This window comes from Electrona antarctica, assembly GCF_951216825.1.
Source record: "Electrona antarctica genome assembly, chromosome: 3".
In the NCBI taxonomy this organism is placed as follows: Eukaryota; Metazoa; Chordata; class Actinopteri; order Myctophiformes; family Myctophidae; genus Electrona; species Electrona antarctica.
The window spans coordinates 18054730-18115677 of NC_136808.1; the positions used below are offsets into that span (position 1 = coordinate 18054730).

General features: G+C 41.8%; 2 protein-coding genes across 2 annotated transcripts; one reads left to right on the forward strand and one right to left on the reverse strand.

The window, feature by feature from the left end:
- Positions 1-5958: 5958 nt before the first annotated feature.
- On the forward strand, positions 5959-12005 carry ric3a (RIC3 acetylcholine receptor chaperone a; the record flags this gene model as incomplete). The annotated part of the gene is made up of 7 exons (XM_079496227.1): positions 5959-6076; positions 7400-7614; positions 8784-8868; positions 9749-9833; positions 10785-10942; positions 11110-11303; positions 11346-12005. 7 exons carry the CDS (start codon positions 5959-5961, stop codon positions 12003-12005), a joined length of 1515 nt encoding a protein of 504 aa, XP_079352353.1.
- Positions 12006-17275: 5270 nt separating this feature from the next.
- On the reverse strand, positions 17276-56761 carry tub (TUB bipartite transcription factor; the record flags this gene model as incomplete). The annotated part of the gene is made up of 12 exons (XM_079496173.1): positions 17276-17409; positions 17863-18034; positions 18373-18471; positions 18625-18739; positions 23941-24053; positions 26769-26960; positions 30312-30433; positions 31625-31783; positions 37660-37797; positions 42688-42850; positions 49729-49780; positions 56724-56761. The coding sequence occupies 12 exons, from the start codon at positions 56759-56761 to the stop codon at positions 17276-17278; spliced, it is 1497 nt and encodes a 498-aa protein (XP_079352299.1).
- Between the last annotated feature and the right edge of the window lie 4187 nt (positions 56762-60948).

Below are 60948 nucleotides of genomic sequence, written 5' to 3' on the forward strand. Positions count from 1 at the left end.
ACAACCTGTGGGTCCTGCAAAATCCTGCACCGCCCGCAATAAACCAAATATAGCACATCTGAAGCATGTGTGGCCATGCTTTACTTTAGATAACACATTAATCTTATGGGTAAATGCAGAGGAGAGCATCATTTTGAATAGTTGTTCCCGGTAGGTATGTGCATAATGCATCTACTTAATCACCTACTGTCAAGTAGTTAAGTCAGCCGAGCCCACTGTGTCGCTGTCCATGGTGCTGTAGTGGCCATATCTCCTTTCTCTCTCTCCCTCTGCCTCTCTCTAATTCAGTGTTGTTGGGTGCCAATGGAAATATCACAGGATTATGTGGGACTAGACGGTAATATTATGATATTACATCCATTAAATATTTCCACAAAATGTTTGATACTTTTTAAAATACTTTGAATAAAAGGAATGTGACGAAAACTAAATAATCCCCGTGAGTTCAATACTTCATGGGATGTCGATAGAGAAGTAATTTTTGCTGCTACTCCTTTAAGCAATATAGTTGAAAATGATTGGTTTTTGTTGTGTCGATTCTCAATCTCAAACCCTTTGTCCTCAAATACCTGACCATGGTACTACTCGCCCAGCAGACACTCATTTATGCTCCACCACACACAGAGTATAGCGACACCGTCATGCGGTGAAGTATGAGGCTCCCTCGGGAGCGCCTCACCACCAGCCTACACACCATTGAAATAAACAAAACCAGTATTCCACAAAGCAACATGTTTGGGTATCTGTTGGTATTTGATTACATGCAACCGACAATTTCCTGTGCAGTCTCAATATTTGTAAACAAATAATTGGTCTATAGGCCTCAGACATATTTGTGCAGGCCTAGATTGTCCACCACTTTGTGCTTCTGCTACAACCCCTACAGATTGTATCCAAAAAGCTAACTTAAATCAATACACATGATCCAATTAGTCATGTGATCAAGATGTATTACTCAGATTGTTCATAATTCCATTCCAATCTATTATTACAATTGAGAAATTAACAAGTTGTGAGCGCACACTTAGTGTGCAGTTCAGTTGGGCAAGTCATAGACCGTTACGCATGCGGAAGCGCCACCTACGGCTGTGCTCCGTGGTCGCGATACGTCACCGACCCTACCCCTCCGTTTCAAGCCAGCTCTGTGGTTTCCCTTTCCGTGATGCGATGACCCGATTACAATCACAGCGGGGCTTTCCGAGTCTTCCGACAACCGTAAAACAATATACTCAGACAGCGGACACACAACATTCACGGAACAACAACAACAAAACCTGCCCAGCACGGAAAAAACACTGGCATCGGACACACAATATTCACTGAGAAGCAACACAGAACAACAACAACACAACCTGACCAGCACGGAAAACACACGGTCAGTGGGAAAAGATAAATCGCTGTCTGCCTTCGCTCAAATGTACGCTGTGTGTGTGTGTGTGTGTGTGTGTGTGTGTGTGTGTGTGTGTGTGTGTGTGTGTGTGTGTGTGTGTGTGTGTGTGTGTGTCTCACTCAGATCGCACTGCGACACACACGTGTGGTGTTAGCCGCGAGACCCGCCACAGGTGAGCCGAGCTAGTTGCTTATATCTGCCTTCCCAATTGTGTGGGCCCTGTAGGAAGCCAGGCCTGGCGCGGTCATGCACTCCGAGGAGCACACTTTAGTTGAAACTGAGTTGACTTCCAGACCAGGAGTATTACAATTTGACATTTTGAAAGCCATGGGATTTTTTTGTACATTTTTTTTTTTAATAAAACGTGATCAGTCAGAAAGTCATCTTAACCCTGTATCCACAGTACACTTAGAAAAGTTACTTGAACTTATTGAACCTTTGAGCCATTCTTCAAAACTTTTTGCAGGCAAATTCATAGGAAATAGCAATAGTATTATCAAGTATAATATACTTGAGAGCATCCAAACAGAATCTTATCACATCTTTGACCTGAAATAGTGTCAGTGTGTGCTGTTTTTGATACTTTAAAAGGGACTGTGTTCTCATTGTCACATTCAGCTCAATCCTCCCCTCAATCACATGACCCTCCTCCATTAACCTCTCACCTGCTGCTGTCTGATGCTGGCCAGCTATTTCTTTCTCCTTTCCTTCACCTCCAGACGCTTCCTTCCGCCACTTCTGAACTGGAGCCTTTCTACTTTGAATCAAAGAAAATGTAATAAAGAAAAATCTGAACTTACATAAATATGGTGGTGTGTGATATTGAGTGGAATAAATAACAAAGTGCATCACCACTGTCCAGTGTTGTGTATGTATTTAACATATTATGTTAAATATGCACGTAATTATACCTGCAACATTAGTTTCACAATTCATAAAACATGTTTTCCTGGGAAAAGGTTTATAAGTTACCAGCACTGAGGGAAAACACTTGCGTTGTAAAATAAATATTTCGCTCCTTGTGATTCACCTGTTGACCTTCAGCTTCTTTGCTAAAGACTGCTGTGTCGATGCCCCTGTACTTTCTCGTCTTTGCACTTCGCTTTTATGATGGTACAGAAATCCTGAAAAAAAAAGAAAAAGAAAAAAAAGAATTGGGAACTCTAAGTAGAACTTTCCTCTGGTCCTAATGTGAGCCAACTTCCCAATGGGGCGAGTATTCACCCACAGGCAAACAATAAACAAACAGAAATGTATACATATTATAATTTCCAACAGTTAAGCATAGTATACCATGTTATTATTGAGTGAAATTTAGGTGACAAAATACATGTATATGTCAGCTGTCTGGAAGAAACCACCTAACTGCAAAAGGTTAATGTTTCAGGAAATGAAAAAACATCCAGCTTAAGTGGAGTTAGGAGGGTTTTGTCGAAGCGCTTTTTAATACTTTTCATTGGTTCAATATTTTTTTCAACCCACACAGAGGTAAAGGGTGTTCAATAGCACAGATTTATAAAATAAATCAGAAACCTCAAAAATGGAATGCGGTGGTTTCACCCGGACAGCAATAAAAAACTTGAATAAATGGGTGGAGAAACATAACAAATGGCAGACCAAGGCGCAGTTGGAGGAAACACATCGACTCACTGGCCTTGGAACGTCTCGGGATCCCCCAGGAGGAACTTAAGTCACTAATGTTGCTAGTCTGGAGAGGGAAGTCTGGAACACTCTGGTGGAGCTGTTGCCCCCGCGACCCGACTACGGATAAGCGGTTGAAGATGGATGGATGGATGGATCGTACTCTGTGGCATGTATGAATATTCTGGCGATGCCCAGTTTTGGATCAAGATACTGTAGCAAGAGAAAAATGTCTAAAGCTGAATAATGTCTAAAGCTCAATACCTAAAATCTTGGCCACTCGCTCACTCACAATAAGGCCTTTCTCGGCCCCACCCTTATCCCATTGTTATAATGCGTTTAGTTTCCAAGATGGCCGCAGCACCAGGAGGGGGTGGGGCGGAGGTGAGTGGGGTCGACATATGCCCTTACTTGGCTGCATTCACAAATTCAAGACACCTGTCTTGCGTTTGTCTTGTGTCTGTGTTTAATGGCCGCTCCAATGAAAGCCCATATGGTTTGATCAAACATTTTGTTTGATGGGGGGAGGGGGAGCAGTACACATCCATCAAAGCTGTGTTCAGACACAAGTCAGGTGTCAGACACAAGGCAAGTGTCTTGAATGCAGCCCAGTAAGGGCATATGTCGATCCTGCCCGCTCACCTCCGCCCCACCCTTAGAGTATATATGAATAGAGACGGCACCCGAGTTCTCCTCCCATCCACTTGCATTGAGTTGCTCAAAAGCGCATGAGGCGATTTCACTCCTCCTTCCGGGTAGGAACAGAGTGCATTCTTGGATGGATTGGACCCAAACACATGAACGCGCTGCTGTTGACTATCATTGCACGCATTCACGTGCGTTCACGTATGAAACAGCGTTCACGTGTCTTGAACGTGCGCAATGATAGTTAACGGACCAGCGCGTTCATGTGTTTGGGTCCAAACTGCAATACCAAATTCGGCCACTATGTCCATTTCGCCTCAGAGTTTCCTCCGGGTGCCGTCTCTATTAATATATACTCTAAGGCCCCACCCCCTCCTGGTGCTGCGGCCATCTTGGAAACTAAACACAATATAAACAATGGGAGAAGGGTGGGGCCGAGAAAGGCCCCACCCTTATTGTTCACTCCAGCTTGGCCGTGTTACGGTGAAATTGGTGACCTGCTGAAATATGTGACAATTGTGTAGAGAAGACATCACATGTCAGTGTCTGAACATAAATCATTACGGTTTGTTTATCAGCAGAGTTCAACCTAGTGGTATTTAGTCCACGTATTTAAAGACCTGAATGTAAGTTATGTGAAGTTCACAAGATGGTCACATATTTCGGCAGGTCACCAATTTCACCATAACACTATCATGCTAGAGTGAACGAGTGTGAGTGAGTGGCCGAGATTTGGGGTATTGGAATTTGGCTTATGTGACTTGTGACTATGGAAGAGGGTGCTGTTGGGCTTCTGTAGTAGCCTGGCTAATAAGCCAGACTAATATCACACAACACTGTCGCGGTATATCAGTCTGGGCTGGCTCCACTTGGATTTCATTTCCCGGGGAACATTTTCTCTTTGACGCAATTGGTCAGAGCTACTGTCAGTCAAAGGTCTCAAGCATTGAACGTCACTGTACCAAAGCCCGCCTATATTGCATACCGTGTCCCGATTGGTCCGACCTGTTCTCTGCTGTAGGAAAGAGGCGTGCTACTGAGCCTCGCCAGACCGTAATCCGCTGGTAGGCAACTTTTTTTTGCCAACGGCTGATTCGGTCTGGTTTATTAACCAGGCTACTTCTGTAGTCCCTTGTTTGTGCCGAATCTGGGTAGGGTTGCCATTAAGGAAGTATTTAGACAGTATTTAATTAGACAGTATTTAGACGGGGGTATCTTGGTGGTGTATCGAATCTTGTGGACCAGAGTCACCAGACCCATTGCAAGATGCTGTACTCCAGAGCTATTCAACTGGCGGCGCCCCCTATAGTGGCCCTTGGAAGAATTTTCAAAAAGAAAAAAAAACAACCCTTTTTTTTAAGAGAGAAAGTTACAGGTATGATGTGTGCGATATATAAAGTGCTAGATTATCATAATTACAGTAATCCTAAATTATATTCTCATATTCAAGGTCTTTTCGAGAGAAATTAGACAGACTCCTGCAGAGAGAGAGTGTGTGTGTGTGTGTGTGTGTGTGTGTGTGTGTGTGTGTGTGTGTGTGTGTGTTTGTTTAATGCTACCTATACCACCGCCTACCACTGACTACAGTGAGTCAGTGAGACGAAGTCCATTTCCCCCACAAATGTGCTCTTATTTCCACACTTTCAGATAAACCTGGTCGCAAAATAAAGTAGAAATAGTCACTCAGTTTATATAGTTGTACTCACCGTTTGGATGATTGATATCTGTAGCCTGTAGGCCTTTCCTAGGTGGAAAGCCTGCATGGTGACGCGAGGTTAGGCCTTTCCTGGTGTTTTAGCTGTAATTATATTGCCCAATAAGGACAGCAAACTTGTTTAAATAGTATTAGTATTTTGTTAAATTGTGTTTGGGTAAATTGTGTTTGGGACTGGGGAGCCACATCCTGAGTTCCTGACTATTTGAGTAAAGGAGCGGTGCTGCGCATGCGCTGCGTCCCGATCACACAAGTCCAGTTGGTTCAAATACAATTTACATGTGCATTTCACCTCAATGTAAAATTGTAAATCATTCAACACATGAACCTGCGGCGAGTCGGCGACTTTGTCAGATGGTATTCCATGTTTCTACCCGAGTCTACAGTGCCATCTTCTGGCCACAGACGTGAAACACCAGAGGGGAATCAGCCAGGGATAAACGGTCCACTTCTCGGCTTAGCGTCACCAGGAGACAGGTCAGATCTTCGGATGGATGCTGGCAGAACAGTCTATAGGAAATAAATACGTGTTTTGCAGTTTTTTTCTTTTTGTCTCTTTTAAGACAAAATGTCTTTGACAACTTGCCAGAAGGTTACTCTGATATCATGCTCCGTTCTCTGTGTTTCTCTGTTCCTTCCTAAAATGCTTTTATCCAGAGGGAAAAAGGATATGGGGAAACCCGAGGGTAAGGCGGATTAACAGATCATCATCCGTCAGTCATCACCATCCTCCATCTCTGACGTTGTTTTTATTGTCACTGCTGCTGCATCCTACTGTATCAAAGTATATGTAGGCCTATAATATATAGCGGCTATCATATTGTATTCTTTGATACAGTAGTAGCAGCAGCAGGTGTGTGTGTGTGTGTGTGTGTGTGTGTGTGTGTGTGTGTGTGTAACAATAATGTTAAAGCATGATATGGTCATTTAGAGTCAATGTAGTAAAAGTAAAAGCATAATGTATAGCCTGTGGAGTAGCCTACATTTCTTCAAGGTAGGCTACTATTGGTTTTGTTTTGCCTGAAAGACAGTAGTAACTTTCCCCGTGTTTATATAACAACAAAATAATAAATGTATAAAAATAGCCTTACAGCAGTCATCAGCCACTGGAGTAGTGTGGTTGTGTTTACCTGCAGAAACACATCAGTGGTGGTGGAAGAAGTAGGCCTACTCAAATGTTTTACTTAAGTAAAAGTATCAATACTGCAATATAGAAATACTCCGTTAAAGTCAGAATTCAAAATGTACTAGAGTAAAAGTATTGGCATCAAAATGTATTTAAAGTAGCAAAAGTAAAAGTACTCATTGTGCAGAATGAAGTTTTAAAATGTCTACAAATAATTTGAAAATATAGCAGTGCGACGCATTGTGAGCTTGTAGATAGGCTATTTTCAAATGGCCGCAATGTATATAGCGCTGAAGTGGTTAATGTATGTTTTGTAATAATAATCATAATCTACAAACTAACTAACTAACTAACTAACTAAAGTCTTAAAACATAAATAAAGTGTAGTAAAAGTACTGGAAATTGGAAATACTCAAGTAAAGTACAAATAACTCAAAACTGTACTTAAGTACAGTACATAAATAAATGTACCACTGCACATTGCCCCTCTCGCTGTATTTTGTTGTTTTCAACGCTTGTTTTGATTGGCCAAAAAACATCCTGTCTACCAAAACACTGAAAACACCTAAATACAATGGTGTTTCTTCAGGTAAACACCACATCACTCCAGTGGCTGATAAACTGCATGTACAGAGGGAAATGATTGGTGTAGAATACCGTATATAATTATATAGTTGTTCAGAGCCTCTGCCTGACGACGAAAACGCCTAATATCTCCCCCATGCAAGGGAGAATTCCCGTTTAGGCTACTGGTTAAGTTGGCTTTCTAAAAAAATGTTATTCATCATATGACAAAGTATAGGCTACAGTTTAAAAAAACTATATCTTCAACTTCAGCACTACGCAGCCATCACCGTTCATCTCTCTCCTCTTGTCTTCATAGTTGGGCCAGGGTTCTATCCCCCTATGATGCACCGTCTGTCAATGCCCGGGGACCAGGAGCGCTGGGGGGACCAGGACCTGTCTCACACCTGGGCACATACTGTTGAGGCCATAACCAAGATCAAAGGCCAGGGGAGAACCAACAGCCTGATCGGTCAAGTCATCCCTATATATGGCTTTGGAATCCTTCTTTATATCGTATACATCATCTATAAGGCAAGTACCGATGGTCAGGCAAGCATAGAGGTCTATGAAAGAGAATATGGACGCTATATGAAACCTAATTCATACCTTCTTGCACAAATGGATGTCATTTTCAGCTTGTGACACAGCCACACAAACTGAAATTTGCCCGAAGAAGTGACCCAGATTTAGTTAAGAAGTTTTAACTTACATGCCCTTTACTCAACCCAGCAAAAAGCTCAACATATCCTTACAACAAATTTTGTGACAATAAATGGACTGCAACAAGGACTTCCCAAGATTACAATATTATATTTTATTGGAACATCAAGGAATCAATCCAAGTTGCTTGCGGATAAGGGAGTAGTACAGGATGGTAGAATGTGCGTGCGCACGCACGCACGCACGCACGCACACACGCACACACACACACACACACACACACACACACACACACACACACACACACACACACACACACACACACACACACACACACACACACACACACACACACACACACACACACACACACTCTCTATTAAAAGAGTTGCTACAAAATACCAATGGTTTGGTGGGGACAAACCTATTCAATTGTATGTAGAAGGGCAACTAAACATGTACCTTCACCTTTAAACTAAAATATACACATACCAGGGCATTGCAGAGAGCAGGCATTACAACCTGCCACACCAGAGACCATAAAAGAGGGGAAGACTCCATGTGGCTTTTATAGTGAACCAAACAATTTGGAAACTAGGAAGTGGGAGGTGCTATGGTCTGTCTACTATCTACTCTAAAGGTAGACACCTCCTCTGGCTCTGGGGCATGTGTATTATATGGCGGCTGCCATTTTTGTTTCCAATGTGGTGGAGGCACAGCCACTGCCACTCAAAGTGACTACTGGCCAATCACAGCGTGTCTTTTCCAAGACTTGTCAGAATCTAGGGTGACCGTACACGGCGTACAGTCTTTCATAAAATACCTTGTCTACCTCCACAGTAACACAGGAGGGACAATTCCTTACTGGCTATACATGTAAAGGAAGTGTAAAGGAAGGATGGAAATAGTATGGTCTGATTATAGAAATGCAAACACCACCGCCCACATTCATGTTTAAAGCAATTTCAGGATGCTATAGTAGTGGTATCTTCTTAGTACTACTGCTAATGGTTGAATCATAATGGTTTCTTTCTTCACAGCTGACATGTAAAGGAAATACTTCAAAATCACAATACCACTATACAACACTACCACTCCCATATGAGAATGTGGGGAGTAAGACCAGTAAGTATGTTTGATAATCAAATGTGCCTTTTTAACATACTGGTATGTAGCCTTTTGTTTTACATCATGTAATGGCAATTGAAATAACTTAGACATTACATGAGAATAGGTGACAGTTTCCAAATGGAGGAAACCCAATTTGGGCAATTTAACAGATCAACACGTAATGTTTCTGCAAAAGACAGAAATAAAATCTCTTCAGCATTTTTTCAAAAGGGAACTCCTGCCAAATCCGACCTGGATCTCATTGTCTCGGCATGGTGGAGATTAGACAATGGTGGAGGAATGGTGGAGTGTATGTTCTACACGTCCGTCCGTCCGTCCGTCCGTCCGTCCGTCCGTCCGTCCGTGTGTGTGTGTGTGTGTGTGCGTGGGTGCGAACCTCTGCCCCAAACCTTTCACATGGGCCTGTTATAGCACCACCAGGAGGCAGATTTTTAGCAAAACACATTTTTGGACAGTACACCTACAGATTTTGTCCAAACAAGGGTTGTAATGTTTCAAAGATATGAAGACAAGTAATCATGTTGAACACTGAGGGCTGTTCCACAATATTTGACCTATTTGCATCATAATAATTGTAATGCTTTTTAAGCAGTTTGTGGAATCCATTCAGTACCTTATAATGACTCCAAATACAGTAACCAGTGTCGGACAATGTAGACCTTATTTTGTATGTCAATGCTTTTGCATTGTTGCTGTATTGAAATGTAGAACATAGAAATACCGTAAGTAAAAATATGAATGAAATAGCAGATCTACAAGCTCATAACGTGTCGAGGTGCAACACATTGTGAGCTTGTACTGTAGATGTGCTATTTACACTATATTTTAAATAGAATGAACCACTAACTTTGTGATTTCTTGTTGAATCTCTCAGCTGAATATGAACTGGCCAGGCTTCAGCAGAAGCGTCTGAAGCCAGAGAGCATGATGGACAGGATCAAGGGCCGCGGTTCTAGCAGGTACTGCTCATGTTTCCTTCTTTCAGCTACAGTATGAGCTTGTATATCTGCTATTTTTTTTAATAGCCAAAGTATAAAATTTGGTTAAAGTGGTTGAAATGATTGTGACACTGTTTTACATACTTTTGCTGGGGACCCCTGAAAACCCCTGCAACCCCCCCTCTCTAGGGGCCCATAGAGACTGCCCCCCAGCTAGCCTCGGTACCCACTAGGCTTTTATTTTCGTTCACATCCAGAGCCCCCAGCAGAGAAGAATATGATGAATTACAGATTATCACAGAATTAATATGGGTAAGCTTGGCATGAAAATTAAAAATCGTGCAAAACACACATGCTCAAGTGAATCTTCGTTGTGAATCCCACTAATTTGGTCAGTTCCTTATTCTTTTGATGTGATGACCATTCTATACGCTGGACGGTGGTCCGCAGGTCAGAGAATTGGATGATTCATATGACAAATCAAAATTCATGTTCTCTGCAACTATAGTCTTAAGGCACCATAACATGGGCTATACACTGTAGGCCCCTACAGTAATGTTCCATGTAGGTTTGTTTTGAACCACCTTTCCCTCGTTAGTCAATATTTGAGAAAGAAATGATGGTCACCACTTCAAAGAGCATAACTATATTGGAGAGGAATTGGTTTCTAGTGTGTATTCATATTGAAATAGGTACATTCAGGATGTGTGATGTACTTTTCAATAGAATTAACTCTACTCATACTTAATAGTAATAATTAAGTCAAGCAAGAGTACAGTACTTCTACTTGAGTAGGATATTATAGTACTATTTCCATCCCAGCAGAAGTGAATGTAATCATTAGTGAACTCTAACAGTGATGTGTCTGTCGTGCTTCATTAGTGAACTCTAACAGTGATGTGTCTGTCGTGCTTCTTGAGTCGTAGTGCTTGACTCATCCTTGACTGTTCCCATATCTTTGGTGCTTTCCAGCGGCAAAGGGAAGAAGAGTAAAAAGGGACAATCAAAGAAGGAGGATAAACTACTCAAGCAGCTCAGACATATCACCCATTTCATGCAAGAAGGCCGCATGGAGGGAGCCTCCCCGGAGATGGAGGCTGAAGAGGTGCCTTATGCACAGGATTGGGATGGTAAGCCAATATCAGTACTGGCACCCAACATGACCAATACGTGATGACTCTCAGAGCTTCTTTAGGGTCTCTTATCGACATTTGAGTTTCAAGCCACGCCCAGTAGCTCTAATAACATTTAATTATGGTAAAATTGTTATAAATTCTGTCAATGTGTGTCCATCCAGGCTACCCTGAGGAGACCTACCCTGTTTATGAGGAACCCTACGAAAGTCGTGGTTACAGCGACGTTGTAGTCTTGGCGGTGCCGATCTCGCGGCTGGATACTGCTGAGGCCTTGGCAGAGATGATGGAGCAAGAAGAGGAGGAGGACGCGGAGCGCAAATTGGAAGTAGTACAAGAAGAAGATGAAGAAGGAGGAGAAGGACAAGAAGGAGAAAGAGAAGAAGAGGAGAGAGAAGAAATGGAAGAAGAAAAAGAGGAGGAAGAAGAGGAAGAAGAAGAAGAAGAAGAAGAAGAGGAGGAGGAGGAGGAGGAGGAGGAGCTGGAGGAAGATGAAGATCAGTTGGAGGAAGAGAAGAGGCTGCTGCTGTCTAGTCCTTGTCCAGCCAGACATGCTACAGACAGGCGTGAAGAGAGGCTGGGTTTGGATGTGAGCAAAGAGCTGCAGAGAGAGTGTCACAATTTGGGGAAGAAACAGATCAGCTTCAGTGAACACAAAGATGTGTTCCACTACCCCAAAGAGGATGCATATGAGGAAGACAAGGAGGAGGAGGAGGAGGAGGAGGTAGAGGAGGAGGAGGAGGAGGTAGAGGAGGAGGAGGAGGAGGAAGAGGAGGAGGAGGAAGAGGAGGTAGAGGAGGAAGAGGGTAATCAGATGATGGTTGATGTGGATCGAGAGGAGGGGGTTGATGAAGAGGATCCAGTGACGGAGGCAGAGAGCTTGACTTTCGATTGGGACACCGGTTTCAACCCAGAAGCTGAAGCGGAGGAAAGTAGCGAGGAGTATTTGGTAGTGTCACTGCCGGTGGAAGGTGACAGCGCTGCCCTTTCAGACCCCACTAAAGAGCCAGGGAGGAGTGGGCTGAGGATGCGTAATAGGAGAGACATAAGAGACTCCTGAGGTCATGACACTGACTAACCTAATTACAGTCCCCATGTGTCCCCTCCTATATCACTGTATATCATCTGTACAATATGGTAAAAACTGTTGAGGAGTTATGTACAGTATTTCTATTTTTAAGCGCTATCTTTGTATAATGTAGATCCTTTTGCACTTTTCACATAATAAAGACCTGATAACTATTTTCATTCTTTTTGGCATCCTGTTCTAAGTACTTTGTTACAGTACTTAAGTAGTGTTTGAGAGGATTTATACTTTATCTGAGTTTATACAGTACAATACCTGAAAGAATGTTACTGGCACCAATTATCCAGTCTCTATATGCCTTTATTTCAAAAGGTTCAAATCACAGTGAAAGCTTGCTGAGATTTGTATTTATTTATTTACTTTTGATACTTGAACTTTTACTTTTGACACTCTATATATTTTTACACCAGATACTTTTGATAAGCAAGTAGTAAAAGTACATCTACGGTCCGTGAGCTATTATAAGACTGGTTTTCTTGGGTGACTTTACCGGAGTCACTTTAAACTAAGTAAGATATCCTTCCTCAAGTACGGCATTCAATTAGCCTACTTTAAACATCACTATCCTGTTAAGCATGCTGTTCTATCAATGGCAAATCTATAATAAATATAATATTTGGATCACAGACATTTAATGGGTTGTTCGTTTATTTAGTATAGTCAGTGGCACAAGGTATATACTATACTGTACTGTATCAGCTATTTATTTTAAACCTCACAAAAAAGTTGTTCTACTCACTGGCCCTCTCACCCTCATTTAAAGCAGTGAGATCCTTTTAGCTGGAGCCAAATTGGTTGTGAATTTAATTCTACAGTACATTTACATTAATTTAATATTCTACATGAATCATGGTGTCTTTTTGTCTTTTTTTGTCTTTTTTTTTGCCTGATGAAGATCAGCATGGTTGAAATGTTGAAATAAAATTGTTTGGGAGCTATAACTCATTGTGCAGATAGGCTATTTTACACCACACTTTGAGTTCTGGTTTACAGGTACAAGATGTGAATGAATCTCCTCATCGTACAGCTTAAGTTAAGTTGCATGGGCTACAAAATAAAGCCATCAGCGATATGTTTGTTTAATGATAGATGAAGACAAAAGTATGGAAGCCCAATTCCATACCATTAGTTTTTATCCCATGACATACTTTGTCAGACATACAGTATACGAATACCAGTATACTGTTTCTGAAATGTCAGGCTACCACAGAGGGGCGCTGTTGTCCTTTGTTCGAGTGACTAATCAATGTGAAGAATACTAACTTTTCTATCTATGATTATAATACAACTTAACGTATACAGCGAATCAATAAAACAGAATGCTCATGAGTTGTATCACCAGAATTTTACTTTTTTTGCAATAGATTTTGAATATGAATATAGAATATGTCATAACATAGGTTCAGAGTTAATGGATACATTTATATTGTGATATTTTCTTTAAATGAAAGTGAGGCTTTGTTGGACTCACTTAAATGATTTAATCACTGTGTGTAAACAAACACTACATATTGTACACATTTTACATTACAATGAAAGCACTATAAACACATATGAAATGAAGGGACCTCCTGCTCCCAGACACGTGTATGAAAAGAGCAGTCTTTCTCTGTAACAGGTGAACTTGCTTGGAAATTTAAAATAGTTAGAAGACAATTAAGTACAAGAATAGCACATTTGATTAAAGAATTCTTCATTACCAACAATAACAATATCAGAGATTGTTCTTTGCTCTTTGCCTTCGTTAACAAATTCTTAACAATTAATAATCATCAAATACAAAATAGTATCATAGAGAAAGGAGTTGCCCCATAAGAAGCAAGTAAGAAGAGAAAAAATATTTTGAGTAAAAATATGAGCAGCAATAAACCTACACCACATTGTACAGAAACCTGCTGCTGGTATTATGAATGTACTCCAGATCAGTGAAGTATGAAGACAGTTATGGATGGAATAAGTAGTTAGTATAATAGAGTGAAATGGAGGATTATAATCAGATTTGTTCAACTCGATTCTTCTGACTTGAATGCTGTCAAAGTTGGGCAATTCAGAGAATGTGGGTGAACCTTTAAAAGGAGTAGTTCACCCCCAAAAGGACCCTTTCTTTCTTTCTTTCTTTCTTTAAGGGACCAAGAAGTCACGAAGTGACTTTGGTCACTTATTGTTTTTGTGTTTTGTTTTCTTCTTCTTCTCCTTCCGCCAAAAATAGTAGTTCTGGCTGAACCGGGCAAACGGTGACTATGCGAAGCCCATGACCATTGGCCAAAGGGTGGCGCTATAGCACTAAATTGAATATGCAAACTTTGAACGTGCATATCTCATGAACCGTTTGACCATTGGCAATGACACTTTGATACACATATGTGTCTCCTCATGCCGAACAACTTTCGTGTTCTGACTTTTGACCTCTGACCTTTAGATCACCCGCCATTTTGAATTATATGAAAAATGTATCTCCTCCCAGGATCTTTGATCAAAATGCACGAAAACTTCTACACGTGAACTTTGGACCTATACGGACAAAAAAACTTAGTAAATCTTTTAGTGAAAAAATTAAGTTTTTATTAGCCAATGAAAATTGCTGTTTTGTGAAAATTCTTCTTTTGTCCCTAATACATACATGCAGCGTCACATGCTTTTGCAACTGTACAGTATGGTAGAGGTATGGCCAAATAGCACTGAAAGCAGTCTTACTCCAATAGGTCAAAGGGGGGCGCTATGGCAATTTTTTGAAAATGAAACCTTTGAACAGGCATAACTCATGCCTCGTTTGTCCAAAAGTCATGGCACTTGTTTCCACTTCCGCCCTCAGATTTTCTGCCACTTTGAGCAGTTTAAAAAAACGCTTATACCTGATTTTCTGCCTGGTTTTTTGAGCAATTTGCATGAAATGTTCATTGTCTCTGTGTAGCTCAGTCAGTAGAGCTCTTGCCTTCAGACCACAAGGGTGTGTGTTCAAATCCGGGTACTGACAACTCAGCTCGTCAGTCTTATTTGTGCATATTGTTCTTTTTGCGTATTGTCTTCTTTCTTGGTCCCGCCTTATCGCTGCTTGCAGCTATCTTTCTTTCTTTCTTTCTTTCTTTCTCTTTCAATTCAATTCACCAGCCTTGAATTCATGAAGCATTTTTTAGTTTTTGTTACATTCTTGATCTAATATTTGATGAATTAAAGTAAATCTATATGAAACAAAAAATATGATTGATGAATTCCAAAACAACTCTCACACTTTTTTATATTAGTTTTTTGTATTGATATAATGTTTTAAGTACAACAGTATGCCTAATTAAAAACATTAAAAATGGGTTCATTATTGGAATATCGGATCAGGAATGCGACAAAAACAAAGAATTCTCTATGAAGGCTTCATGGGGTGAGAAACTGATAGAAAAAAGTCCTTTTGAGGGTGAGTGCCTTGCTGCCCCTTTACCACTACACTGAAAAATGAGTGGTAATTTAAAGCTGCAATCCATACAAATGTATATGTCCTACCCGAGATTTACCACCTACCCAAGACTTGGGCAGCAGGGATATTCCACTTTGAGCTTCAGTCAACACCTCTTATTAAGCAGTAATGCATGGTCCTACACCCACAGGGTCAAAATCTATTAATAGAAGAGAAGGAAGACCACCTCCAACCACCAAAGCTGTCGCAGTTATATTGTATCAAGCTGGATTGCAGCCTATAAGAGCACTACACCCATTTTCAACCATATGTAATTATAATTGGTACTTTACTTACTAATGCTCATTATACTACGATAAAATGTAGAGAAAAAAATGAAAATGATGTCTTGTTTGAAATGACCACACCTGCCTACAGATGATGTAACTGGTAGGCAGGTTTCTTTCTCTTTTTTTTAATACATTTTTATTTCATTTAGGCAGGTTTCTGAACTGTCCACAGCCCTCCTCTGAGACACTAGAGTAAGTAGACAAAAACTAATTATAATTAATTAGTGAGCGCCATTTACAGTATAAAGATAAGTTGAAAATGGGAGAAGTCGTCCTTTGAGTGTACAAATGTAACCAAATGGAATAATTACATATGGTTACATTTGTACACTCTCTTTGTTACAAATACAAACATAGGGTCGAATTGAATATATCTGGGCTATCAACAAAAATACTACCAAATCATATAACAAATAATGTAGCAGAAGCCTATTAAAATCTCATGGAAGTTCTGCTTTGGGAGCCAATCAAACAGCATGTATTGAGGAAATTAGGAGGATTTGAGAACGGAATTGACCAATCAAATCACATGAAGGGGAATATCTCTAATAGTACAGCAGGAAGAGCAAAGACAAATTCAATCTCAGTTCAATTGACAGTTGAAGCATAGTCTTCAAAGGCACAATAAAGTATGTACAGCTATACCCCCCCCCCCCCCCCCACCCCCCCACCCCACGTAGACATTAAAGTAAAGTGCACCATTACCCTATACTGTACATTCTCATGTTTGATAGTGTAATACTAGATGTGACAGGACACACAGCATAGTGTGGCATGCTTTTAACCTGTTTAGGTGACATGTGTTTACTGTGCTTCTGGCTCCAAGGGACGAACACTGATAAAAACGTCATACGGGACAGAAATGAAATGCAACATATCATAAATACATAAATAAGAAAATATAAATACATATTATTGTGTGACATGTACGTTATTTTTTTCCCCCCAGAAGTCAGTCTTAGTTTAGGAAATGCATGAGTATGTCCATGCTTTTGTTTTTGTTGTTGTTGTCGAGAACACTAGGCTACATGACAATAAACAGCTCAATTCTCTGTTAAGTCTTTAAACCTAAAGTTGGGCAATTGTTAGTGTCTTTAAATGATGGATAAAGAAATGTTAAGAGTTCAACAAATAATTTATAGATGAATTGTGTTTTTATCATTTCAAGTAAAAACAAACAAACAAAAAAGCTAAACAAATTAACTTAATTTTGAGTGGATTACCTTTTGTGCTTGTGTGTTACACTGACTGTATCTCCCACAACAATCAGAGAGACACCCACATCCATCCACAAACATAAGCATTCTAGAGCCTAATTTATGCTCTGTCACACAACGGTGTCGTGAGACAAAGTTTGAATCAGGCTTTAGTTAACCATTCTAGGTGATATCTTGGTTTGTGCATGGATCTGAGGTCTGCAGCCCTTGTCAAGAGGACATGGACTAGTACTCCAGAGGCCATCATGCTGGCATCAAGTAGTGTATCTGAAAGATAGAGGATGTGGGATGCTACTCACAAGCTAACTTGCTGTCAAAGCTAGAGAGAGCAATGGCAAAGGCTTGCAGGGCACACATAGGGTAGTTATAGTCCATGGTGAAGACATCTTCTGCCACACGCCCAAACTGCATCACAATGTAGTCAGCTACAAAGGAGGAACAAACGGCAAAGAACATTTGAATCACTGACACTGACCAGGCCAGAGTCAACCTAATTACTATGAGTTCTAGTAATTAGCTTTTCTTTCTTATGTAACATCGTAAAGAAAAGAATATACAGTATCAGATTTACCCTATTGGCCTGAATATAAAGCCCTAACCACACCAAAGGGTCTTTAGCGTTAACTCCTTGCAACCGTTTAGACCCAAGGAGTTGCATGGTGACCCTTTGGTGTGGTTAGGGCTTAATTAGACTACGTTTTTTCCCAATGGAAAACGGGGTCGTATTATAATCGGGGACTAGACTATTTGACATTCAATGTTCTTTTTCCACAAATGGGTCTTGAAAAATGCGGGGTCGTCTTATAATCAGAGTCGTCTTATATTTGGGACAATATGGTAATTAGATTCAATAGTAAAAGTGAGACAATGGAACTCACGGTCATTGTCGTGAATGATCTGAAAATTCTTGACAGACGCCTGCGTGACCCTGCCATGGAAGTTGAGCACATAAGATTGGGTGTCGTCGTTCCATACTGGGGTCTTATTGTGGAGTTCGATGACACTCTCTGTGCTCTTGTTCTGCCACCGTGCCAGCAATGACTCATGGTCCTGTGTGATAAGGAAACATGGAAGGATTTAATGATCAGGGCTGGCCGTACAAGGAGACACACGTATCGTCGGTGTCGGGTGGAAACCTCATACTGTATGTCCAAAAGTGTTACTTTTCTCAAATGCATCGCATCACATTTTGAGCTTGTAGATTTGCTATTTTTGTATTGTGTGACACTGTAGTATGATGAAGAGGGGTGTTAATTTGCGAAAAAGGTAAAACATGAAAAAGCTGAAATATGGAGATATGAGGTTTCTTAATGTTAGATTATCATACAAAAAAGGTTGAGCATGGCTGGTGTAAAAGACTGAAGCTGTAGAGGTTTAAAGAAGCTCACGTTTCGAGGCCGGATGGACACTCTCTCATGGTCCATGTTCATTCCAGGAATGATGACGCTCATCTTACGAGGTCCCTTGAAGCCTAAGACATTAGTCTCCTACAGTGAAAAGACAATTAGTAAGTGCAAGCGAGTTTACATATAGTGTAAATAAGTGTACAAAAGAGAAAGTGTAAAAATAGTATAACATTTATAGTATAGTATAAATAGTAAAAACATTTGTACACTCTCAAGGCCTAGATTAATACTCACATAGCAAATAGCTGCGAGTTCTTGACGTAGGTCGCTAGCTTCGAGGCTGGTCGTGCTCTTCACAGGATTGAGGCCATTGTCATAGACGGTGAATTTGGTCCCCATGAGGTTAGACCTGTGATGAAACACAACATAATGGACCAACAAGGACCAGTGGTTAAGTGCTTAAGCCTTGATACGGTGAATAACAAAAAGAAAAAAATCACATTTGTGTGAAGTGAGTGGCGTCCACTGTGGCTGGCTGGCTGCCACATGACGTCACTGCTTAAAGCAAACATTAAAAGTCCATAGACTTGGACTGCCCCTTGACGTCATTTCTGAAAGCCAGATGTTGGAGGAGAAAAAGCCAAAAAATCACACTTGTGTGAAGTGACTAGTGAGGCGCTCTTATCATCATACATCTTCATACATCATCACAGACACACAGACATAGCTGGACATAGGAGGGACTATAGCGCTCCTTAAAAATAATAATAATATAAATATATATAATAATATATATTTGTTGCCATTCTTGAGGTTCTTTTCATAAATCAGTGCTATTGAACACCCTTTACTGTTTCGAAAATATTGAACCAATGAAAAGTGCTTTGGACAAAACCTCTTAACTCCATTGGACCCTCAAAATGTCTGCTAAATCAACTAACTCCACCACCTCTCCCCCTCTCATGGAAGTAATTGACAATATATAAAGTTACAACACCAACTTTGATGAGGCAGTATTGCTTTGTTTTAAAAATATAAGGTTTTCTTAATTTCCTGAAAAAATTATATTTTTCATTTCCTGAAAAATGAACATTTTGGAGTTATGAGGTTTCCTCCCGACAGCAGATATATGAAATCACACCTGTGAGGGGGCGCTAATACATTAAAGTCTAACTCATGTTGATTAGGTGATGTAATGGTGATATAAAACAAACGGTGCAAACACAAATTACTAAACGCCTACGTCTCACCATATATATATATATATATATATATATATATATATATATATATATATATATATATATATAACCTTTTTATTTTTTATTCACCTATAAAGACATGCCAAAAATAGGGACGCCAGATTGGGTTGAGAGAGGTTAATGAGAGAGAGAAACACAGGGAGAGACAGAAAGTAGCCCTAAGCTCCTAACCATCAATAGTGAATTGCGTACAGCATTTCAATCAGTCTAGTAGGGAAAGGGAACATGGCTCCACTTACAGTATCACAACAGCCAACCAATGCATTTACTGTAACAAGCCATCACTTGCTGTAATAACCGCTTCACCACTAATCATGTTTGTCCAATCTCAACACAAGCATAAGCATCCACTCAAGCACTCGTTCTGAGTACAAAGGAAGGAAAGAATGATTTCTGGAAGCTAGATGTAGAAGACGCCATTCTATATCCAAAGCAATTGTGGAAAACAAAACAAGATTGCCAACAACTACAGTCCTACGCATAGTTGTAGACTGTACTGTTAGTATGTGGTTGCAATAAGATATTCTCTCATTATCTTATATGCTGAGGCATTATGGGACACCATGCAGTACCAGACTGGACAATGTTCATTGGCTTTACTCTAGTTTTTCCACTCTACTACTTCAATCAAACCATAGCAGCAATACACTGCTGATTGGATAATGGTCTAACAGTTGGACAGGCCTTCAATTTGGACAGCCCTCTTCAGGGTTCTGATAAGCACTAGCTAAAAGGTTATAGTTAATTGCAATTTTCCTCTCCATCACTCAAACAGGAGGTTGATGGGGAAGGCTTGAGCTGAGCAGATAATCGAGCAATGGCTTGGTCGGCTCTGCAGATTGATGATGACTGCACACCGTCACGTTTAATTAAAGCCCAGCAAGACCTCCGTAGAGCCATTGAGGGGTCATTCAGGCCAATAAGCTTCTAGTCTATGAGATCAATGTTGTCACCTTTTCTTACTAGTACCTAATTACATGAAACACTGATAATGAACACACCTACTACAGGTACAACATGACGTTGCTGTCTTGCAGAAACCTCCATGTTGTAACTACAGTATCATCAACCTTGAGAACGCTGATGTAGGCCCATCAGGTTGAAATGCGTCCGTTGTACATCAGAGGTAAATACACCATGTGAAAAGGACATTTCTTGTGTGCTGGCTATTTCATCATTATCTCCATTATCCACTCAACTGCATTGACAATGTGTGAGCTTTTTAGAACATCATGTGCTTAAAGTTCCACTTCCACAGCACGCAGGCGCACACACACACACACACACACACACACACACACACACACACACACACACACACACACACACACACACACACACACACACACACACACACACACACACACACACACACACACACACACACACACACACACACACACACACACACACACACACACACACACACACACACACACACACACACATGAACCAGGAGGAGCCTCCTGAGTCCTGACAATTTAAGTGGTACCTAGTAAGTAGCATTGGGAACTGTTAATTCCCAGTGCTACTTACATACGTTTAACACATGTAATTCAAATGTGCAGATACAGAACTTGCAGCCACGACTCCTTCTGCCATAAGCCTAATTGTCACCACAAGGCCGAAGGCATGGGGAGAGACTATGTTCTGCATCCTGTCCGTCTGCCTGTGTGTCCGTGTGAGAACAGCCATTCTCCGGCACCGTTGGCTTGAACGCAGCCAAACTGTGCACACACACTCCTCTAGCATTCGGATTTTTCATATTCCATCCTGAATGGCTATGATTGACATCTAAAGTTTGCAGGACTGGCCTGTTGAACATCATTGCTGTCAGGAGGAAACCTCCTAACTATATTCTTGAGGTTTTTGATTTTTTCTTTTTCATAAATCAGTGCTATTGAACACCCTTTATGTCTGTGTGTTGTTTCAAAAATATTTAACCAATGGAAAGTAGTAAAAAGCGCTCCGGACAAAACCTCTTAACTGCTTTGTTTTCAATATATAAGGTTTTCTTAATTTCCTGAAAAATGTATATTTTTCATTTCCAGAAAAATGAACATTTTAGAGTTAGATGGTTTCTTCCTGACAGCAGAGATATTATATATTTTGAACAATATGATCACTCAATACCAAACAATGCACACCCACAACAAACATTCCTGACCTGGTGGAAACCTGTGCTCCGAGGAGCACCTTTTCTAGTTCATACTGTGCACAACAATATTATGTTATTTCCCAAAAATAACACATTTTCAATTTCAGTGCGTTACACAGCTTTCATCAAATGTATGTAATTGCAGGTGCTCCTTCCTCAACAATGAGCCAGAAGTGATTAAACTAATTACCCTCTTGTATTGAATGCCAAAATGGTGTGATAACCAAAAATCACAGAGAATGCAATGCAAACTCCATTCTTCTTCCCAAGCGGACACATAGGTTATTTCTGTCTCAAGCTCTATTCACATGAGACCAGTGGGGGTCTAATGGAAAAGATTTTTGCAAGCAGCTCTTGATCTCATAGTCATCATGTACAGTGCAATATAAATCATGTTCTAACATGAAGAAGAGGCAGTGTTATATTTATTGAAACACTGACATACAGTATAGTGACAGCGTTTCGGCCATGACTGGCCTTCATCAGGTATATTTGTCTTGTATTGCTGTTTTTTTCTGACCTGTAGTGTGAAGCACTTTGGTACAATGTGAGTTGTTTTTAAATGTGCTATATAAACAGACAGAGGAACATTCAGAGTTGAAAATGCTTCACCACTGGAACTAAAAGCAACATTGAATTGAATTAACTGCATATACTGTAAGACAAGTGGTGTGTGTGATCTGTGACAGTTTTCCATCCTGCAGAGCAAGCAAGAGTTCTGACATGCTTGGTTATGGAATCGTGCATCGTGGAATCGTGCATTTCCGGTCGGGCACCAGTGTGCACCAGTGTGTCGGGCACCAGTGTGTGTAGGTCTCGTGACATCATGTGACATCATTAGGGATGGAGATGTGGAGACCCTGATGTCATAGTAAATTACATCAGTCAGCTAACTGCTGTCGCAGTTAAGCCCATATATGGAGATCCCTGATTATTATTATTGATGTCATCAATATTGGCCAGCAACTCTACATCTGACCTCAAACCCTTAGATCTCCATATACATACCTGTCAGTGGGGAGTGTTGGCTGGGAGGAGGAGTAGGACTAAGGCCCTATACGTCCTCTCTGGGGGGGGGGGGGGGGGGGGGTACTACCTGTGAGTGGGGAGTGTTGGCTGATGAATGATGTTTGTTTGAAATAGACACTCGTGCTTTCCAAGGTGTGATTTGGGGTCCTACAGATGAATACAAAATTAATATCAACATCTTAAAACCAAAATATTGAATTGTGGGTTTGAGCTCACATGCCCTTTTGATGTAAATCAAAAGGGGGGGGTAACTACGTACCTGTTCTGACATTCCATACTGTATGTTGATCCTTCCCCATCTATCCTTCCTCTTCGATGTCTACCTTTTGAATTATACCTGTCCATTCACATTTCAAACTCTAGACGGGCCTACCCCAAAGTTATGAGTGCAGCCGCGCCCGGCAGCCAGGGTAAACTAGAGTTCTCAACAGGCCCGAAAATTAAGGCCCGGTCCTACCTGGGCCCTCATCAAACCCTGTACACTCAAGAGAATGTCCCCACTACCACCCTTAGATCTCCATATACTGTATAGAGCTGACTGACCTGTTCTGACATTCCATATGTTGATCTGACCTCATCAAACCCTGTACACACTCAAGACATGCTCCTTATGCTCCATGAATTATGCTCCAGTACATAATTCATTCCATGTTGATCTGACCCCCCATGCCAAAGTGCCAGCGCTCGCCCAGCAGTCTTCCGTCAACTAGGCGGATGCGTTCACGTGACCTCGCGAGGTCGCTTCTCGCCCTCAGGCGTCTTACTGGTATAGAATAGCGTGTACTTTCACCTCACACACAGCATATTTGTATGGGATTAACATCCTTTAAAATCTGGCAGTTAGCAAAACAAATTACAGAAGAGCAATGAACAAAAGAAGAAAAGTAAATCAGATATGATTTGTGATTCATCACATTTATGTGTCTTTAAAATGTAGCATAGTGTTTAAAACTTTTTAAAATAAAAATGTGCTGTGTGCCTGTCTTCTACTAGTGCAAAAGAACATTTATCTAAGCCTAAGGATACCACATGGAAAACAAAGGAAATATGAATAATATAATAAATAATTCAGTTGCTTTCTGTTTTTCTTGCTAGACAGCAAAGCTTGTCCTCAAATGTAATCAAATGAGAAGTGAATAAAAGTCTGTCATGTGGCATTACCTCAGCTTGCCGATGAAGCTCTCTCCACCTCGAGACAGATCCGTGGGATCGATGGAGATGAGATAATTAGATGTTTTACTCTTTTTTCTCTTCCTCCCAGCCAACAGGAACACCTATGGCAATCCAGGAATCCAATTAGTATATAACAACAAATCAGCATCACCAATAAGCCCCAGGCAGCCAACAAATGTAAGCCTGTGCAATGTTGTTTCAGGCAGTGCATACAGCTTGACAAAGCAGTCTTACCATGTCTTGTCAGAAATATTTGATTTAAGCCCTGTCAGAAGTATCTGATTTCTGATAACTATTCATAATGGGAAATAAGAATTTAAACAACTTCGAGAATAAAATGTTTGCACTCTAAAAAGTCCAAACGATCACAAATACCTAGCCTGATTATCAGACATTCAGTCTGACATTGTCTCCTGTCTGAGCAATTTCAAGGGGGAGGGGATTAGAATTTCCCTCAACCAGTAGCCATTGGTGTTGTTTTTCCCTCCTTCCTCTGTGTGTTGCGCTGCGTGATGACGCTGAAAACGGGACTCGGCGCTGATTGGTTGTTTGTTAGACCCACCCCCACCACCGATTCTCATTGGATAATACATTTTTGTACCGAAGAAATGATAGGTTCACAGTGCAACACCAGACCAAGAGACACAGTCCACTCAGAGAGTGGGCGGGGTCTTTCGGCTGGATCCAGGCTAACAAATACCAGCCATATGTGTAAAATACATAGAGAAACATGCTTGCACACTGGTACTGCTACTACTGAGAAAGGGAATGTGCACGCATGGTGCTGGTACAAAAACAGAAAAAAAGAAGAAAAAAAATTAGCCAAACCACACACCTGTGTCCTGGCTATTTATAGACACATTAAAAAACGGGTCCGCTGGTCGCAGCAAACGTATTTCCTGTAGGCGGAGACAAGAGACAAAAATGTAGTAGAATGACTGTGTACACCGCAGATATCTTGTCTCTGCCTACAGGACATACGTTCGCTGCAACCAGCATAATAATAAAAATGGAGCTAAAGGTTTTCTGCCCAGGAGCGAGAACATAACAAAGACTGGCCACAGTACAAAGAGGACAAGATCACACAGATAATACTACAGTGAAATTCTCTTTCAAAATGTTCATGTTTCAGGAAATGAAAAAACATCCAGCTCAAGTGGAGTTAGGAGGTTTTTGTCGAGAAAGAAAAAAGAAAGGTGGCTAAACGGGTGGAGGTATAGCTGCTTTGGCAGATAGTTTGAGGATCCAATGGAGTTAGGAGCACTTTTTAATACTTTTTTAACCAACACACAGACATAAAGGGTGTTCAATAGCATTGATTTATGATAAAAAACATCTAAAACCTCAAAAATGGAGATAGGTGGTTTCTTCCGGACAGCAACGATATGTAAATGATACTGTGTGCGAATGAAGTCTTGAGACTTGAATGTAAAATGTTATATTTTGTGGGTTCATTCACTATGAACTTTTGTAAATCTTAATATAAGGTAAACCGACATGTACTGTATAAAGCATGAATACGCTTTGAGCTTCAGCCTACGCCTTTTCGATCAACCCAAAAGAAAGGTTGGATGTAATGTAAAATGTAATGATTTATGTCATACTGTTGATGATGATCGAAATAAACTAAAAGCAAAAAGAAACTGACGCGTCGTGAGCCCACTGTCCAAACAAGAACGCACATCAGGTGGAGTGGAGTCCCAGAGTACACAACAGTGTGTGACTGACACAGTACACAACAGTGTGTGACTGACACAGTACACAACAGTGTGTGACTGACACAGTACACAACAGTGTGTGACTGACACAGTGTGTAAGGGGCAGGCAATCGATAGATAGGAATCCTCTCTTACGTGTTTGACGTTCCTACCCAGAGCTTGATTGCCAGGATGAGCCTGTCTCCCCTATACAGTACATATACAGTAATAATACAGTACAGTCAAGCCCCTGCACCGATCTGTGTAAAACCTTTGCCCTGCATGTATAGTCTATAAAGTCTACGTTTTGGAAGGGTGTTTGCTATTGCTTCCAAATTTAACTTTAAAATTTTGTGGGACATAATGGTATATAAAAAGTGACATAGTGCTGCTTTAAAGGAGCATTCAGTGATTTGGGTGATTTGGAAAACTACCCAGTCCGCCACGGTAACAAAATGTGCACATGCACATGCTCTACAGTGGGGGGAAGTGCAACAGGCCAACAGCATGTGCACCAAGGCCCGCCCCCACTCGATCATGATTGGAGGAAGGCTCCTCTCATCCTGATGAAGGCTTTGCCACCCGCCACCTAAACTGAAACTAGGGTTTTTTTTAACCCCAGGGGCTCACTGGGGACAGGGAGGAACTCCTTATATGGTCAGCACACTCTATAGTAGGGAGGATTATCAAAACAATAAAAAAATAAGTGATATTTGAATGAAGTGAAATCACTGAATATACCTTTAAGTAAATGTACTTAATAACTTTCCACCACAGCCACCAACTAACCCTATACTCTCACCTTCTTGCCATCCTCTCTCTCTAGGTGGAGGTAGTAGGTGAACTAACCCTATCCTCTCACCTTCTTGCCATCCTCTCTCTCTAGGTGGAGGTAGAAGGTGAGGTAGATGCCTCTGTCCAACTAACCCTATACTCTCACCTTCTTGCCATCCTCTCTCTCTAGGTGGAGGTAGTAGGTGGGAACCCTATACTCTCACCTTCTTGCCATCCTCTCTCTCTAGGTGGAGGTAGTAGGTGAACTGACCCTATACTCTCACCTTCTTGCCATCCTCTCTCTCTAGGTGGAGGTAGTAGGTGGGGTAGACCCTATACTCTCACCTTCTTGCCATCCTCTCTCTCTAGGTGGAGGTAGTAGGTGGGGTAGATGCCTCTGTCCATGCCCTTCTTGTCCCGAGTGATTCTGCACTTCACTCGGATCCCCTGGGGCGCGGGACGCAGTGAGAACTCTTCCAGGTCGTCTACGTCGATGGCTGGTTCGCCAGCCGGCGGTGTGGACGCGGAAGCCGCCTCCTGTGGGACAAGATCAGCCACACACAATACAAGACTCGCCTCATGAGATGGAAGACTAGTATTTGAGTGACAGTTATGACACTGTTATGCCGATGACACACAACTGTTTCTATCCTTCCCCCCCTCTGCCACCCAGGTGGAAGAGCGCATCACTGCTTGCCTGGCTGACATCTCACAGTGGATGTCCTCCAACCACCTCAAGCTGAACCCAGACAAGACTGAGCTTCTCTTCTTCCCAGCTAAGTCCTGCCCGATGCGGGAGCTAACTATTTCCGTAGACAACGCCCTGGTAACGTCTGTCCCAACAGCCAGGAACCTTGGTGTTGTCCTGGACAGTCAGCTCTCGTTCAAAACTCACATCACAGCTGTCACTCGATCCTGTAGGTTCACACTCTATAACATACGACGAATTAGACCGTTCCTCACCCAGGAATCATCCCAGCTCCTAATCCAGACAACAGTCCTGTCAAAACTTGACTATTGTAACTCTCTCCTTACTGGCCTACCGGCATGTGCACTGAAGCCTCTCCAACTGATCCAAAATGCCGCAGCTCGCTTGGTCTTCAACCAGCCAAAATTCTCACATGTCTCCCCCTGCTCCGCTCCCTGCACTGGCTCCCGGTCGCTGCCCGCACAGAATACAAAACTCTGATGTTGGCATTTAAAGCAACCAAAGGTATGGCTCCCCCATATCTTGCCAGCATGATTGAACCCTACAAACCCTCCCGCGCACTCAGATCAGCCAACGCAGGGAAGCTGGAAGTACCCTCGCTAAAAACGCCGGGACAACGCTCCACACGTCCCAAACTCTTCTCCCTTCTGGCCCCAAAACTGTGGAATGCACTTCCCGTTGCAATCAGAACTGCAGCATCACTCCCGATCTTCCGCCGTAGTCTGAAAACCCACCTTTTCAGACTCCATCATGGCCCATAGCACTTACCCTACCCCCCTTAGACAGCACTTCTTAGACTTATATAGCATTTGAAACAGACTTATAGCATGTCATGTAGACAGCACAATAAGTGCATTGTATGTAGTCATAGCACTTCATAGTATATATGTACAGCATAGTATAGCATATATGTGTAGTTTATATGTATAGTGTCATTATATAGATATGTTCTAGTTATAGTTTATATGTATAGTGTCATTATATAGATATGTTCTAGTCACGTTCTTAGCTTACGCATGTTTCGCGATAAATGCATTTTTACATATGTGATGTATTCCCATGCTTTTTGTTCTTGCTTATTGTAAGTCGCTCTGGATTAAGAGCGTCTGCTAAATGCCTAAATTGTAAATTGTAAATTGTAAATTGTAGTCAGATTTTTAACTTTCGTTAGATATGGGAAATAGGCTGAAGTAGTGAGCATCCACCCGGACTGAAATAGGGTAAGCACGCTGTCTTAAATGGGGACACGCCATAAGAGACTGAACAAACATCATGGCTACATGACCAGCCTGTGTGACAGGATAGCACTATCACATTTCCTGAATTGATTGGAACCCAAAGGTTAATTCACTTTTAAAAAGTGTTTCAACAGATTTTTATTGGGATGTCTAGCTTAACGTTCCTTTTGATGACATAGAAAGCCCTTCTTGCCTTTTCTCTCAGGTCGTTCGCAGCTTTGTTGAAGTTTCCTGTGCTACTGATGTTTAGGCCAAGGTAAGTATAGTTTTTCATGTGTTCTAGTGCTGTCGTATTTAGAAAGAATTGTTGGTTCAGGCGGTTTTGTCTTTTTTGGAATATCATAATTTTTGTCTTGGTTAGATTCACTGTCAAGGCCCATGTCTGTGAAAATGTGTGCAGGAGGTCAAGGTGCTGTTGTAATCCTTCTTTGGTAGGGGACGGTAACACCAGGTCATCTGCAAACAGTAGGCATTAGCGGGGTGCCTGGTGTAAAATTGTGACTGGACTTGCAACTTGAATGGTGCTGAGTCAGCAGAAGCTGAATTTGCAAGTCCACTTCGTGCGACCGCCTTGTTTTAAATGTTTTTAGCAGACACGTCAACCTACTGTACTATGAGTTGAATGTGAGAACGGCACTTCCACATTTCAGTGGGTGAGACTACTGGGAGTGTTGAAAGAAGACGTGACAGGGAGACAGTCCCATCATGTCCAACAGGTGGTCAGATTTTGCCCCAACACTATAATATGAGGTGAGAGTGATAATAATGATGTTGTTTTAGTGTCAAAGTTCTGTATTTAGAGGTAGCCACGCTGCTTGCCATGAATCCAATTGTCATAATTTAGTAACAGCCAGATGCTCTGTCTCTCACCAAATGTGCATCAATTAAGTTTTTTTATTTTCTTTTATGTTCTGTTTATTCATTTTTCGTTTTTTACAAATTCCATGCTCACCTTGAACCCGGACAGGAAAAACAAACCCAGGTCTCATTTAGCCTAACACCGGGGTTGGAGGCTGAAAACACTGAGCAGAAGGAGCGACGCTAAAAACTTGGCCCTCCGCCAAGCACCCATGGATACCAGCGACCGACCACCAGCCTCTAGTGGTCTGACCACCAGAGGCCACCACAGACCCAGTCATCAGCCCGTCACCAGTGCAGAGGGAGCCGAGGAGTACAACCATGCGGGATTCAGTGCAAACGAGGACGACGATGAACAACGGCCTGCATCCAGCGAGGCCCATAGCCAGCCCCCAGCACCTGTCGCCGAGGCCCATGGTTTCATTGAGGCCCTCCAGAACCACACAGCTAGACCGCCCGACGGGCCAGGCCCAGGCCTACCACCAGAGCATCCAAAACCGACCGACGATGGAACCATCCCCCCACCCGCTTCCCCTCCCCCAAGGCAAGACGCGGCAGACAACAATGGCCTCTGACCTCAGCCAACATTGACGACATCACCACTATTGTCGGTGCCAACGGACTTCACTTTTTTCATTTGAATGTGAACAGCCAAACCCAAACTGGCCGAAATCAGTCAACTATTTCAAAGCGGTAAAGGTAAACGTCCTGAGTTTCTCTGAAACAGAGATTGAATTAGAAAACTACTCAATCATTACAAATGACAGAAACAAACATGGTGGTGGTGTGTGCATGTATTTTGTGCATCGATTATTAGATTACAGAGGGGAGAGTTTGTAAACACACAGAGCAAAAATCTTACATAGTTTCCCTTTAAGCAATTTTGCGGACCCAACTTTGAGAACCACTGGCTAAAATCAGCCATCCCCAACCCACACAGACTTAACCCCTTATGTAACCGCAAAAATACAAATTACGAAGTTTCAAAATGTTCAGAAATGTGATATGTTAGTTAAAAATAATAATAAAAAAAAAAATGTACATACAGTAGTTAAAGTCCACCACTGCATGTACTGTACGTACCTTGCATGACTTCTTGCTGGTGGCAGAGCCTGGTCTTGTATTGCTGTTGAGCTGAGAGGAACTGGAACTCATTTCATCTTCATCATCCTCTTCCTCATCAAAATTCATACTGCTAGAGATACCTTCAGAAATAAAAGGCACAGGTCTGCCATTGGAATATCAATATTGCACAGTAAATGTACATTTATGTATTTATTATATTATAAAGATAGCTATGTACTGCCCATAATTATCACGCTTACTGTATGCTAGTTGTTACTGTGTTCCAGAGAACAATGTTTCAATGTTTTCTTGCATGTTATATTATTGATCCTGTATTATACACTTATTACTGTACATGGCTTTGATTAATACTCGATTATGATTGGTCAAGGCACTCTGTTGCTCTTTAACAAACCACTGTTCTGCCTTTATTTATGTTGCTATGGAAGCAGGAAAAATGATTTTCAAACAACTGGTTTTGTCTGTGAGCAGCCGTGTAATACTAGTATAATGGCTGCACATTGGTCATTACAGTAAAATAAACTCTGACACCTTGAAAGGGTTTATTTTCTAGTAATGGCTCACTGTACATGACCTCTCAAGGATGAGCAAAAATGTACTGCCGAAGCAGACAACCCGCAGCACTCCAGGTTAGAACAAAATCCTTACGGTGCAAGGCTCGAATATACAGGATGAAATGAAAAAAATGCCAGCACTCATTGTATGTCCTTTTCACATGAATTTATTTACCTCTGACGAGAGTTGATAACGAACGCGTTTTGGCCTGTTTGGCCTTCGTCAGCGTTATGACAAGACAACAGGAAGTGTGGTCTTTATATATGTGAGATCAACTGTAATTGAAGACAGGTGTCAACTGCATGTTATCATCTTACACAGTATCAAAAAGACTAATTATGGTACCAAGACAGGATAAAAATAATGTGAGCATAAATAGGTACATAGACTACCTAGTAAAATATGAATACATCACAATTGTGACAAAACAGGCCGAAATGCGTTCGTTATCAACTCTCGTCAGAAGTAAATAAATTCATGTCAAAAGGACATACAATGAGTCCTGGCATTTTCTTCATTTCATCCTCTCTATTCCGCTTTACTTCCGTATAAGTTCCAGACTATTTAGGCGAATAAGCATTTGAAATTTGAAAAAACTGTCTGGCTCAAGAGACACAATGGACTTTCAACCTAGCATCCCTCTTTCAGACATGCTATTACAGAAGACAAACATTTTCCAAAATGTTCAAAAACAGCTCTAAAATAGCCATACAAGGTCATACAAGGTTTCCGCCTGACAGAGACAATTGTGCTACCTTTTTTCAGCATGGTGACTCGCAGGTCCTGTTTGCTCTGGGACTGAGTGCAGCTCATCACAACAGAGTCTCCCTCGCTGTCCGATGTGGTTGAATGGCCCACCGTCAGGATCTGGATGTGACTGTCCTCCAGATGGGAAGTGGAGCCATCCATCCCTGCTGACACACAGCGGCGGAAAGCAACTATATAAGTACATGTACTCAAGTACTGTACTTAAGTACAAGATTGAGGTACGTATTTAACATTTTCCTTTTCCCTCCATTTGAGTTGTTTGACAGCTTTAGTAACTACTTAGATTTAGTGATTTACAGATTTTGATAATTATTACAAAACATATACATTAACCACTTAATCTTAGGGGTGGATTACCACACGGACGTACCGGGCACAGGGACCCAAGAGCTCAGGGCCAAAGCCTTTGTGTGAAGAATTGTCGCTGTTTTTAACTTGCCATTTATTGTCAGAGGGCTTAGTCATTCATCACAATTACTAGAATTTCGCGGGCCTTCGCCCCGCTCATCCTAGCGCCACGCGTCGCAAATGGGAAGAAGGCAATAGCGGAAGGGCGATACTGTTTTTTTTTTTTTTTTATGGAAAAGCAAACATGGCAACCCATGATGTTTTCATATGCCCAGTTGCTTGGAAAGTGCAAACTTGGCAATGTGGCTGAGTGGCCCTAATTTTTGTTTTGCTTGTGTTTATTTCCGTATAAAAGAAAGCATGGCAAGTGGCAATGTTTCTATATACCAAGTTGCTTGGATGTCGCAAATGTGGCAACCTATCAAGAATTGTATACTGTACTGTACTGTACTGTACTGTACTGTACTGTACTGTACTGTACTGTACTGTACTGTACTGTACTGTACTGTACTGTACTGTACTGTGCTGCAGTCCTCTGTACTGTACTGCAGTCCACTGTACTGTACTGTACTGTACTGTACTGTACTGTACTGTACTGTACTGTACTGTACTGTACTGTACTGTACTGTACTGTACTGTACTGTACTGTACTGTACGGTACCATAATGTACCGTACTGTACCCTATTCTAGCGTATTGTAGCAATCATCATCATCATCATCGTATAGAAATAATATAAGGTATTGACCAATTACCATTTTATGATTAAAGCGCGAGAGAGAGAAAGAGAGAGAGACACAGACAGACAGAGAGAGACTGCGGCTGCGCGCTGCAGTAGAGGCTGGGAGAGAGAAAAAAAGAGTCGTCTCTTCTCGTCTCCTCAGCGTGCGTGCACAGTTGTGGCAGCGGTGGCAGCGGTGGCAGCGGTGGCCGAACGGTTTGCGGAGCGGTCTTGATACCGGAAGGTCGCCAGTTCGTATCCCCGGACCGGCACGTTAAAATTACCACCGCTGAAGTTCCCTTGAGCAAGGCATTGAACCACTACCATGAAATGTTCTATGAGCAGGGCCTGGCTGTAAACAAGTATCTGATGCTTAGTCCAGTTACCCTGGGTAAATATAGTAACTTTGCTTTGCTTTTCTTTGCATTTAAAATGAACCAAACGGATCATTTGTTTTTTACACACAATCATCAGAGTTTTAGCAGAAGCAGATGCATCATGCATGTACGGTCTTGGCTGAATGGAATATTAACAAGGCACGACACTCAATGCACTTATAAACAGCTCCTACTTTGATCTCTTCTTTATCCACGTGTGGGGAATGGGATAAACAGGAGAGTTGTCATGGTTGCTTTTATCCTTCTTATATTAATTCGATTTGAGCTTTGCTCGTTTGCTTTCACCTCGTTGAGGTCAACACTGTTGTCGGGATCTGTGATCGTGATATAAAGTATAATTGCACGCCGGTGTTTTCAGTCAAATCAGCGCAAGGCAAAACCATGCAGGACGGGGCTTGAATTGTGTGGTAAGTCTTGCGCTGCTGATCCTAAATCAGCATAAGCATCACACGTAACACAGCCGTTCGTGTCGCTGCAACACTAACCTGATCCTAGGTCAGCCTAAATGATCACACTTAAACAGAACTTTCTTCCCCGTGTTTCTCCTCCGCAGCGATGCGGAGCAGAGCGGACATGCAGCGGACAGAGAAAAAGAGTATATAGCCTCAGTCAGACTGGCACACAATCACACACTGAATGAATATTTTATGCAAATAAATAATCGGCACTTTGGCTATCAGTGTGTGCGGCCACTTTTGTCTTTTTAAGTCTTAACTCTTTAACTGTACGGTACTGTACCATACTGTACCGTACTGTACTGTACTGTAGCCTGCTGGACCATACTGTACTGTGCTGTACTGTACTGTACAATACTCTACTGTACCGTATTGTAGCATACTGTATGGTACTGTAACCATACTGTACTGTACAGTACATTACAGGACAATACTGTGTGTGTGTGTGTGTGTGTGTGTGTGTGTGTGTGTGTGTGTGTGTGTGTGTGTGTGTGTGTGTGTGTGTGTGGAAAGGGGAGGTTGCGGGGAATAGGGAAGTTGTGATGTAATTTGCATCACAGCAAAATGTTGCGCAACAACAGTGTGTCTGACAAAAGTAATATTTGTACAGTAAATATGGCAGTTGTGGGGAAGCGATGAAGTGCATATGGATTCGGGTGGCGTGCAAGATTGTTTGTGCATGGAGAGGTGTGTGCTAACGGAGTGGTTTGGTAGGAGAAGGCGAGCGGATAAACGGCCATGTGCTTGTGTACCCCCTTTCCATTAGGGTAGAAGGATTGTGTGTACTGTATGAGCAGTGAAAATCCTGCCAGGTGAGTGTTACATGTAGCCTATACATATGCACTGTAGATTGATTGATTGAATAGTTTATTAGACAGAATGTAAAAACAGCAACAGAGTACAGTCAAACACTCAGTCCAACAGAGTACAGTCAAACACTCAGCCCAACAGAGTACAGTCAAACACTCAGCCCAACAGAGTACAGTCAAACACTCAGCCCAACAGAGTACAGTCAAACACTCAGTCCAACAGAGTACAGTCAAACACTCAGCCCAACAGAGTACAGTCAAACACTCAGCCCAACAGAGTACAGTCAAACACTCAGCCCAACAGAGTACAGTCAAACACTCAGTCCAACAGAGTACAGTCAAACACTCAGTCCAACAGACTACAGTCAAACACTCAGCCCGACAGAGTACAGTCAAACACTCAGTCCAACAGAGTACAGTGAAACACTCAGCCCAACAGAGTACAGTCAAACACTCAGTCCAACAGAGTACAGTCAAACACTCAGCCCAACAGAGTACAGTCAAACACTCAGTCCAACAGAGTACAGTCAAACACTCAGTCCAACAGAGTACAGTCAAACACTCGCCCAAAAGGGATAGCACCACTGCAAGTCAGTACCTCCCGGTGGAGTGGGGTTTTACAAGTCTGTGCCCAGGGGCCCATTGTCTCATTAAGCCTTATTTCATACTTTGTCTATTCAAACATAGCTGAATTACAAGCTCACAGTAGTGGCAAGTCGACTGCAGTGTGTTAGTGGGTGGCGTTGCAGCATCAGTTTGATGTCTGTCTGGGTTATTTATGTACATCTAGTCAGCTCTAGGATTTTTTCATGGTTCTTCTGGCACCCTCTGTTCCTTTGTCATTCAATTATCTGCTGTAACAAGGAAGAACATAATGTCCCCTGCCACTGCATCAAGCACTCAAGCACAGCTAGCTACAGTAGGGCTGAAGTGGTCTGGCCATTACGACTTCAAAGCCATCCCCCCCAGTCCTTCTGGCTTCTCCTAATAGAAACAGCATGGCCAGCACAAATATATCTTTATTACAATAAATGCAGGGAATCTCTGTACGTATCTATGTCTGTAATGCACGTATCTCGAGAACCGTTCTACCGACCAACTTCAATTTCGGTTACGTGTTAGTGGAAACAGCATGACACTCACATGATATTAGTGCAGTCCCTCTCAGTAGCCTATTCCACAATGTCACGCCACGTATTTGCATACTGGGCCCTGGTTTGTTAGAGCCTGGTTCCAGACGAATCTGGTTGGCTCGTCACGACTTCGGCCGTGAAGTCCTCCCACAATTGAGAGGGGCCAGACTTAATCTGCCTGGGGCAGTATGCATTGCAAAGGCAGATGCAGGCTGGCTATGCAAGGTTAGATCAACCTATAATCTACAATACCAGATATTAACGTTGTATACGACAGAGTATAAACTAGAAAAAGTGCCCCTCGGGGCACAGGTCTCCACCAAGCCAGGTCAGGTTGTGGCCTCCTGGTGGCGCTATAATAGGCCAATGTGAAAAGGGTGCCATTTCTTCATACGCCTTTGATGGCAATTGGATGATTTGAGGCATTTTGTTCCAAAAATGTGTTTTGCAAAAATCAACCTGTTGGTGGCGCTATAACAGGCCAATGTGAAAAAGGTGGGATATATAGAAAATGTGTGAAAGATTTCACGTAAATTGCACGCTGCGTTCATGATTTGAGGCTTTTGTTCAAAACGGGGCAATCTTGCAAACTGTAAAAGCCAATTATAGCCAATTAGGATGGAATATGAAATGTCGGACAGATCCGACTTGAGCACATGACCATAGAGATACTGTGTAACGATTTGTGAGATTTTTGGACAGAATCTGGAGGAGTAATATAAAAAAATGTGTTTTACAAAAGTCGGCCTCCTGGTGGCCCTATAAAAGGCAGATGCAGAAAATGCAGGTCAAAGGTTTGTCCTTGGCCTCTAGGGAGTGTGCATGCAACGTTTCACGCAGATCGGTGCAGTTTTAGGTAAAGAATGTGAAAAGCTGCCTCATGGTGGCGCTATAACAGGCCGTTCTGGAAAATGTGGGGCAGAGGTTCATCGTTGGCATCCAGGGAGTGTGTGTGCAAAGTTTGGCATCGACTGGGTTAACGGTGCCGGAGATTAGCTGGTAACGGACGGACGGAAGGACGGACAGACACACGGACGGAGTGCAAAACATACTCTCTCCCCATGCCTTCGGCCTGGTGGAGACAATTAGACATCCAGTAAGGTGGGTTGAATGAGCCTGATCATGACAATGTCATGTACAATCAATTCTTAATGTGCATTACAGTGTGGACAAATCAAATAGTATGAGTCAAATGTGTACCATGTGGGGGTGTTATAAGCATAATTATAATGTGGTATAGACATGGGCTTCATAGAACCCAAATGGGTTATTAGAGTTAAGTTTTCCATTCCTGAAATGTGTTGCCATATAGCAACAACATGGAACGGGGTCCACTTGAAAATCCCACCCGTCTGACCAGAAGCATGTTAATTTTAATGATCAATCAATTGAGCAATTGAATAAATGGTACTAACGTAGTAAGTATACACTTTAGGTTCCTCTCTATCGGTATCCATCCATCCATCTTCAACCGCTTAGCCGCATTTGGGCCGCGGGGTCAACAGTTCCAACAGAGACTTCCAGACTTCCGTCTCCATAGCAACATTATAGCAATTTCCTCCTGGGGGATCCCGAGGTGTTCCAAGGCCAGTGTGGCCATAATAATCCTCCCATCTGGTCCTTGGTCTGCCCGGGGTCTGCTTCCAGTGGGACCTCCCTAGGGAGACATCCTTACTAGATGCCCGAACCACCTAAGCTGACTCCTTTCCAAGCGAAGAAGCAGAGGATCTACTCCGAGTGACTCTCGTGAGACTGAACTTCTCACCCTATCTATAAGGGATATGCCAGCCACCCGTCTGAGTAAACTCATTTATCTATCTATCTATAAGGGAAATGCCAGCCACCCGTCTGAGAAAACTCATTTATCTATCTATCTATAAGGGATATGCCAGCCACCCGTCTGAGAAAACTCATTTATCTATCTATCTATAAGGGATATGCCAGCCACCCGTCTGAGAAAACTCATTTCGGTCTCACAATGAAAACATTTTTGTTTCGTTTTTTTTACATTACGTTTTGTTATATTAATTAATGTGTTGTAATATCAATACAATCTTAGTGTTTTACCAATTATTTGCAATATAATTGCCACTTGCAATATCTCCACGGTCCACCACCCGGGCCCCGGCCATAAAGGATTTGAATGGTGGCAGGCTGACCTTTGTGTCTTCCCTTCCTCTCCTTCCTGCCACTGCCCGTCTGTGGAGTGGAGCTGGCTGATGCCTTGCCCTTTTTGGCTGAGCGAGGCGCCTGTATGTCTGCCACGGCCTTCACCTCCGCCTGTTCTGCTTCTTGCACTACACACACACACACAGGAAGAGAAGAGAGTTGCAAGTTAGAAATTATGAGACAGAAAAGAGTGTGTGTGTGTGTGTGTGTGTGTGTGTGTGTGTGTGTGTGTGCGTGCGTGCGTGCGTGCGTGCGTGCGTACGTGCGTGCGTGCGTGCGTGCGTGCGTGCATTACATATTGACCCTTGCTTTGGCAATATAAACGTATGTTTTCTCATGCCACTAAAGCTCCTTTAATTGAATTGACGGGATTATTATTATTTTTCTTTGTGCGCGTGCGTGCGTGCGTGCGTGCGTGCGTGCGTGCGTGCGTGCGTGCGTGCGTGCGTGTGCACAGTTGAATAGTGAGAAGAAAAGCAGCTGCTAGCAGGCGTAAGCAAAATAGGCACAGCAGTCAGGCTGAACATTTGATAGAAATATAATGTAGAGCATGAAATTAATTGCATAAAATGGAGGAACCAAAATGGACTTCACTTCATCACTTATTTCTTCCTCACTGTAGTTTATATGATTAAAGCAGAAATAACATGCATTTTAAAACATGTTTTTAATATTTAATATCATATTGTCTATGTCCCTCAAACGTATTTCTAATGGTTTGAGCCTCAATCACCACTCTGATATAACCAGTCCTTGTCATTTCTTTCTGGACAGTTTTAGCTGCAATACCACAATGTCCTGAGGTGGTGGGGGTGGTGATATGCAGATTATTTAATATTTGAGTCATTATAATACTGATGCTAGATAAAACCAGGCTTGTTTCCATTCCATGCCAGCTTGGAAAATCAACAATGGCGGACATTGTAAACAAAGTGGAAATGCAAATTTGGAACTGAAGACTGAAGAAGAGGAGGAATTATACAAAGTAGGGTGACATTGATGACATCACGATGAGGACAAAATCAGTTGAGCTGTTCCTGAGAGCAATTTCCATTAAAGCACCCATATGATATGAAAGCCTGATTGTTTGTGGGGATAGAAAACACAAAGACTGCACAAAAGAAATTGAAAAAGTTGAATTTTATGTTATAGGTCCTTTACGTTATGAATATGATGTGTAATTCTTACTCATTTGTTTTTCAGTCTTTTCTTTTTCTGTGCAGTTTTTGTGTTTTGATATCTTTATTGCACCGTATTGTTTCTATTCTATATTACAATGTGCTAATCAACTAAACTAAACTAAAAAAGGTATTTGTTAGGGTCTTTCTCTCCACAGACCATGTCAGCCCTGGCCACTCCCACTTTCCATTCCACACTGCAGTCCCATTCACTCACCTGTCTCCAACTCCCTCGTCATCCCACCTGTGAACACTTCTACAATCAGCCTGCTCCCTATTTAACTGGACTACAAACAAACACTCACTGTCAGAACATATGTCATTTTCCCCTAGCAGTCCTGTGTGTTCCTGGTTTGTTGTTTTTCGTACTCCTTGAAAGGTTTGCATTTGGACTATTGATTTACTGCCTTGTACCTGAGTTTTGCCTTCTTGGTCTTCCTAAGTTATTTTGTACGATTGAATAGTTTGGAATGTTTTTCCTGAGCTAGCTTACAGCTACCTTTTGTTTGTGACCCTTACTGCCTTCAATAAATCTTTGGATTTTGAACCTTACTGTTTTGAGACTCTGCATTTTGGGTTCAGTCATCCTGATATCACAACAGTATTACTACTAGAGTTTTAGGTATATTTGGCCCATGCATCAGGTATCATTTCACTATTAAATATGCAGTACTAAAAGGACTGTGCTTGCATGTTTACATCACTGTCTATTAGTCATGATAATTTTCTTGATTAATTTCATTTCCATAGATTTCAGCGTGCTATGCTTTTTTTTTTTTTCTTTTTTTTAATTTGTATCCGTGATTTTGTAAGCCATTTTTTTTTCACCCAGTGTCAATTATCTAATGTAATCCTGGGCGCTACACTTCCTCTGCCAATCCTCTGCCTTCTATGCATGAGGAGTCCAAGCTGCTTCTTTTCACCTGGGGGGAGTTTCCCCGGCCGGACGTAGCGCGTGGAAGGAACACGTTATTCCGACCAGTTCCTTTACCTACCCTAGGGGACATGGGGAGAACATGCAAACGCCACACAGAAAGGCCCTTTCACCAACCCCACCTAGGGTATGGGCGCGGAGGCGGGAACACGCCCCCAGCGCTCACAGCGTGCTATGCTAATAAATGTGTTGAGACTTGCTTGAGATACAGTGAACTTTACATTGCCTTTATTTTTGTTAAAGTTACATTACTAATGCAGTTGATTTGATTTGTTTCATAAATGAAGTTCATACTGTATGCATGCTTCACTACAATGATGTGAATATTATCTGTAGAAACAGGTGCATTTAAGATGTAAATGGGAGCTAGAATATTAGATTTATTTACACAGTAGGAAAAAAATATATATTTTGGAAATGTGGTGGTAGTCATTTTAAATATTCATGACTTGAGTGGGCTCAATCAATAACTGTAGTATGGACTGCTAAATATCAATGTATTTATGCATGACAGAATCTAATGAGGGTGGTAAGTATAGTATTGAAACTTTACTTAAATCAATCTTTTCCAAAAATCGTTACACAGCAGCTGTTCCTTAACAAGAAAGCAATGATTTTATCAAACAGGGTCATTGTTTCTCTGCTAGGCAGTTGAATATCTACCACAAGCCAATGGAGCATGATTGCTGAATGTGCATTGACTGATGTCAGGCTGCAATCACATGAAATATTGTATTAGGCAAGCCGATCCATACAGGTTTGCTGTCCAGAATGACTTAACCCATTTTGGGCGGGAACCCCTTTTGGTGTTTTAAACATTATGTTATAATTTAGCTATTGAAAAATAGCAGATCTACAAGCTCATAGCGCGCCACTCGGTGGCGCGCTATGAGCTTGTAGATCTGCTATTTTTGAAAAATCGTGAAAATTGAATATTTGTTTTAAATTTTGAGGTCAGGCCTAAATGGGTTAAAGCAAGAACTTCAAGAAGGTTAATGACAAGAAGACTGTAAACGTAACTATCCTGCCTTTGTTCTTCTCTATGCTTTGTACAGCATTATAAACAGAGTCCAGGCCACATTTTAACAGAATATTTGTAAAGTGCTGGCTAAAGTCAATGATTCATTGTGTTTTCTAACCTGTGGGAGAGTTGACAGCCACTCTCAGCAGTGCGATTAGACAGATCGAAGTCAAGAGTGTAGATAAGCTGCCTAAAATTAATCTCTCCCACAACACAGCTCAAGTGCTACTGTATCTGACAGAGGCATCTTCACAGTGCATGCAGCACCAGAGTCAAGGGCTTTGCAGTTTGCACCAATTCAATTCACTTAAAATTATTACAATACAAATTTATTTCAATTACTAATTCAATAATGTGTTTCAATAAACACACTCTATTTCTCATGTACAATTGAAACATTTAGACAGTTACTTTTGGCCTTATTTGAACCAAACCATCATTTGATATATTATGTTTTCTATGACAGAATGAGAGTATAAGAGTATTTGTGGTTCCGTGTCATGAAAAAGTTTGAAAACCCCTGTGCTACACACATCACAGTGGAACTCAAAATGACTCCGTCGCAGTCAGACACCAGACAACGCACCCCCGGCAACAGCAGCCCCTGCACTTTAAGTGAAAATATCATGCAATGCTTTAAATGTCAACCGACAACATTTCACTTGATGCGGCTGAGTACTGAGTACTGAGTGCTGTTGGGAGACTTATGCGTGAGCAAAACCACATGGAGCTCAACGTGACAAAGCCCAAGGAGCTGGTCGAGGATCGGAGGAGGAAGAGTCATACACCAGTGACCCCGGTTTCCATCCGGAGAGTCAGTGTGGACATTGTTTAGGACATTGGTTCTCAAAGTGGGGTCTGGAGACCCCCAGGGGTCCTTTGGGGGGGGGGGGGGGGGGTACCAAGAGGTCCCCAGCTATAGTTATAGTTATAATAGTTATATAAAGCTCTCAATGGTCTCGCACCTTCCTACCTACATGACTGCCTGGCCTGCCTAAATATGTCCCGAGCCGCCCCCTCAGGTCTTCCACTGCTGGCCTGCTCGCTGTGCCTAAAAAAACAGCAACTAAAAAACACAGTGAAGCAGCTTTCTTTTCTTTTCTTTTTTTCTCCATTGCTCTGTAAAGCACTTTGAGCTGCATTTCATATCATGAAAGGTGCTATACGTTGTTGTTGTTGTTGTTGTTGTTGTTGTTATTATAGCATAATTTTTAATAATTTTAACCACTTTAACCATTTTATACTTTGGCTATTCTATTCATTCAGCAGCCAAATTCATATAATTGTGGGGGGTTTTGACATGAAGTTTGAGAACCAGTGGTTTAGGATTCCAAATACGGATACACTGATAATAAAACACTTTCCTCCAAGAAGGGGCAGAGCAGCTCTCTACTTTCTAAGGAGATTAATTGCGATCCTTTAACACCTGCCAAAATGCACCGCTGAGCGACACAGGAGCCATTAACTTTTTAACGCTCAGTGGGCATTAACTGAATTGAAGTGCAATATAGGCTTACAGACATGTCATTTTCTTTAATGGATTTAATTTGAGTTAATTTTAATGTATTTTATTCAAAATGTATTACCCATTTTCCTTTTCACGTTCATGTTTTAATGACGAGAGTAACTGTGGTATCCAGTTTCCCCTCAGGGATCAAGAATGTATTTCTAATCTACTCTATTTTGTTTGGCAAACTACACAGTCAAATACATTTTCACACACACTCACTCACTTCAAGTGTAATGCTTAATTGGGTCGTCCACTCACAGTTAACAGCCTTTGTATTGAGTTTGTGCTTGAAATGTACTGTAATTCTGCAAACTGTTAATAAATTCTTCAATCAATCAATCAAAACTCACACACAAGAGTCGCTGTCATGCTTACCATGGTAGATGGTGCTGCTGTTGCTACTGAGGTACGATTCCACCAGTGGAGCCTGCTCCTCACTTTGCTTGGTGCGACGTGCACGAGACCGTGCGTCCACATTAGACTGAACCATCAGAGGCTCTTGTCTCTTCTTCTTCTGCTTCTGCTCAAGCAACGCTCGCTAAACGTAGGCCGCAAGCCAGCATGTACATAGAGAAACACACACAAACACAATTTTGATCTCTCTCTCTGTCTCTCTGTTGTTTTGGTTTTCATACACTGAAGTAAAACATAATGCACATTCTGTACTTGATGAGGCTGAGATGAGGCTGTGACCTTGAGGTTAATTGGCCATCAGATGATGTGGTTCTGGCAACTAATCACCGAATCAGTCACAAGGAATATGACTGAATCAGTGAAATTATCCGTTAATCAGTAGGCTAATTATATCAGTTCATTATTTTCAAATTCAAGATGGTGTCCGTCCCAAGGTGATGTCCCATTCTACAACACAAATACAACATAGTAAAGGCTGTATAGTGGCAGTTCATCACTTGAACGTCTGCTCACAACTGAATCTGCTATGTAGTAGAGTTTGTACATCTGCTATTTTTATTTATTTAATTTGTTACATTTGTGCGATCTTGAAAGTGTGAGAACTAACTGAAGGCATTGGTAGAATAAGCCTATCTCACAGAATTTCCCCGCCCCCTTAATTCGCCCCCTTTCCGCGTTAGTGGTGATAGCGTGACGTCACTCCATAGACACTACATGTTAACAGAGGTAATTTAAGAAGTCTACAACTTTTGTTTTCTCAAGGTAAGGTTTGTTCTATCTGTTCGAGCTGATTTACCATCTTGTTTGCTTCATAATAATATTGGTCTGTCACATTTTTACATTAGGAAATGTACTTAGATTCTCCAGAGAAAAAAACGTGTAAATGCTAATGTTAAATGACACCACTATCTACCGGAAGGGGGCGTGGAAAGGGGGCTGTGAGATAGGCCTATTGGCCTCAGGTCTTAATGTGTTAATAAAGCATTCCGTTAACTTTTCTGGCTTTACCCCCTGGCCCCTAGGTCTTTTGCCCCCATGGTTTTTTTTAATGTTTTTTTATGCAAATTATTTTATTCTGTACAGTACAGGTTTCAAATGTGAATATGAATAAAATGTATTATCATTATTATTATTCAGTGTCTTGCTCAAGGACGCTCCGAGTCAGGAGGAGTCAGAGATCTAACCTGGAACCTTCAGATTCCAAGAGAGCCACTCCATTTCTGACACCAAATGTAGCAATCTGAGCTGCATGGACTGAACCCAGATCGCCAACTCACCAGGTCGGTACGCAACAGGCAACTAAGGCCCCATTCACACGTATCAAACAATGCTTTTCCAATGGGAGTCACATGGTTTGACCAAACTTTTTTGTTTGATGGGGGGAGGGGCAGAACACCACCAGCAATCAGCAATCAAACACAAATGTGACTCCCATTGGAAAAGCATTGTGGTAGCCTAAAAAAACAAAAAAAATGACCAAACATTTGTTTGATGGTGTTTGATACGTGAATGTATCTAAGAGGAGGGGGATCTCTACACAATGTTTGCGTGTGCAATCTTAATGTAGTATCAGGTGCATCTGAAGATTGATTCATGACTATACATGGATGCTTGCAATTATGGTGGGGCATATTTTACTTTGAGCTACATAGGAGTTCCCGCCCAGCCTGTGAACAATGCCTACTGAAAATAGGTGACACAATAGACAATAATGATCACCCCATGCATGTCAGAGACTTACAGAGTCATTATGTGAGTTTGAGAGTGACTGATTAAAATAATCTAATTCGCATAATACTAAACCGTCTTTGCAGATGCTGCTGAATATGTTTAATGTGCCCCTTCTTGCACGTAGAACTTATAGCTGCTAGCAGCTCTGTATGTAGGCCACAACGAGAAAACTCATTATCCTATTTCCCGAAAGATAATTAGTTTGACGTTTTCAAAAGAGCGGATTTAATTGTGCCAATCCTTGTAGCTCTGAAAAGCAACACATTTCTTTTAAGCCCGTCCTCCCTCTCGAGAGACAAGGAAGTAAGACAGAGCTCAGAGCGTGGTTTTCACATTACAGAAAGGACTGGTAACAGCCTGTAATGTAATGTACAACATAACATCCCTATCCGGAAAAGCAGCTTGTGTGATACTGATACAGTATAACATATTTTAGGGTTTGCTAAAATCACTACCATTGGTAAAATGCTTGATATACAGTACATAGATACTGTAGCACTCTCATCGGGCCAGCACTCACCTCACCTGTGATTGAAACACAACAACACAAATATCCCAATATAGAATTCTGCTCATGAAAAATGAGTACAGTGCATTAAGATCGCATTAAGATTGCTTGCAAACTCAACTCAACTCAATTAGAACAGGCCACCTGGGTGTTTATTCTAAGAAATAAGGCAAAGACAGCTGGATAAGCATGTGATCTAGGCAGGTCTAATTGCAAATCATGATGATAGAAATATATAATTGATTGGCATAATTGGGTGTTTATACTATATAGTTCATAATTTGGAAGGAAGTATTTAGACAGGTATACATGGGTATCTTGGTGCTGTATCGAATCTTGTGGACCAGACCCATTGCAAGATGCTGTACTCTGTCGTCAACCCTAAGCCATTCCAGTTTGTCAAAATGGGCAGGCAGCTTGACGTTAGTTTTGTGGATTCATTTACTTTTACTGCGTGGCCCCAGTGCCGCCCACAAAATGACAGGAACAACTTAATATTTCACCAAAACCACAGCAGAACTCCCACCACAGGACTCGGGCAATCAATACAATCAATCAATACAATCAATACAGTTGCAACCACTATATTAATGAAGTATTTCATGCAGCTTGAATTAAACAAATCTGAACTATCCCTTTAAGCCTCGGACAAAGCCAACTCAGTTCCTGACAAATTATGACGATAAACAAAAAAAATGGGCCGAACAAATAATTAGAAAGAAGAAAAAAAGGGCAGGTACAACACTTTTTTTTGTTTGTCTTATTTGTTTGACCCCAAAAAATGTGTTTATTTATTGTCATGATTTGGCAGGAGCCGAGTTGGCAGCCTTTGTCCGAGGCTTAAAGGACTTTAAACTCTGAAACGTCTATGGAGAAATGAATGGGAAATTCTCTTCCGGTGCCCTCGTCGTTCTGACAGGGGGCGGGACTGCGACACTCTATAAGGGACTGTTCAATATTTATGGGAGGGGGCCACAGGAGGAAAACATGGGAGGTCAAGCTTTCAAGCTTTTTTAATTTTAGTTCGGTCATAGAAATGTAATCAATCAATAAAATATAGTATGAACCGAAGACTGGAGAAAAGGCCCTTAAAACAAGGCTCCAAACTTCCCAAAACAACCTGGTCAGGCTACTACTTGGCCTCACTCCCCGAACCCACCTCACCCCTGCCCAATTTGACAGGGTGGAATGGCTTAGGGTTGACGACCAGCATCTTGCAATGGGTCTGGTCCACAAGATTCGATACACCACCAAGATACCCATGTACCTGTCTAAATACTTAGGGCTCCATTTTCGTCACCGCTAAACTTCTTTGCCTTTTTTTACTATTTTGCAAAACATTTTTGAATAGTTAAAATGGCCTGTCTACAAGCTCACAACGTGTCAATGTAGATTGGCTAGTTGAACTATTCAAAAATGTTTTTCAAAATAGTAAAAAAAAAGTTTAGGGATAAGGGGTTTAGCGTTGACGAAAATGGAGCCCTAATTAATGTCATAAACATTAATGTCAACAAAATCTATCTTGTTATATTGAATTGAACATGGTGGACCCTATTGTAAACAAGTGTAATGATTTATGGGATCGTGTCGTCCACGGTTAACAGTCTTGTATTGAGTTGTGCTTGAAATGTATACTGTAATTCTCCAAAACTATTAATTCATCAATCAATCAATCAATCAATCAATCAATCAATCAATCAATCAATCAAAATATTTCTCTTTCAAATGCACCTAAACCCTAAGAGTAAGAAAGAGAGACAGAGAGAGTGGCAGACAGAGAGAGCGAGAGAGAGAGAGAGAGAGAGAGAGAGAGAGAGAAACTTACTTCTAACAGGCAGATTTCAAAAATAACACCTGCGTGGCTGCGTTGACATCATAATACCACAAGTTTGACATTGTATTACAACCGTAAGTGCACTCTACAGTGACAGCTGAACCAACTTGCTTCGTAGCAATGTTAACATTACTCTATTAGCTGGGAGAAAGTTTCAGATTTTTGGCATGGTGTTAGGTATTCAAAAAACGTCGCAAACAAGTTGGGCTCACCCCCTAGTGGTCTGTTTGCAATGAATCCAATATTAGTAGTACATATATGGTTGAAACCCCAAATAATGGATTGAATACAAATTTAAATGACTTCTGTTACTATTGTGTATGCTAAATAACATACTAAAAATAGGAAAAGCTAAGTTCTGGAAAGGCATCGAGTTGGGCTCGCCCCCTAGTGGTCTGTTTGCAATGAATCCAATATTAGATAAGTCAGTATATGGTTGAAACCCCAAATAATTGATTTTTCAATGGATTCTGTTACTGTTGATTCTGTTACGGGTGTTAATGCTAAATAACTTCTTCTAAGTTCTAACTAAATCTAAGTTCTGGAAAGGCAAGAGTTAGATTTCCATAACGGTTTAGTATGTTATTTCATCATTTCATATCATTTAAGAGCACTTTAAAATCCTCCATGCTCATTGTTCCGTAATGTTGAATGCTCCCTACAGGTAAGTGTTTATTGTTTTAGATTAGGCCTACTGCTGGAGTGTCCTCCTCGCCGAGCCACTCTAGGCAACACTTCCTCCTGGCTCTCTTTAAACTGCTCTGTAAACGATCAATCAATTTGGAAATGATTCATAATAGTAAGCCTGCATGTATTCATTCTCCATTTGGTTGTTGTTCTTGCATTCATCAGTGATATAAGATACGAAATCATAATAATACAAATATGTCATGATCATGAAAGAAGCTAGAAGAACGGACTCCTGCTGCCTACTGTCCTCTTCACTTGCAATTAAAACACATTTATTGGGAAGATCGAGACACCTTCTGTTCCCAATAAATATTTGTTTAATTGCAAGTGAAGAGGACAGTGTGCAGTGCAGTATTCATTTCTTCACTTGCTGTTAAAAAGATATATTTATTGGGAACAGACACTTTCTGTTGCACTATAGACTGAAACCTCTCCATTTTGGGTAAACATTAAACAGTTTAATTCTCTTTATATTTCTAAAATGTAACATTTTTATTTTCACTTTTTAAAGTGGTTAAATTATCATCTGAAAAAAATCCCCATTATAAATTCCAGGTAATGTAGCAGGAGAATATTTAATTGAATGCAGTAACACATGGTGGTGGTACATTATGAATGTATGTGTGTGTGTGTGTGTGTGTGTGTGTGTGTGTGTGTGTGTGTGTGTGTGTGTGTGTGTGTGTGTGTGTGTGTGTGTGTGTGTGCGTGTGTGCGCGTGCGTGCGTGCGTGCGTGTGCGCGCGTGCATGCGTTTATTCATGTGTGTGATGTGTGTATGTAATTTACTTGTTTTGTGTGTGTGTGTGTGTGTGTGTGTGTGTGTGCTGCTTAACTTTGGCATAGCATACCTGTCTGAGTGTTGACACCATAGAGTAATAAAAGTATAGAGACCGAACCGGAGCGCTAGCCCCGCCCCCACGCTATTAATTTCAATGGAAGTTGCTCAGTGGCGTTTTGAAGCACCCGGAAGACTGCCGGAAGGGCAATTATAACTCAATGGCTCGAGTGAGCCATTGAGTTATAAATTCAAGTTAGAAATTCAAATTTGAGGTCCGGGCTGACGCATGTGACGTCATGAACGTCCGTCCACCTCCATGAAAGTGCTGCAATTCCACTACTTGCCAGTAGGAAGTGGCAGCTTTACTGGGGGTCATCCTTACTGGGGGCTTGGTTGACACAGAGAGAGAGAGAGACACATACCTGTCTGAGTGTTGACACAGAGAGAGAGAGACACATACCAGTCTGAGTGTTGACACAGAGAGACAGAGACACATACCTGTCTGAGTGTTGACACAGAGAGAGAGAGACACATACCTGTCTGAGTGTTGACACAGAGAGAGAGAGACACATACCTGTCTGAGTGTTGACACAGAGAGACAGAGACACATACCTGTCTGAGTGTTGACACAGAGAGACAGAGACACATACCTGTCTGAGTGTTGACACAGAGAGACAGAGACACATACCAGTCTGAGTGTTGACACAGAGAGACAGAGACACATACCTGTCTGAGTGTTGACACAGAGAGACAGAGACACATACCTGTCTGAGTGTTGACAGAGAGAGAGAGAGACACATACCTGTCTGAGTGTTGACAGAGAGAGAGAGACATATACCTGTCTGAGTGTTGACAGAGAGAGAGAGAGACACATACCTGTCTGAGTGTTGACAGAGAGAGAGAGAGAGAGAGAGAGAGAGAGAGAGAGAGAGAGAGAGAGAGAGAGAGAGAGAGAGAGAGAAAGAGAGAGAGAGAGACATACCTGTCTGAGTGTTGACAGAGAGAGAGAGAGACACATACCTGTCTGAGTGTTGACAGAGAGAGAGAGAGAGAGAGAGAGAGAGAGAGAGAGAGAGAGAGAGAGAGAGAGAGACATACCTGTCTGAGTGTTGACAGAGAGAGAGACACATACCTGTCTGAGTGTTGACAGAGAGAGAGAGACAAATACCTGTCTGAGTGTTGACAGAGAGAGAGAGAGACACATACCTGTCTGAGTGTTGACAGAGAGAGAGAGACACACATACCTGTCTGAGTGTTGACAGAGAGAGACAAATACCTGTCTGAGTGTTGACAGAGAGAGAGAGAGACACATACCTGTCTGAGTGTTGACAGAGAGAGAGAGACACACATACCTGTCTGACTGTTGACAGAGAGAGAGAGAGACATATACCTGTCTGAGTGTTGACAGAGAGAGAGAGACACATACCTGTCTGAGTGTTGACAGAGAGAGAGAGACACCTACCTGTCTGTCCAGTTTCTGCTGTCGGAGGTTGCTGCCTTCATCGTCTAAAGTACTACAAAGAGAAGGAAACAAAACAAAGAAGGATGTTAAGTAACCAGTTCATATCTACAGTAAAACATTTTAGCACAAGACCCAGAAGAGAAATTAGACGTTTGCCTACTGTAAACTAGGGAAAATAACAGATTTACTATTTTAACTGCTTGTTGAAAAAGAAAATGCATTTTATTTAAAATAAATCCTGATATGTCCTAAGTACAACCAATCCGAGTTGGAACGGAGTTTCTAGCTAAATGTATGAAGGACTGGTTAAGGATCAAAATACGTGCAGAATAATTTTAGCAGTGGGAATAATATTAGTGTCATCCCACAATGAAATAGCCTTCAACAAAACACATCATAACATGATTTGGATAATGAAATGACTCACAAAAGACACCTTCAAAGTGTAACAGTTTCAACAAACTACAAACCATTTTAATGAATGAAATGGCAAAAACTAATAGAATACGCACACCACTTAGTAGAGGTGCTGGTTTCAAAAGTGACATCAGAAAAAGAGAACAGAACCCGCACACACTCATGAGTCATGACTCATCTGCTCCAAATGTTATACTTTATTGACGACGTTTCGAGCTATGGCTCTTCAAGGTCAAGGTCAAGGTAAACTTTATTGTCCACAAGGGAAATTTGTCTTGGGCTTTCACCCCAGCTACAGCCACACATAAAACATCAATGACAAACAAAAATACATTACAGAGGAAGACACAACATTACACAATTGCACACATGATGTGGATAATCTAACCTCACACAGTTACCGCTGTTTCAGAGCCTCGTTCAACATCTTAGTTGATGCTGGTACAAACGATTTTTTTAATCTGATGTACTTCCACTTTGGTTCTTTGTATCTTCTCCCAGAGGGCAGAAGTACAAACTCGCCATTTAAAACATGGGTAACATCACTGACGATTTCTTGAGCCTGTTTTAATGTAGCATCTTCATCTGGTCAAACTCCTGAATGAAATGGCCTCACAACAACTATATAATTCAACGTATTTCACACACAGGTTGTAGTGGTAGCTATTCTCAATAGCACCACTTGCTGGTGTGGTTAATGAAGAATCATGTCGACACAAACAAGACCCATCAGAAGACTGAGTTGATGGAAAATAGTTGTCTCTTGTCTCTAATTCCTACGCTAAGACTTGCAATTAATCATTTTAGCAGGATCCACAACCTCCAAAACTGGCTTCAGGCCTCAAGCACTCCACATCCAAGGTTATATGTAAATTAAATTATTCGTTTAGAAGAGATGCCATGCTTGTTGTTTACAAAATATTCCTGGGCTTCATCAAGGGGAGGAAAGTCAAATGCTTACTTTCGTACAACTTGATGGACGTACTAAGGTTTGCTCATGCTAAATCATTGATCGTTTAATGTCAAAGGAAAGCTTTTCATTTGGATGGATTTCTTCATTACAACTATTGATGTAACAGCCTCAGGTGATGCCACAAAAAGCCTGCTCCATGGGGATGCATTGTTTTGGAAGTAATACTTTGGTTTTAAATGTCTGTTTAAGTGGTACTCTATAAATAATAATACAAATAATATATTAGGCCTTGTGCTCACCATAGTTCTGCTGCTGGGGGAAGAATTGTATTGGAGAAAGAGAGCGGGACTTTTGGCTTCACTACATTATAGCCAGGGAAAAGGTACAAGGAATTACTCAATTAAGCCATATGAAAATAGCAGATCTACAAGCTCACAAAGTGCCACACCACAGCATGATGTGAGCTAGATGTGAGCTAGTTTTCACTATTATTGATATTTCTGGAAAATCTTAGTTTTTGGGGGAAATGAAATTTTCAATACATCAATGCATTGATATTAAAAAGAAAAAAAAAAGGGGAAAAAGTGCTTTGTAATTGGTACTTTTGAATACTTAAGTATTTTTTAATCAGCGTTCACCAGTACTTTAACTCATGTACAAATTTGACTGAGAAACCTTCACTTGTTGTTGAGTAATATTTGACCAGACAGAGCATCAATACTTCTAGGAGGTAGAGTGGCCGCTTGGGAACCGGAAGGTTCCATGGTCAATCCTGAGCTCCCCCAGAGTTAATGCTGAAGTGTCCTTGAGCAAGACACCCCTAATTGTTCCCATGAGAAGGTTCAAGGTTGGTGCCTTGCATGCTTTTCTCCACCTTCGGTCAGTGTAATGCACATTGTAAAGCGCCTCGATAGAGACGCTATAAAAATGCACCATTTACCAATTACTGGGGTTGAGTACTTTGTCTACCGCTGATGAAAAGAGATGGACAACGCATGCATGGCAATCTCTCATCCTTTTACACCTTGGAACTGTGTAACAGGGTGATGTGACCCAGACAGTCTGATAGCTATTATGGACAATTGGTGAATGGCTTGTCTATTGTACAGTATACTGTATCTGTCCTTAGATGGTTCCAGCTTGGAATATCTGCAGAGCCTATTCTAGTTTGACATACTGTAAGTGACTAATAGGTATAATAAAAAACACATTTTACCTCCCACTCTTAGTCAAGCGCACAGACAAACAAAGCACTCAACATCTGCAATCAGTGTAATCAAGTGTAAGAATAAGCATCAGCCTGTGTCAGAATGACACAGAACTGTTGCCTTGGAGGTCAACCACCTCATTATTGTCAAGAGACTCGTTTTAGGGCTGGCAGATATGCCCAACATATCATATCACAATATTCTTTCAGACTTTTGACAGTATAACAGTAGAGTAAAATGTACAATGTAATATGATATGACAGATGTTTTTTTGTCTTTATCTTGTCTATCATGGTCTGTTTTCCTTTACTTTTTAATACTTAATAAACTTAAAAATATACATTATATTGTTAATGTTTGCAAAAGTGTACATCATTGATGATGGTTAGTAAAAATCCATATCTTTGCATGGATCCATGACAGTATACAGTATCTTCATATTCGGTATAGCTTCTAGTAGGAATGCCCGATACTGAATTACCGTATTGGTCGATATCCGAATAATTGCATTGTGGTCAAATCGACCGGTAGGCTGCTGATATCCACCTTACACTACAGGTTTACAGTAGGGTTTACCCTACACCTGTTATTATACAGTAAATGTGATTCTGGATGAAGATGCAGACTTCTAAAAAACACGGCATTCCTATTATCTGATTTATTGGGCCTACTGATAAACACCGGGAGGACGTAACCTTCATTCTACTCTTCCGGCCCAACACTACCTGCTGACAAGTGCCGTCCATGATGCATGCAGAAACACCCTCTCCGCCCGGCTTCCCTCCTCCAACACGGGCCGATTGTGTTTGTATATACCTTACATTCACTTTAAAAACTGAATGTAATTCCCTATGCTGCTGGTTTTTGTATTGTATTGTCCTTTTTGTTTTTGTATCTATGGTTGTCTGTATATGTTGAGTATGAACCAAGACAAATTCCTATCAACTTGTTGACATGGCAAATAAATTCTTGAATCTTGAATCTAGATGCTCGACAAAGACAGATCTGGCCCTTTTTGAACAAAATTACTCAAATCATGAACCGAGTGCCATGAAACTGTGCATGCACATTCCCACTAGGCCATGGAAGAAATTACATCCTACATTTTTTTAAACAGCCTCATGGTGGCCGAAAATTCATGTTTTGGTCTATAACTCTTGAACCATAGGTCATCGAAATCCCTTTTCCCCTGGATTCCTTCTTAGATCATTATGGAACTCCTGACAACTTTTCCGCCATATTGCATTTTCTTTGCAAATTGGTACACATTATCATCACACAAAATGCCACACATCATGAATACATCATCCGATTTCTCTGAAACTTTGCACGAATCTGAGGATGAGTGGTGCAGCCACTCCATTGTGGAGCTATGTGTGTCCCTGGCTGGGTCCGTCCCTGGCTGGCTGGCTGGTCCGTCCGAGCAAGAAAATAGTGCTTGGTTGGTTTTCACCACCAAGTGTCACTGTTGCGCAGCCAAACACACACACATATTAACTGTATGATTTTGGGTGTGACAGTACAGTACAGTACAGTACAGTACAGTACAGTACAGTACAGTACAGTACAGTACAGTACAGTACAGTACAGTACAGTACAGTACAGTACAGTGACCCCTTGGGGACCCACACACAGTAACTCTGTCATTTCTCGACAGTTTCGGATGCGGGGCGGCTCGCCGGAACCGGGCCGGCACCCTGGCCGGCATACTGTGGTTCTGGAAGTTCCACACTGAGTTGCACCACTCAGGTCACACGGGTGTGATTTTTTGGACTACAATTGGCTTCCAATGTTTTCGGGAGGAGACCACTTTGCGCGACATGCTACAAGCAGTGCTGGACCGATCTGCAGGAAACTTTGCACGCACACTTCCAGTAGGCCAAGGAAGAATCTTCCAAATTGGCCAGTTATAGCGCCACCATGAGATCGATTTTTGCTACTGTTCCTAGAGATTTTGTGCAGAAAACATCCCTAGAAAACACTGATTGAAACTGCTGCCTTGGCCATGACAAAAAGCATTTTCAGCTTAAACATAAATATTATCAAATAAATTATTGGCTAAAAATTGGCTATTATTTTGATATCTGTTCAATGCCAATGTTGCATTAAGCTCTATATTGCCGATACTGATATGACTTATTAATCGTGCATACCTTCCAGCGATACAGCCCTACCCATGTCTGTGTAACAAGACATTAGGATAATATTTATTTTGCCATAATACTGTTAATATTCTGATGTTTTCATGTTATCATCACATTGCTGGAAAGATTTGCTGTATTTCTTTTGCACAATACGGTCCTCTCTCTGTTTGTGGTTGCGGTCATGGGGAGAGATCTCTTGTATTACAAACTTCTGATATATATTGATTTAGCTCTGTGGTTCTCAAAGTAGCGTCCGGGAACCCCCAGGAGTACTTGAGGGGTTAGCTCTACAAGTTCACAACTCGTCGCAATGCAATATGTGTTGTGTGCTTGTAGACCTGCGATTTTCAGAAGAATTCTGAAAATAATTGAAAAGTGTAGAACATTTTAGGGGGGGGGGATATTTTCAGATGGAGGTCCATGGCCAAATACATACAGTAGTGCATAATGCATCCTTCACATGAAAATGTACAGTACAGCACTAAATTGTGACCTACAATAATGCAGTGCTGCAGTTGTTCTAACCGAGCAGCCACATGATTGATGGTTGGTGTACAGTGTCACCAACATATAACTTTAAAAAGGTGCTGAAAGTGATATATTTTGTTTAAAATAAAAAGCGTATTGTTAAAAAGTTAAATTCTAATAGTAATTAATGCTATAGAGAGTTGCTAACAGTAACAGGGGTCTCTCCGTCTCTCCAGTAAATAGAAAGCACATTTTCAAGTGGGTTACAAATTTCATCCGATCAGGAGAGAGAACCACAAAAAAGCTTGTGTTCCACTGTCAGTTTCATGCTTGTTTATTTGTTTCATCACTACACGTCCGATTTCACTTGTTTATTTGAATATAGAGCTATGTATGTAACACTTAAAAACTTAAGTTGTGTGTGTGTGTGTGTGTGTGTGTGTGTGTGTGTGTGTGTGTGTGTGTGTGTGTGTGTGTGTGTGTGACTGTGTGTGTGTGTGTGTGAGTGTGTGTGTGTGTGTGTGTGTGTGTGTGTGTGTGTGTGTGTGTGTGTGTGTGTGCGTGCGCGTGTGGACGTGCGTGAGAGAGAGAGAAAGAGAGAGACCATTACTGTATGTTGATAAAACAGCAAGTGCTGTTTCGTGTGCATCAGAGCTATACTGTACTGTATTCTTTTCTACTTTTGAGTGTGCAGTTCAGCAGGTGTACGTTATATATAATCAGGGAGAATGGATGCACCAAGTGTAACTAAGTGCAGTGTTTACAAGGCTGTGACCTCAGTCATTATGATAGACTGGTCTGGCTCAACAAGGTTGGGGGATTGAGAAACGGGGGTGGTCTGGTGGTGTCTAATGAGATGGGCTAGCGCTACACAGTGCAGCTGTGTCTCTAACTCACAGCCTTGCACAGAGGGCCATACATTTTTCATGGCAGCTTCCATGGGATGGGAAGAGCTGCTTTATTGCTCTAGGAGACCATCCATGCTGTGGGTCTAGAATGAAGAGGAGGGGAAAAAATTGCCAAAGACGCAGGTTTGGAAAGTGTAGCATGATCATGTCATAAATGATGCTGCTGCTTGCTGTTTACTCCCCCGCTGAGGGAAAGAAAACATGAAAGATGAAAGTAAAAATTGGTATACACGGAAATGAGATACTGAGATAAATACATGAGACAATGTCAGCATTACAATGTTCATACAGCAATTCGATCCAGTGAGATCGATCCACTCTGATACAATATCTCACTGAAAACAGTGATGGACAGACAATTATTTCATGTCACTTATAGCAACCAAGAGCTTGTGGAGTCAATGAGGTTTCAGTCAGAGGAAACAGATCAGCAACAGACTGAATTGCCAATAAGATAGATGCAAGGGCTAAATGTTATTCACACATTATGTGCACATGCATAAACACATGCACAGTTTTGCACACACGCATGGACGGGTGCACACACAAACTATCCCAATGTGATTGTGGACGACTGAGTTAAATTATGCAAAACAGTATGTATCTGTGAAGTAGAGGTGAAGTGCTCTATTTCAGCATATCTCAAGTATTTCTAATTATACCATGGGAACACCAATGACAACATGATAGTCATTAGTAATCATTCCATTTGAATCAAATCCTGACATAAAATAATCCCAAATAGTACCTGTCAATCTATTGAATATGTATTTCCCACTATTCTATTGTATATACTGTATACATTATGTGTGTGTGTGTGTGTGTGTGTGTGTGTGTGTGTGTGTGTGTGTGTGTGTGTGTGTGTGTGTGTGTGTGTGTGTGTGTATATATATATACAGTCTGTCCCTTCCTTTGCTCTAGGAAAGAGCTACAGTACCTGTAGGGGATCCAGTCGGAGGAGTGCTTGGAGCTCATAATGTATCTATTGCCCTGACAGCTGGTCCCTTCCAAGAGTGAGGCCAACGGCCTGCGACGGTGACAGCACGAGTGGCCGTGGGGTCTGGTGACAGCGATCACAGCGACAGAGCCCACATAGCCTGTTCATCCTCTGCACACAGCCCCTCGTATTCCCCAGCTTCTCTCTCGGTGTTCCTTTCCGATGTCCGCTGATGCTGAGCAGAGCAGCACGTCTCAGGCAGATCTCAGTCTGATGGTTCAGATGCAGAAGCCGCACTCTTCAGTCATGCACGGCAAGCTTACAGAATAAACCCCCAGCGTGTGCGTCTGTGTCCTCTCGCCCGTGTGCGCGGTCCCATCAATTCCTCTCTCCTCACGCCCGCCTCTTTCTCGGCACCTCTTCTGCGCTATCTTCCCCCGCTCTTTCTCTCTCACCCCCTCCCTCTCTCTCTCTCTCTCTGTCGTTCTCTCTCTCTCTCTTTCTGTACAACCTCTGTGTGTCTCTCTTTAAATCCCCCCTCCCCTCCTCATCTTCCTACAGTATGTCTAAATTTCTCTTTTCCTCGCCCAGTCTCACTCTCTCCATCTCTCCCACAATGACCACAGGCACCAGGAGGAGGGAACAGGTAATGGAGAATCCCGTTTCTATTTCTCCTTTGAAATTTCAGCTATGCTGCGACCCTATCTTTACACCCCCCCTCCCCATCTCTCTCTCCCTCTCCTGCTCTCTGCCCCCCCACCCCCCACCCCCACCCTCAGTCTTCCTCACACAGTGTGTGCCAATCAGGGCATGTAAAGCAGGGAATCAGATATGTTTTCTCAACCGCAATTTCATGTATTCTTTCAAAGCAATCGCCATCAGCATATATATGACTGTTCAGACTAGTGTTAGCACTTAGCAGCCTTTAATTAAAACACGCAGACAACACAGACAAAGGCACACTGTGATAGTGCCACAGCTCTCTGGGGTCCCTCTCTCACACGCATCTGCTTCCGCCCTCTTCCAAAACCAGCACCCCCAGCCCACCCCCACCCACGCTACCACCACATAAGCATACACACACCTCTCTGTGTGTCCCCAGGGTTATTTAAGAGTCCATCTACCGACAGTTAAACCCACTGAATACATTATTGATCTGAACCACTTGAACCCTAGCATCCCTATTCTGGGCCTAACATTCGGCAAAAATAGCAGATCTACAACCTCGCACCGCGTCGAGTTTAGAGCCTTTGGAAATCTGCTCAAAGTCTAGGGTTTAAGCGGTGGAAGCTGCTGTGTGAGGTGGTCATGGATTAGATGTCCACTTCAGATGTTGTAACTGTGTGATTCACATGGGGTTATCGGATCATGACGATAGCATAGTAGAACATAATACAATAATTGTGAAATATGATCATGTGCGACGATATCTGTACCACAGATGTAGATAGAATCATCTTGCCATCTAGTGACGTCGCACCACCAATCTGACCGATATACAGTTGGAGGCCATCGATATTGTCCTTTTCTTTTTGCTGAGGTTTGCGTGATCTGCGCAAAAGGACAGTTAACCCATTTTGGGCGGGAACCCCTTTTGGTGTTTTAAACATTATGTTATAATTTAGCTATTGAAAAATAGCAGATCTACAAGCTCATAGCGCGCCACCGAGTGGCGCGCTACGAGCTTGTAGGTCTGCTATTTTTGAAAAATCGTGAAAATATTTATTTCAGAAAACTGGAGGATTTAGAAGGATTTTTTTAAATTTTGAGGTCAGGCCTAAATGGGTCAAATGATAAGGGACAATATCGGTGGCACCCAACTGTATATGTCTGAGTTATAGTGTGTAAGGTACCTGTTGTACCCGTCTGTCTGTGTCCCTATTGTGCCCATATATGGAGAGTTCTATATCTGTCAGTCCTTGTCCCTTTTATACCCATATATGGAGATCAGTATATGCCCAAATGATTGGCATCTGATGATGCCTGAGTGATGCCTGAAGGTCTATGACGTGACTTCAATAAAAGTGTTCCTATTATGCAAATGCAGACGCTGTGCGTGTCATTTTATTTTATTCTCACGTTGATCCCTGCCTACACAGCCGCCTCTGGGGTGTGCATAAACTGCATATGCATATTTGTTTCCTACATTTCAGGATAAGAGTACTAAAAGTAGCCGTTCCACAAGCTCAAATATTTGTACTAGTAATGATATACTTTCTGTATCTCAATATTACATCTCTACTCTTCCTCTAATGTCCACAACCATTTTTTCACAGGCAGTTATACAATTCCTGTGTTGTTTTGGCATTTCAAAGTGACCTAACATTTAAGTGTGTGAGAGTGTTAGTAAAATGTTTGTGATTAAAGAGGAAGGCTGGCAGGTGGGTGTCAGGGGAGCAATAGTGTGGACAGCCCAGTCTGGAGAGCCCTTAGGCTGGATGTGTTCTTTAGGATAGATTGTGGCAAGTCCTATGCACTTAACCACTAGCCTCATAGCGGGGATTCACTGAAGATTCTTAGGAAACATCAGTGAACCCTCGCTATGAGTCTGGCCGCGCCAGGCTACTTAAGCACACCTTCTACAGAGTTTATGTCAGTGGTATATGCCTCACACATATTTTTTCAACCAGATATTCCACAGAGGAACAGGTGTATTTGATTGATTGATTGATTGATTGATTGATTATTAGTCATAACTGTAGACAGCACAAGGCCGAGTCAGACATTAAGGCTTAAAGGATAACAACAATTGGGGGGGTGGGAAGGGTCTGTGTGTGTATATGTGTATGTGATGTGAATGTTTGTAAAGTATGTCTTGTCTTTAAACCTGAAAATGTATAAAAAAAAAAAAAAAGGATAACAACAATTCTAGGGGACTTGTTTCCATTGTGGTCCTACATATTTGATGCTGGAAGAAGCCCTTTCAGCTTTGGTCATGAGGGCACCCTCATTTGGTCATGAGGGCACCCTCATTTGGTCATGAGGGCACCCTCATTTGGTCATGAGGGCACCCTCATTTGGTCATTTGGTCATGAGGGCACCCTCATTTGGTCATTTGGTCATGAGGGCACCCTCATTTGGTCATGAGGGCACCCTCATTTGGCCATGAGGACACCCTCATTTGGTCATGAGGGCACCCTCATTTGGTCATGAGGGCACCCTCATTTGGTCATTTGGTCATGAGGGCACCCTCATTTGGTCATTTGGTCATGAGGGCACCCTCATTTGGTCATGAGGGTGTTAGCAGTCCTGCACTCCTATCATGACTTATGCTTTCACTTCATACACTCAATGTCAGAAATGCAATCTCCTTCTTGATGGAAAAGGGAAACGTGCCTGGGGCAGAAATGGTATGCTCCTAGCTGAATTCAATTTACCCAGGACACTCTTTTTAAGAAGCTTTACCAGAGACATTTTATTGTTGGTAAGTGGAGGATGGCGGAATCACTGATTGTCATAATGGGTCTGGGCATAGAGGATCCATGCATAAATAGAGCACTGGTTTCTGTCTGCCTCGTAGACTCAAACTGGCTGAGACAAAGCTGCAGACCTGAGTACCACAGAAGTATAGCCTTATAAAAACACTATAACAGTCTGATAGGACATTTATACCATATGGCCATAACAATACAAAAGTCTGAAAGGACATGTAGATCACTAGAATTTCGCGGGCCTTCGGCCCGCTCATCCCAGAGTTGCGTTGCCCCGCGTTGCGATACAGAAGTCCACAGATACAGAAGTGCACAGTGACACGCGTTGTATGCAGCTGTTTTGTGTTGCAGCGCGCGTGTAGTGTTGTTGTTGTTATCCATATATGCGCCTCGGTTCGTCCCGTTTGTTCCACGCCAGGTGTCGACGCAGTCGTTGGCGCAAATTTCTTATTATTTTAACTGTGTATGTAATCGCGGCTAGTAGCACCCTTTTTTTTTTAGGAGCAGGATGAAAAGTTATCAAATAATGTGTTTGAGGGCCCTCCTATATACAGCTTTAGTCCCCACACGTCTCAATATTTGCCATTGACAAAGAACAGAGAAATTAGGTGGAAATGCCGCTAAATATGACGTAAATTAAAATGTATTATATATATATATTTTTTTAATTGAATGTAAATACTTTACTTATAAAAAAACCTGGCAACCCGCACCCCGCGGTCATTTTCCGCTAACCGGAGCGGTGCTCCCTAGCCTGCTGGAGGGGTTCACATCATCCCATGCAGCGTCGAGAG